At 38.9% G+C, this 72089-nt stretch overlaps 3 protein-coding genes across 5 annotated transcripts; 2 read left to right on the forward strand and 1 right to left on the reverse strand.

Annotated features, from left to right (window-relative positions):
* Positions 1–2111: 2111 nt before the first annotated feature.
* FAM136A (family with sequence similarity 136 member A) lies at positions 2112–10295 on the forward strand. Its single transcript, XM_074208209.1, has 3 exons — positions 2112–2305; positions 4295–4435; positions 8863–10295. The coding sequence occupies exons 1-3, from the start codon at positions 2219–2221 to the stop codon at positions 9049–9051; spliced, it is 417 nt and encodes a 138-aa protein (XP_074064310.1). The 5' UTR covers positions 2112–2218; the 3' UTR covers positions 9052–10295.
* A 2305-nt stretch (positions 10296–12600) lies between these two features.
* On the forward strand, positions 12601–22366 carry SNRPG (small nuclear ribonucleoprotein polypeptide G). Of its 3 annotated transcripts, none has more exons than XM_074208220.1 (4): positions 12601–12730; positions 18002–18024; positions 18734–18858; positions 20721–22366. In XM_074208220.1, the coding sequence occupies exons 1-4, from the start codon at positions 12699–12701 to the stop codon at positions 20769–20771; spliced, it is 231 nt and encodes a 76-aa protein (XP_074064321.1). In that variant the 5' UTR covers positions 12601–12698; the 3' UTR covers positions 20772–22366. The 3 variants fall into 3 exon arrangements, with proteins under 3 accessions (XP_074064321.1, XP_074064332.1, XP_074064339.1); XM_074208231.1 differs by lacking the exon at positions 12601–12730 and adding an exon at positions 12922–13795; XM_074208238.1 differs by lacking the exon at positions 12601–12730 and adding an exon at positions 13000–13017.
* PCYOX1 (prenylcysteine oxidase 1) lies at positions 21149–52625 on the reverse strand. Its single transcript, XM_074208197.1, has 6 exons — positions 52463–52625; positions 47410–47616; positions 39346–39520; positions 34817–35028; positions 34255–34407; positions 21149–24717 (listed from the first exon to the last, which is right to left on the reverse strand). Exons 1-6 carry the CDS (start codon positions 52608–52610, stop codon positions 24056–24058), a joined length of 1557 nt encoding a protein of 518 aa, XP_074064298.1. The 5' UTR covers positions 52611–52625; the 3' UTR covers positions 21149–24055.
* Between the last annotated feature and the right edge of the window lie 19464 nt (positions 52626–72089).

The raw sequence follows: 72089 nt of genomic DNA on the forward strand, positions 1-72089 counted from the left end.
ATATGGTGTATAGTTGTCTGTGAATTCATTTTCCTCCAAGATTCTTTCTCCATGATGACAAGGACAGCATATTTTTCCACAAACATTTAACCAGCTATATCTTATCTAAATTTCATATATTACCTAGCTGTTAGCACAGCATTTATTTTATGAAACAATAAATTAAAATGAAGTATTAAAAATATATGGAGAATGTCAAAGCAAAAATATTACTTGAGCTACATAAAGTTGCTTAAAGAATTGTCAAATAAAAAAAAGAAAGAAAAGAATTGCCAAGTAAAAAACCTTCTTTGATGAAAAAGATGTTGGCCCTACCGGCTGCTATTAATATATTTGAAACAATGTTTGGAAAATCACATGCAGAGCAACTTCAAATGGTTCTGCTAAGCAAATAATAAGGTGGGAAGGAGAGATACCTGTATAGGTCTGCAAACCTTTGGCCAAATACATGAAAAAACATAAATTTCTAGTTCTTGGAATGCCTACTGTACATCACCCCAAGATGACAACCCAGATTCTAGGCACCCTATAGGTCCACACTCCTAAGTCAATAAACCAATGACACTCGAGTCAACAAGCATTTATTATGTTGCTTTATATGCCAGACATTATAGTAAACAGAGTACAAAAAAAGGAGGGGAAAAATACCCAATCTCTACTCTCAAGGAGCTCAGAGTAATGGGGGATGCAACATGCAAACAACTTAAACAGAATTATATAGAGAGTAAACTAGAGACAATCTTAGATGACACGCATTGAGATTATGGGAGAAATCAAAACATATGCATTGGCTGAAATTATAAAGAAATAAATATTTAGAAATATATTTCAGCCTCTACCCTCATAACCCTAGGCATCTAACATATAGGCCATCCCTGAGGAGGGTGAATAAATTACTGAGGGCCATTTCCAAAGTACTGAGTGGGTCTGCACCCCTTAATCCATAGTTTACAAGCTAAATTTTTCCATTGCATTGCAAGTAGGTGAAGCAATAGATCTAATTAAAGATGCTCACTTGATTGTGATCTGGGTGTTGAAATGGATCTTGGGAAAGGTCTGCTATTTTGCAAATTTAATAATGGCAACGACACATGAGGAGAAATTTTTAGCATCATTTATATATTTTTGGATGACCCATATGCGATGGTGAAGGATGAAGGGTCAATATTTACAATGCAAACTGTTTGAGAAGGGATTGTTTTTTGTGTTTGTGACCCCGGCACCTAGCAGCTCTTTAATCCATATTCCTTACTTGCAAATGGATGAAGGTTGGAAACGACCTTTGTGAGCAAATGAAAAAATTAAATTAATTGTAAAACTAGATAAAAGTAACAAAGAGATGGATAGGAGATAAAGTGGGCACGAAAACAAAACAGGTTTTCTTTAGTAAGTGGTTGGTCACTGATCCAATATTCTAGGGACGGGGCATTAACGTTCTGGAATAGTACACAAGGCGTGGATGGCGGTAAGACTCTCATCAACCACTCTAGGACAAAGTCTGGCCCCGGGGGGGGGCCATGTTGGGGTGCGTTAGGCGGGCGCGGGGCCGCGCATCGGGGCAGCCCCGCCGGCCGGGGTCCCCCAGCCCCGGGAGCAGCCGCGGTGCTGACGCCTGCCCGCTTCCAAGGCGGCGCCTCCGGCCGGCCGGGCCCCTGCGGGGCAGGACCGAGCAGAGTCCGCACGCGTGGCCAGGCTTGGGGGGCGCACGGAGGGCGGATTCGGCTGACTTTCCCCTTCTCCGTCTCCGAGGAAGCTGCGCGCTCGCGGGCTGGCCGTGTGAGAGAAGGGCCGCCCGGCCCCCGCACGGAATCGCGGCTCCCAGCGCTCCAGGGTCAGCACCGCGCGGCCTTTAGAGCGCCGCGGGCCGCGTCCGTGGCCCGGAGCCCGAGCGGGGAGAGCGGGGCCGGGCCGGGGCGCCGGGCGCGGCCCCCTCCGGCTCTTCGGCTCCGGGGCCTCTCCCCCGGCGAGCGCGGAGGCTGCGGTTCTTCCTCCCCGCCGGAGGGGGCAGCACCGCCCCGCGCGGGTGAGACGGAAGGAAGGGGCCTGGCCCGGGCCTCGCGGGGTGGGCGGTGCCGGGTGATGGACGCCGGAAGTAGGCGGGCCGGGGGCGGGGCCGCCTCGGGACTCCATGTGGACGCCGGGCTAGAGCCCTGGGGCCGGGCGTGGGGCTGCTGGCTGTGGGGCTGCGGGCCGGGGCCGGGCCGGGGCCGGGCGCGCCATGGCGGAGTCGCAGCAGCTGCGGGTGCAGGAGGCGGTGGACACCATGGTGAAGGGGCTGGAGCGGGACAACATCCGCAAGATGCAGGTAGCGGCGGCGGGAGGGCGGGCGGGAGCCCCCGGGGCCGGGGCCGGACCACTGAGGCACGCCGGGGCCCCCCGGGAGCCGCCGCCGCCAGAGCCCCCTGCCCTCCGGACGCCCGAGGGGGCGGGGGGCCTGCGCCAGGCCGCGGAGGGACGCGCGCCCCGGCCTCCCCTCCCGCCAGGGCCCCGCCCGGGTGACCTTGGCCGGGTCACTGCCCCCCCCCGCGGCCCCCCGCGGCGAGCCTGAATGGGGCGGGGGGAGGGGGCCACGAGGACTCTCCCCTCCCCCTCACGAAACCAGCCCCGGGCCCGGAGCCTTAGGCAAACTCCCGGAAGGCTGTGGCACGGCCTCCCGGGGGGGGGGGGGCCCTTGGACCCTGGACGAGCGACACAGGCCCTTGGAAAGAGGGCTGGGGGCGCAGTAAGCAAGGGTCTGCTCTCCTACGACTTTTTTTTTTTGCATCCAAAAGATGTTCCATAAAAGTTCCTGGATTTGAAGGTATAGGGCCAGGAATATGCTTCATTCAGCAAGTATTTCCAGTTCTGGTGGTAACGATGAGGAATAACTGCAGAGAAAGAGAAAAGACGCTTCATATAGAGAGAGAGACTAAGTAAATTCCTTACCCAAATGTGATTTATGGAATCACGTACACAGGCCCTTTGCAGAAAGGTTGGGAACCTCCTGCAGAAAGGTACGCAGAAATCCATACCTTTATGCTGAAAAACAGGTGGTGCAGTTCTTGTAGTGCTGAAAAAACAGGCCACCCATGGATTTTGTTGGTCAGCTGGAATCTGCTTCATAGTTTAATGACCCTTTGACCTTTGGGCTAGGTCTTATATCCATTCCCTGCCCTCCCATGCAGGACATACTCAAACTAAGACCTTTTCTATAATTTCTTCTCAACTCGTTAACCATTCAAAAAATATAATAAACTTTATGAGAATATATCTTACTAAATTTCAAATCTTACTTCACAATGCATTGCACATGATGTTCAGAACAATCCCTGACCTATAGCAGTCTTTATTTATAAATATAAATATTTTCTATCTTCTCCCATATAATGATAGCTCATCTTTATAAAGTGAGACTTAAATATCTCATTTGATCTTCACTAGAGTTCTAGGCAAATTAGACTGTTATTCCCATTTTTACAGATTAGGAAATTGAGACTTCTGAGAGGTTGATTTGCCCAGGTCCCATAGTCCTAGACTTTGAATTCAAATCATCTAAATCCACTTTTGACACTTAGTTCAACTAAGGTTATTTATATAAAGCCACTTTGTAAACTTTAAAATACTATGTAAATATCTGTTATTTCCATTTGGAAGCATTTCATATGGAAAAATAATAAGAGTTGTTTTGTTCAGACACAGATACAAAGCAATAGTGGGTGACAGTGGGATTTGATATAAGAAAAAATATCTAACCATTAGACTAAGCTGGGCTGCCTTGGAGGAAGCTTGGTAGCAGAGGTCTTAAGTGAAACTGAACAGCTAGTTTGAAGGGATCTTATAAAGGATGTTCCTGTTTAAGATGGGTGGACCTAGAGAACCCATGATTTCACTTTGAGATTCCAGAGTCTTTCTGGTTTGTAGTGAATGGGTGATGGCAGTGAGGCAAAACTACAAAAGCAATAGTTTTCACCTCTTTTTTTTTGCTATTACTCTATCACAACTTGCATTTGTCTAAACCTTTAAGGGCTCCCTAATATTTTGTGCATATTGTCTGATCTAGTCCTTCCTCTATCCACTGTGGTAGGCATTGTATAGTATACTATCTTCACTTGACAGATGAGGAAGCCATGCTCTGCCCACAGTCACACTGTTAAGCGTCATCGGCAGAGGTGAAACACAAGATAACTCATTTCAGTCCTGGAAGCCTTCCATCATGAGATGCTAGATGATCCATGTTCATACTTTGTGCGTGTCTTCCACCCAGGGCTGAAGAATGTGTTCCTGCTTGACTTTTCCCCTTCTGCATCCTTGCTAGGGTACCATGTTCCGGTGCAGCGCTAGCTGCTGTGAAGATACCCAGGCCTCTATGCAGCAGGTTCATCAGTGCATTGAGCGCTGCCACGCTCCCTTGGCCCAGGCCCAAGCCCTTGTGACCAGCGAACTGGAGAAATTCCAGGTAACCATCCTCTCATCAGAGATGACAGGCTTTCAGGTCAAAACTCCCCAAGTTCCATCTCTAGATCTGTATCTTGACTCTGTTAACATTTATGCTAGCACTGGTAGTTTGCAAATGTATAGTAGTTTATCTTCCTGGAATAATGCTATAAAGTATGACATAAACTGAATTTGATGATCATAAGCACTTAGTTCATAGTATCTGAAGTTGGAATGAATCCTATGTGGTCCAGCTCTCAGATTTCACAGATAAGGAAAACAAGGACCAGCCATAGTTATTGACTTACTCAGGGTCACACAAGTATGAATTAGTAGAGCAAGTGTTTTAATTCAAGTCTTCTTGGGGGACTCTAGATTCAAAACTCTTTTCCATTCTTCTCTTTCTCATTATATATTATATAGTCCAAATTTTTTCATTTTCTCTATGAAATGGGAAGTTGGATCAAGAATATACATTTCTGGGGCAGCTAGGTGGTACAGTGGATAGAGCAGAATTAGTAAAAATCCTAGAAATGTAAATTTCTGTTAATGAAGTAAGACCTTACATATCTTATAAGCAAAGAAGGGGGAAACTAATTTTTGAAAGAATTATGGGAAGGAGGCACACTAATTTAGTCTTTTTTTTTTTTTTAATTTATTTGCAGCAATGGGGTTAAGTGACTTTGCCCAAGGTCAAACAGCTAGGCAGTTAATAAATGTCTGAGGCCAGATTTGAACTCAGATCCTCCTGACTCCTGGTGCTCTTTCCACTTTGCACCTAGCTGCCCCACACCAGTTAAGTCTTGCTGAAATTCTTAATTGGCACAATCTTTTTGAAGAATTGTTCACACCCTCTGACTTCAAGGGAAAAAAACTCTATGTAAAAAATATATAACATTATTTGGGATGAGGCCACTAGATGGCATAATCATGTGTGAAACTGAAGTTAGGTAAGTACAAAATTTTCCTCAGTAGATTACAGAGTGGATTACTGAATGTCTCTGGGGAAATCACTTCACTTGTCAGCCTCAGTCTCATCTATAAAATGAAAATAATAACATCTACCTCACCACAATGTTGTAAGGATCAAACGAGAGAACATATAAAATGCTTTGCAAACATTAAAGCACTATACCAGGTGTGCCAAAAGTCTTAGGGAAGTCATAAGCTTTAGCAGGCAACTAGGTAGCATACTAGTTAAGAGCACTGACCCTGGATTCTAGAGAGTCTAAATTCAAATCCTTCCCAAGACACTTGATAGTTGTATAACCCTGGGCAAGCCACTTAACCCTGATTGCCTCAAAAAAAACCCCAACAATTTACCATTATTAGTATTATTACTCTATTATTGTTGCTTCACAGGACTGTTAGGAGTAAAGCACTTTGCCATCTTTAAAGTACTATATCTCACACATACGTACAGAATATCTTAAAAACAAGACATGCCCAATGCATGAGGAATGACTTACTGTCTTACAGAAGGAGGAGCAAATGAAAAAAGAAAGTAAATTGGACTGGTTGGTCCCCTATAAACAATTGCACGTAAGACTGAGATTGGTTGACAAATCCAGTATAAACTTTGAAACTTCTTCCTCGATCCCCATGGGAATAAATAAAGCCGTTTTGAAACCTCCATATAAAATGATGGGGTTAGATTAGATTTCTGTATCCCTTCCAGTTCTAGAGATATGCAATATGGCAAGCACTGGATTTGGAGTGAGAAGTCCTTAGTTCTAATAAAAGCTAATATTTAGATCGGTTTTTTCCCTTTGGCAAAGCACTTACATAGTCTCACATTTGAGCCTCACGATAGCTTTGTGAGATCAGTTTTAATTTTGTGATGTGAAAAATGAGAATGAGAGATTAAGTGACTTTCCCAGGTCACAGAGCTAGTGTGGGTACATAGAATCCTGCTATAAATTCCAACCCTGATATTTCCTGTCTCAAACCATAGAACAAAGTAGAATACCTTTATCTTGAAAATAGGTTTTTAAAGGGTTTCTTTTGCTGGATATTCACAGGCATCTTTGATCATCCCTGAAACTGAGGAGTGCTTTCCCTTCACTTATCTAAATCCTACCCAGTGATTAAAGCACAGCCCTAGAGTCTAGAGGACCTGGGTTCAAATCTAGACTCAGATACCTGAAACATTAGTTATGTAACCTTGGGCAAGTCATTTAACCCTGATAGCCTCCCATTCTGGGCCATCTCCAGTCATCTTGATCCATATCTAGTCACTGGATCTAGATGACTTTGAAGGAAAAAGTGAGACTGGTAACTTAAGTCAAATCCATTCATCTTCCTGATGTCAATGGTCTTCCAGAATAAAGGACTAGCATCTAAATTTTCCCCCACATAGGAATTCCTTCAGCACCATCTGGGTAGAAGATATGGAATGCAGTATCTAATACAACTCCATCTTCTAGTAATCTCTTCTACATCTGGGTTTCTAAACAAAAAAAAATTATCATTAGTACTTGAATATTTATAGTCTTAGTTTTTCTTTCTTGTATGCTTAAACCTCATCCTCTATCTGAATTATAAACTTGAACACAGGGACCATCTTTCTCTCCCCCCCCCCCCCCCCAGCTATTTGCAAAGGTAGTTTTCAACCTTCATACTTTTGTAAGCTTCTGATTTCCACATTTTTCTACCATCTTCCCTTCCTCAAGTAAACAATAATGATACGGGCTATATACGTACAGTCGTGTTTAACATATTTCCATATTGGTCATGTTGTAAAAAAGAATTGGAACTAAGGAGGGAAAAACATAAAATTTTTAAGAGTGAACCTAATATGTTTTGCTCTCCATTCAGTATCCATAGTTTTTGCTTTGAAATGGATGGCATGTTCCATAAGAAGTCTCTTTTAAGATTTTCCTTGATCACTGAACTGCTGAGAGAAGCTGTATCCATCATAATTACTCATCTCATAATGTTACTGTTAATGTGTAGTGTTGTCCTGGTTCTACTCATCTCACTTCATTCAGTATCAATTCATGCAAATCTTTCCAGGCTTTTCTAAAAATGGACATTCATGATTTCTTACAAAACACTAGTACTTCATAACATTCATGTACCATAACTTGTTCATCCATTCTCCAATTGATAGGTATCCCTCTATTTCCAATTCTTTACCACTACAAAAAGCTGCCATAAATATTTTTTTCCTTGTGGGTCTTTTCACAATTTGTATATCCTCTAAAACAGTAGCCAGAAATGCAGTTGATGGGATCTTAGAAGTTATCCTTTCTGACCCCTCACTTTTCAGATGAAGAAACAGCCCCAGATAGATGAAGAAGCTTGAATCTGGCTTCCTACCCCAAATCAAGAACTTTGCTTTATATAATGGCTGCCATTTAAAAGAAAAAAAATTGATTGATGACTCATTTGTCACCTATGACCATATGTCAACACCATCTCAAGGGACAAAAGGAAATCCATAATACATGCAACTACCCATAAAGGAGAATGTGTTCTCCTGGAATGAAGTGAATCAGATAATTCTGTTGGTTGCCTTTTATGAAGTTGGCCAGTGGTAGTCTAATATCTGATGCTGTTTGCCTTTTCCATATTTCCTTCCTCCTAATAAGCATTCAGGAAGTATTAGGGTTTTTTTTGATAAATTGTTAGGGATGTCTAGTTTGCTACCATTTTTGTTGTCTAGTGAGTTTAAGTGCCCTGGGATAAGTTGTGGATTTCAAAATTCTGACAGGGGATAGATCACTGGTAGTACATTCATTCAGACACTTTATTAACTCTTCTCTACACCAGATGCTATAAAAGGAATTTCTGCCTGAGGGGTAGACTAGATGACTTCCAAGATCCTTTACAATTCTAGTATGAATTTTGAAGGATGAATGAAATTTGCAGAAACAGAGAAAGCTTCTTTTGTCACTACAGGACCCTCAGATGCCTGTGAATTTCCACCAAAAAAACCCTTTTAAAAATCTACAGCCCTAATAAAGGGGTTTGTTACAGTAAAACAAGGTCAGAACTTTGGAGGAAAGTAAGAGCTCTGAAAAATAAAGTATTAAGACCCATTCAGGTTTCAAAATGTATAAAGATTTTATCACAGGTTTGTAGCTCTGATGAAAGGCACTTGAGGGATCATATTATCCAACCCCCTCAATTTAAAGATAAGGAAACTGAGACTCAGGGAGGTCAAGTAACTTACTCAAAGCTACCTGGGCAGTAACATCACAGTCAGGGTTTGGGCAGAAATTCTCTGACTCCAGGACCATTGCTCTTCCCTTATCAGAGAACAAATTGTTAACTATAAGAGCCTTAAACTAACTTGACCTTTTCCTACTATCAGGAAAAGGATTCTGAATGAATAGTTTATTCCATTCCCAGGTTCCATTGGCTTTACTAAGAGCATTCAGGTTGTTAGCTGACATAGTATCATGACATTAATTCTATCCCTGACTTAATGGTTTATGATTTTAGGACCGTCTGGCTCGATGTACCATGCACTGCAATGACAAAGCCAAAGACTTGATGGATGCTGGGAGCAAGGAGCAGCAGGTGAAGAGGCAGCTAGAGTCCTGTGTGACCAAATGTGTTGATGACCACATGCACCTCATCCCCACAATGACCAAGAAGATGAAGGATTCTCTAGCATCTATTGCAAAATAGTCATTTTCATTGGTCATCTGGGATGGGAGAATGGGTCTTCATGTAAAAATGGATGGAAATTTTAACCTGAGAAAATTTATGAATGAAGGAAATTGAATTTTGGGAATTTTGCATCTGCCTGTGGATTCTGTTTGGGTCCATTATGTGTTTTAGCCCATAGGTGAAGAAATGGAAGAGTTTAGTTTTGAATTGGAGGTAGTGTGGAGGCTAATAAGTGCCCAAGTCCATCCCTTCAGTGAAGATGATCCCTATTCTGTTGGTTGGAGTCCTTAATGGCTTTCAGCTGGTTCAGAGGTGTTCCATTCTTAGAAGCTGGAATAATCCTTTGGGTTTTTAAGTATTAGTAGTTCTCCCCAACCTACCTCCCATCTGGTATAAATCCCTGAGTTCACTGTTTGGTGTCAACTTCATATTCACCTGATGGAACTATTTCACATAAATCATAAGCAACAGCCATGAGTTTATAAGTGACTGGGAAAGAGAAACTCAGTTGTGCTTTTCCCCCCAATATAAGAACCCAGTATTCAGAGGGAAGTGTGGGGAGAGGGTTGCTTGGATAGAGCACTGATCTATCTTTTGAAGAAGATAGTGCTCACACCAGCTTTCAATTGGGATACCAAGCAAGAGGATAAAAGGGAAACTTACCACCTGGCTTGTGAACTTTTGGTTCCTTTACTTTGTTGTCTCTAGGACTGCTACTGAGGTTACGTTTTCTTGCCCTTCTGGAAGATACTGCAAGGGCAACACTTTAAAGTGTGTTTTGTTTTGTTTTTTTGAGACTAATGTGAAACAATTTTAGTTAAGGCTAAAAAGCCTATGTTTGCAGAGCAATTTTAGGCTTCTTTGCTTAATGGAATGACAGATAACTAGTTTAAGGGAAAGTTTTCCCCAAAACAGAAAGTGTGCTTCCTGACCCTGAACCTGATGATTTGCCCTCTTCAACAGAAACAATTTGTTGTGAAAACCCTCGTAGGACAGGACAAGGGTCTGAGCAAGTTACAAGAGCTTTTTTTATACCCCAGAGAATACAGGAGGCAGCTAGCACAAATTATTCAGTTATCACTGTTGGTTAAAACTTTAAGCAACATGTTAGTACCAGGCATTGTATTGACAAAGATCTTGTCCTCTTTATAACAACTTTTTACTGAATGCAATTACCATGGCCTTCCTGTTCAGGGTTTCAAGGCTATGTCCTATTTTCCTAGTGGTTTGATTAAAAAATAAATCGTTTGATTTTTTTTTAATTTCATAAGTGGACTGCTTTTCTCTTTACATCTTTACCTGGTTCTCAGTGTTTCCTCATAATGTGTGAAGAATGTATACAGGTGCCAAACATAGGCAGGAACTAGCCCATTTACATCTAAACCAAATTCTGACATTTAATGGAGGTACTGTTCACAAAGAATACTAGAAGTAGGAATCAAGAAATCTGGGCATCAGTTGCTTGGCCTTGGACACTCCTTGCAGAGACATGTCCCCGTCCCCCCCCCCCCCCTTGATGGGGGAATTAGATTAGCTAGTGATCCTTAAGGTCTCATTAAAAGATGCCAACTCAGACATTCTATGAAGTATTTTATCTTTAGGATCAAATCACTTTGATTTCAGAGAAGCATAAGACTGGGTGAAATCCCTTCATTTCTCAAATTCTTCATATACAACGAGGGTGTTGAACTAAATAATATAACCTCAAGATCTTTCTAGTTGTAATAGTCTGTTAACCTTAAGGTTTGCAAAATAGTTTGCCTTCATTTTCTCATTTGAACCAACAACTTGAGAAGGTAGTGTTAAGGAGGAAACCGAAGGAGGATATTTGCCCAGAGTTAAACAATTATAGTGTCTAGGATTCAAATAAGAATTTTCCTGAATCCATGTCCAACATTTTAACTTCTAGGAACTAAGGATATTTAGGAGCAGAGAATGTTTGCAGGACATGATAGCTGTCTTCAAGTATTTGAAAGCAGTAACATAAAAAGATTAGATTGTTCTTAGCCCCAGACGGAAGATATTTTCCCCCCTTAATTAGATAATTCTACATCGTGATTGTGAAGTCCATGCAGTTGAAGACCAAAAGCTTAATAACATTTTAGCTAAATTCAGAGAGGCTTATCACTATATTGACTATTTTGTAAGTATAATCAGCACTCTAGCAACTTTACCTGAGTCTCACTTTCCTCATCTGTAAAACAGTGGTTTAGATGCAGTGGACTTGAAGTCCTGAAAAATTTTCAAATAATTAAACCTGCTCAACAGTGAAATGGGCTGCCTCACAAGATTATGGATAGATTCTGACCTCTGGAGGTTATAATATGACTTGTTATATAATACTGAATTCATTTTCGGATTTGTAAAGTTCTTGGGTACATTCAAACCACATAAGTACAAAAAGTCGAATTCTTTATGTAAAAGGAGGAAGGCTTAATTAAATGATACCTGTTATGGAAAACATCTGTGAGTTTTAGTGGATTGCAAGGTCAATGTAAATCAGCGGTGTGATGTATCCAAAAAAGTCACTATGATCTTGAGCTACATTTTAAATAAGAATGATTCCAATATCAGGAATAGCTAGCAATTATACTTTAGACCTGCAAAGTAATTTATATGTTCTCTTTCGATATATCAACAATCCTATGAGGTAAGTAATATCTTCATTTTTACATTTTATAGATTTGTCACAAAGAGGAAAGATTAGACTTGTTCTCTGGTCACAAAGCAATTTAAACTCAATATTAGGAAAAACTTCCTAAGAAATAGAGCTGTCTAAAAGTATTAATCAACATGATCGCTTGTCAGGTATACTATTGTGGGGGTTCCTTTCACATACAAATGGCTTCAACTAGGTGGTCTCTTCCAACTGAGTCTGTGATTCAGTGACTGAATTATTCCTGCCGAAGAAGTTTTTCACTCTCACCATTCAGACCTTTTGGGCATTCCCTGGTAGGATACCGTTAAGGTTCACCAAATTCCAATTCCCACACCCTCCTTGACTTATTGATATTAAGTATAGACTTGCCGGCCTTGAGTACCTATAACTCTTCTGCTGTCTCATTATGCCATGGAGGTGGGCCGGAGCTCCATGGAAGTGCAGTAAGCTGCTTGGTTGTAATAAGAGGATCAGCCTGCCTAAATTCGGCTCGCTGCCCCATTTTGTCTGCGTAGTCTGCCCTCGAGCATTTTCACCGCCAGAATAGGAGATCCCTCAGCACCTTCCAGGCCTATGCAATGGTTCCTACTTGAATAAGCACGTTCAGGGATTTAGAGGCGTGGAGTGGAAACAGTGCCCACTGGACAGAGAGTCCGTCCCACGAACTGCCCGGCTGCCTCTGCTTCAGCCGAGGGCCCGTGAATCTGGGCCAGACCCCGGCCCAAAGGCAGAAGAAAGACGACCCCATCGGCTCCAGCTCCGCGCTGAAATTCGACCAACTGTTCAATTACCGGGCTGCTTCCCAACCCCGCCCACCGCAGCGCCAGGGCGCATGCGTAGCGCGCTTCGGTTGGCTGCCCCGGCGCGAGGCGGGGCTGCTCGGCCTATGATTGGTTCTCCCGCGCCGGTGATGCCAGACGTAAACCGGCGTCAGGGGCGGCAAGGGGAGCGTGAAGGAAGCCGCGGCGTGCACCGGGAGGAGGCGAAGGGCCGCACCTGAGACAAAATGAGTAAAGCGCACCCGCCCGAGCTAAAAAAGTGAGTACGATGACCCGCCTGACGGAGGGCCCCGGGGTGCGGCTCAGCCTGCGCCGGGTAGTCAGGGAGGGAGGCCCGAGGAAGCCCGACTAGAGGCGTCTGCTTCCCAGCATGCGCCGCGCTCCCGGCTTTCGCTCCCAGCCTGGCCACGTGGGGCGGGGAAGGGGCGCGCGCACGCGCTCTCGGCCCCCTTCCATTCATCCTTTCCGGAGCCTCGCGGCCTTGTTAAGAGTTTAAGATAAAGGCCAGCTGGTTGGGATCGCGGTGTTATTGGAAAGCGGGAGTTTGTGAGTGTATTGGACGGAAGAGTAGACCGAGCGGTTTACGTGGATTCTTTGGAAGCACGCGCGTGCGCATTTGGCGTGGAGGAGGGGAAAAGGCGCCAGAACTTAAAGGGAAAGGAGGCGTCCTCGCGGCCTGCTCGGCTAGGAGGGGGGCTGGAGTGCTAGGGGCGCCGCTCAGAGTTTCTCCGCCTTTCCTCCATTTTCCAGCGCAGCCCCTTCCCACCCGGGACAGCCGCCCTTTATAATAGAGAATAAGAAAGAAAAGTGGGCCTGGGGAGAAACTAAGAGAAAACACGGCCAGTCAGTCGTCTGGGAGGCCATGGAGGCAGCTTGGCTGGCCTCTCATTCTACAAACCAAGAAACTTGGGGCCAGGATAGAATTAGAAGAGGATTGTGACTTTAACGCAGGTGTCTACCTGGGGAGTGGCGGTGCCACCGACAGAAATGGGGGAAGACAGACCAGTAGCAGCTTGGGAAGGAAAGGCTCTGGTCGAACTTGGAAGTCTGCAGCAGCCGACCCCGAATTTAGGAGAGCCCGAGCTCCAGCCTTAGCCCGAAGGCTTCCTGGCTACGGGAGGCCGGGCTGGTCTCATGTGTAAAATGAAGTAACCCCTACCTTCCAGGGTTTGTTGGGAGCATAAAACGAAGGCGTTAGTGGGATGTACTTAGATGAATGCTAGCTCATGTGGTGGAGCTGAGTATGATTCACAGTTAAAGACAAATTCAGGTGTGGGTTTCATAAACATCATTGAAACTGGAAGTGAACGGGATAGCAAAAGTGGTGAGTGTAAAACGGAAAAAGGACATGGTTCAGTATAGAACCTTGGGCAATCCCTATGTTAACAGGGCAAAAGGAGAAAAATCAGGCGAAAGAAGTCTTTAGTTATACTAGGAGAACTTGGAGTGGAATATCCTGAAAGTCAAGGGAAGGAGAAATATCAAAGAGGAAGTCAGCAGTTTGTTTGTTTTTCTTTTAGGTTTTTGCAAGGCAGTGGGGTTAAGTGGCTTGCCAAGGCCACGCAGCTAGGGAATTATTAAGTGTCTGAAGTCGGATTTGCACTCAGGTACTCCTGACTCCAGGGCCAGTATTCTATCCACTGGGCCATCTAGCCACCCCAGAAGTTAACATTCTTAAATGCAAGGTGTTTGGCGAGTGGAATACCATTATAGTTAGGTATAGATTTCATTTGGTTGAGTAAGTGAGTAATGAAGAAGTAGAGATATCTTATTTAGGGCCCCGGAGTATTCTTTGTTTTGTGGACTCAGGCTCTGGCTCTATCTCCTCCCAGAAACTTTTCTTAGTTCTCTGCTCTTCCCATCTCAGTTTGACTTGTAATGGTACTGTGTCTTATCACATTGCAGCAAAGTAAGTGAAGTAAGTAGAACCCTTAGTCTGCAGTCAAGAAGACCCTAATTTCAGTCCAGCATTTGTGACCCTGGAGAAGTCACTTCACCTTGTCCGCCTCCTTTTCCTCAACTGTAAAACAGGGATCGTAAAAGTGCTTGCCCACCAAGGTTGTTAGGAGATATTCTTCAGTCCTGCACATGGTAGCTAAAGGTTTCTTGAGGGCTAGAATCATTTGTAAAGAGTAAATGCTTTACTAGCTATTGTAGTGAGCTTAGAAAGATTTAGGAAAGCTTTTTGGTTTGTTAATTCAAGATTGGAAACACCTAAGATTATTTATAATTAAAGAGGAAGAAACCTGTGAAGAACTGTGGTAGTACTATAAGCTACTATACTGGGAGGTGGGTGTCCAGGCTTCTGGTTCTGGGTCTGCCACTGTGTCACCTTGGGCAAATCACTTCACCTCTGAGGCTATTTCTTCATCTGTAAAATAAGAATATTAGACTAAATAATCTCTAAATTAACTTTCAGCTCCTAATTTTGGAAATCTAATTCAACAAATTTAGAATAATCTACTTATGTACTAGAGAGTAATCAGGGATAGAGAGAGACAAAATTAAGTCCCTACCCTCTTGAAATTACTGGGAAACATGAAGAGAGCACTTGAGTTGGGTTCAACCAATCCAAGAATCCTGACAGGCAGAGAAGGGCAAGAGTTGACTTGTATGATTATATAGAAGCAGGATGTAGGATAACCAAATCAGAATAATGGGCTGGAACATAGTACAAATAATATGAAATACATTCGAAAGGGTAAATTACTGGCGGCTATAAATTTGCTCACCTCAGGAATTTATATCCTATAGTCAGGAGAGAAATACTTTTTGAACTAGAGTAAATCAGTGCTTTGCTGAGTGGATTGCATCAAATACACATTATTCCAAGGACTTAAAACCTTGAAGGGAAAGAGAGACTGAGATAGAGAGGAGGCTTATTGTAGTTTAGTTTTAAGATATGGAAAGAAAGGGATATCATAACTTATATTTATAAAGCATTTTCATGGAGTAGGACTCAAAGATGATAACATGCTAAATGACATTAGGAAACAGAAAGATGTTAGATTAGAATGTTGGGCAAAATCCAAGAAGTTGAAATTCTGTAGCGATAAAGTCTTACACTTGTAAAATTAAGGGAGAAGATTTGAACTTAAGGTCAGGAGGGGGAGATTCAGTTGCAGTATCCCATGGGTTTTTAAGTGCACTCCATGGGAGTCAAAAGTTGGAGCAGTGTTGGGTAGAAGTATGGACCATACTTCAAGGAAAGGGAGACCAGTAGTTTATGAAAGATATTTTTAAACTGGAGGACGTTTGGCCCCAGATGATTGAACCAAGGTAAATAGAAGATGCAAAAAGGGCAAACTTACTCTGGGTGACAGGAAGAACTTCTAACAAAAGGGAAATGAGGCAGGGTTTCCTCAGTGAAGGTATTCAACCACAGGCTAAATGAGTGTTGGTTGTGTAACTTATAAAAATTTAAATATAGATTATACCTGATGATCTCTGGTCCCTTTCAACACTAAAAATTAAGATGAAGACAGTTCACAGCAATCCTGGGTTGGGGGCAAGAAAGGGAAAGGTGATAGATATGTTAGTTAATGTCACAGATAAGAATAGAAATTCTAAAACCATTTTCTCATCCTTAAAGAAGTTGAACTTATTTCATAATTCAGGTTTTATAGACCCATTTAGGAAAAAAAATTATAAAAATAGGGCACAACAGGTTTGTCTCATCATTCTGTTTCAATTATTTTTTTAGTTTTGCAAGGCAATGGAGTTAAGTGACTTGCCCAAGGTCATACAGCTAGGCAGTTATTGAGTGTCAGGCTAGATTTGAACTCAGGTCCTCTTGACTCCAGGGCCAGTCCTCTATCCACTGTGCCACCTAGCTGCCTCAATTTTGTTATTTTTTTTTCCTTTTAATATTTTATTTATTTTGAGTTTTGCAATTTCCCCCCAATCTTACTCCCCCCCCCAACAGAAGGCAATTTGCCAGTCTTTACATTGTTTCCATGGTATACATTGATCCAAATTGAATGTGATAAGAGAGAAATCATATCCTTAAGGAAGAAAAATAAATTATAAGAGATAGCCAGATAACATAAGATATCAAGGGGTTCTAAATTAAAAGTAATAGTCCTTGATCTTTGTTCAAACTCCACAATTCTTTCTCTGGATACAAATGGTATAGCCCCAAATTGTTGCACTAATGGAATGAGCAAGTCCATCAAGGTTGATCATCATCCCCATGTTGCTGTTAGGGTGTACAATATTTTTTCTGGTTCTGCTCATCTCACTCAGCATCAGTTCATGCAAATCCCTCTAGGCTTCCCTGAATTCCCATCCCTCCTGGTTTCTAATAGAACAATAGTGTTCCATGGCATACAAGTGATGTTTTTACCCTTTTTCATCATCTCTTCAAGGTATAAGTCCAGCAGTGGTATTGTTGGATCAAAGGGTATGCATATTTTTGTTGCCCTTTGGCTATAATTCCAAATTGCTCTCCAGAAAGGTTGGGGGTGAGTTCACAGCTCCAACGACAATGTATTAGTGTCCCAGATTTCTCACATCCCTTCCAGCATTGATCATTGTCCTTTCTGGTCATATTGGCCAGTCTGAGAAGTGTGAGGCAGTGCCTCAGATGTTTTAATTTGCATTTCTCTAATAATTTGATTTAGAGAAATTTTTTTTAGAGTTTTCAAGGCAATGGGGTTAAGTGACTTGCCCAAGGCCACACAGCTAGGTAATTATTAAGTGTCTGAGGTCGGATTTGAACTCAGGTACTCCTGACTCCAGGGCCAGTGCTTTATCCACTGCGCCACCTAGCTACCCCTAGAGCAGTTTTTCATATGACTATGGATCACTTCAATTTCCTCAGCTGTAAATTGCCTTTGCATATCCTTTAACCATTTGTCAATTGGGGAATGGCTTTTTTTTTTTTAATTTGACTCAGTTCTCTGTATATTTTAGAAATGAGTCCTTTGTCAGAAATATTAATTGTAAATATTGTTTCCCAGTTTACTACATTTCTTTTGATCTTGGTTTCAGTAGTTTTGTCTTTGCAAAAGCTTTTTAATTTAAATTTTGTTATTCTTAATATTTGCTGACAGGATCCATCCTGAACTGCTTATAGATTGATTAAAAACTTGCTGATGTCATGTCTGTTCTGTAATATATTTGTGGAATTTAAAAGGTCATTTCAAGTCACTTAAGCAAACTGGGGATTCTTCAGATTTATTATTCATTCAACCTTCATCAGTAAATTTTTATGCCTGGTGAAACATCTTTTCCTCCTTAAGGGAAATTTCAGACAAAATTATTTGGGGAATTTACATTTATATAAGTGCACTTAAAGTTTACAAAAATTAATACAGTGATTTGGGATCAATTTGATCGAAGTTTACATTAATTTGACAACTGCCCCCACAAAAGACATATGTGCCAATTTAAGAAGCTCAGGCCCCCTCAAACCCTTGGAATTTAAGTTCCTAACAACTGCACAACTGGACCTTTTTGGACATTTCATTCTCCTGCGTTAAAAAAAGTTTGAAAGTGTTATTTTACTTTCCCCCTTTTGCTTTTTCAGGTTTATGGACAAGAAGCTATCATGTAAGTTGTTTAAGATGATTTTACTAACAAAACTTCAGTTTTTAATTATATGGGTCTCTTTGGCAGTATCTCATTCAGTTCAATTAGTTACAATTAAAATAACGAATACTAAAATCTTTGATTCAGTTTCAACAATTTATCTGGGAGTGAAATAGCAATTTATCTCTGTTAAAAACAACTACAAATTAATAGATTATTTTTGCAAATTAAAATTCAGACTATTTGAATTAAGTCTTCTATAGTTTCTTTAAAAGCTTCCTAAAGATTAGATATGCCTGTGGTCATTCTGATCATTCTTATTAAGATACTTTCTAGACCATCAAGTAACACTTGATCAATTCCAATTTGTTTCTGAACCTACTGAAATAATTTAATGTCTTTTTTTAATTACTAATCTAACTTTCGCTGAAGCCAACTAAATGTAATTTCCTTTTAATAATGTTACTCTTTGAAAGTTCGGTAACCTGTTTCAGCACAGTATTTTAAGTGAACAAGAGTAATCTTTCACATACTTGTGATTTGTGTTACTTAATATTGTACATTCAGGATAGACAGCTAGGTGGTGTAGAGTGTTGGCTTTGAAGGATCAAATAAGATAAAGCAATTTGCAAGCCTTAAAGCAATATATGAATGTTTAGTAATTGTCATTCATTTTTTTTCTTAGAATGGTTAATGGACAATTTTGCTAATATTTCACTTTTTTCCTTAGTGAAATTAAATGGTGGAAGGCATGTCCAAGGTATATTGCGGGGGTTTGATCCATTTATGAATCTTGTGATTGATGAATGTGTAGAGATGGCACCAGGTGGGCAACAGAACAATATTGGAATGGTGGTAAGTATCAATTTTCAAGCTGTAGTTAGTAAGCATTTATTAAGCTTTCCAGGTATAGTGCTGATGTCATGAGCATGTCTTCTTTAATATATTGGTGGAATATAAGAAAATTATTCATTTTAAGGTTTATATCACATTACTAGAGTAAATTATTTAAGCCTATCTGGATTCCTCAGAGATAATTACTAATCCATCCTTCATCTTCAGTAATTTTCTGTATCTGAAAAGGTAATTGATTCTCTCCATTTTTTTTGAAGATGTTATATAGATGGGTTTATTGGCTTCTTTCATATTCATATATGAACAGATGGGAAAGGCAGATTGCAGGCAAGGTCTGCTACTTTATGACTTGTCCCAGGCAAATCATTTAAACTATAATAAAATCTAGTTGTCCAGTCCTATTTCCTAACTAGATAATTGCCTGAAATTGCCTGCTACTCCAGTGCCTATACTCATTACCTCATATCTAGAAAAAACCTTCCTTCCAATTTCTGCCACCCATTCCTTTAAAAAGTTTAACTTGGGTATCACTTCCTCCATGAAGCATTTCCAAACATTCCCAAGCTGAAGGTTATCTCCTTCCTCAAATTTTTCAGCATTTTGCCTTGAAGTATTATATGTACCTTACCCCTTCTACTTCCTTGTCCCTAGAATTTTGCATTTCTTGAGAGAGAAATATTAGTCTGTTGTTGTCCCTGATGCTTTGTGCAGTTATTGATCCTTTGAGTCTGAACATTACAATTGTACATGATACAATCTCTCTACATTGTGAATTTTTAGCATCTCTGTTGTAAATTTGTGTCAGATACACATTTGTATGAATTCCAGATATAAATTGTTAATCCCACCATTCTTGTCACCATTAAGGGGATAATCTGAAATTGAATTTTAATTTAGGTTAAATGCACCTTAACCTGAAACTATAGTTTTTTAAGGTTTGTGGTTATTTCCTAGACTTTAACATTGAGATGTAGTTATATGGGTATTCATAGGACCTACCAATTTTCTGTTCTAAGAAGATTAGTGCAGGCCACTGATACTTTTAGGAGGTCCAAGAGTTTAGTGACTGAATTCTGATGTAACAGGGAAACAAGTAGTTCTTACAAGGTCAGAGAGCCAAGCTGAACTGTGAATTGGCATTGAGAGACCAGTACTAACCCTCAGAAGTATTGAGAACTTGAAGTTGGTTTGTAAAACACTGAGCTGTTTCTTTTCTGCCTCCTGGAAGCTAAGATAAATCATTCTTGGCTTTAAACTCTGGCTGTGTAAACTAATCTCTACTAAAATGTTAGCTGGGCAGTCCTAAATTGATACCTTATGAGGCTCTGCCAAGCATAGTCACTTTAAAAAGAAAAATAAAAACTGTAAAAAGCAAAGCCTTTAAGACCTAATGGATGAAAGGTACTAAGTGTAAAGATGGAGGTGCCGTTCTGACCTTAACTGCAATGAATTCATGGCAGTGACTCAGATAGCCAATGAGTTCTTATTAGTTAGTTTATTTGAATTGATGGGTCATAAGTCAGAATTTGCGTACAACTCTTCCGAAAGGTTGCTGGCCTCTGAACTGGATCTTTTAATAATCCATAATACATTCAAATTCTCTGTTACTACACACAAGAGAAAGGAAAACAAACTCCTATGTGAAACCAAGTGGAGGTTTGACTTATATGCTTGATTTAGAAAATGGTCCTCACAGGCTTCAGAGACTTGTCATTTTAAAAACTCTAACATGAAATATAATGGCAGTAAATAGTTTTTAGGCAGAGAATATGCGAGAGCTGGATTTTATTCTTAAGTAGTGATTTCTCTTTCCACTTGTATAGCCAGGTTTCATGTACTAAATAGCCTTGCTTTTTTCTTAGGTAATCCGAGGAAACAGTATCATTATGTTAGAAGCCTTGGAACGAGTTTAAAGAAGGAAGCACCATCCATGCCCTGGATCTCCACTTGTCCTTTACATTCCCAAGAGCCTCTTTTTTTTTCTTTTGATACATAAAACTAGTCATTGTATATTCTTTAACTTTTTGAAAATAAACTTTTTGTAAGATGTTTAAATGTTTTCTTTCTCTTGGGTCCTCCTAAAAGGAAAGTGATATAGGAATGATGCCTTTTCTTGAATTCTTCTTCTAATTTTGTTTGATGCTACAAGTTGAGGATAATCAGAGTTTCTTTAAATTTAAAAGTACTGTTAAACTGAAACCCAGGTAATTTAGAATATATTTAATACCGTGGCCATTTTGGCTTTTGTATTCTATTTACATTTCTATAGGTAAAATAAAGACACTGGACAGAGTGGCATATTTGTTTATTTTCAGTTTGTGAGCAAAAAAAAAAATACAAGAGATTGGGCGTAGGAGGGGATATAAATCCTTAACCAGGCCTTAATTAGGTGAAAACTCCACAGGAAATCATTTATGGGGGTTAAGCTTTTTGGTGGATCATGGGAGGGGGAGATGGGGGAACAGGATACAGCATTTCTTCCTCTAAAAGTTCAGGCTAGGATTCATATCTAGGTTGTAATATTTAGGCCCCTGAGTTAGAATTCTGAAAATAGTGACATGGCCTAGCCCTCTTTTTAACATTGTAGTAAGAAAAATGATAAACAGGATAAAACTTGTTCTATGGTGACAGCACTTCCACAATTAACCCCCCAAACCCCCACCACCACCATTATCTAGATTAAGAAAAAACATGAAAAAAGAATCAACCCCTAAACTTTTAAACCAGAATTATTCTGTTCCACTATCAGCTCCCTGAACAATGGTGACCCTTTTCACTAAACAACCTTTTAAAATCACATACTGGGGTTCCACTGCTTCATGAACAAGAGTTATCTACTGATAACTGACTTCCCTGGCATAACTTTATTAACAGCAATTTTGCTGTCTCAAAAAGTAGCTGAAAGCAGAATTAATGACAGACATCTTATTCAAATCTTGTTATGTTGTTTTCAGTCTTTAGCATAGCATATACACATGAGATGTTAGGCTCTATATCCATCATCTGGAAGAATCTAGACAGGGAAACTGGTTTTTAAAATCCAATTCTTGATTTTAACAATTAGCTTATGAATGGTAAAGACAGATATAGTACCCTTTAAAAACCATGTTATATGAAAACTCAATATCTGCCATTAAAGATGGTCAACCATCCCTAGGACCTTGCAAATATTAAAAAGTGACCCACTAATTTCTGCTCAGTATACATAACTGAGAGACAAAATTGTAGTGTTAACTGACTTATGTTGTAGCACTGATTTTCACAACCCTTTGGAAGGCTTTCCTCAGTGCTTTGTTAATAAAAATTCCCTAACACAATAAGTAGTAATTCAAATTTGCTTTTTGTATACAATCTTAAGTTTTTGCTAATTATCATTCATATAAACTAATTCTAATTAAGTACTTGATCTTCCACTCTGACTATAGGTAAATTGATTGGCTCAAGCTCAGTGCCAATTCTCTCAAACTTCGTTACATCAAGTATCTCAATGTTCCCTCCCCCTCCCAAATACCTAAAGTTTAAAGGAAAGCTGTCTTTTTCATGTGAATCTCAATGCCCATTTTTTTTCCACTTGTTTCTCTTTACTATTTTTGGAGTTGATTATTACAGGATTTTACATAAACCACAAGTTATTTGCAACCTATTTTTTATTGGGGTACATTCTAGCAGACTGATAATCACCCATTGACTAATTTTGATCAATTTGTTCACTATGGTTAGAGCTTTGAAGGTGTAGTAACTCCTGGGTTATCCCAGAATACACCTGTTAGGAAAGTAAAAACTGAAGGGGATCCTAAGATGTAGCTAAATAAACTGAAGTTCCAGAAGGTTACATAGCTTCCCAAGCGTTAACCCAGGTCTTACTCCAAGTTCAACATTTTGCCTGCTACACTATGCTGCAACTTGTTCAGATTCAGATATAACTGGGCTTGTTCCAGCCTTAACCCAAATCCTTCAGAGGGAAAGTTATTTCCAATGTATTAGCTGTAGAATTGATTTTTTTCAACAGTATCCACTGGGGCAGAACTTTTAAAGATGCCTATTTAGCTATCTACTTTTAAAAAATACAAATGCAAGACCAATAATTTTAAAAGTATATAGTTCTAGAGTACCTTTAAAAGAATTTTTCAGTTTCATAAATCTCATTCTTAAAATGGACCTGTGAAATACTGTACTGAATAAAAATACTACAGGAAAATAGTGGTTAAGTCAAGAGAAGAATCTGAAAATAGAATGACTTATCTGACTCCCCAAATGACTTCCTTTTGGTTTTCCTTCAAGAGTGAACTCTAGTGACTTCTGCCTTGATATCTTAGAGGATATATTATTAAAAATTACCTGAGCCTTATCCTTTAAAAGAAAAAAAAAAGCATAATAGGGAGATGGAATTGAAGATTTGGCCTTCAAAGAGGACTTTCAGCAATGGCACATTTATAAGGAAGAATAGGGTGTCAAGTACTGAAAAAGAAAAGGAGTTTAATCCCATTACTGATAGCCATCACAAGCTAGTTAAAAGTCTCAAAACTAAAAAGGAAAGGATTTAAGTCTATCCCACCCAGTTCCCTCATTTCCCACAAATAAAGCTCAAAAAGAGCCTCATGCCTAAGATCACATAAAACTAGTAACTCTTGCTTCCAATTTCCATGCTCTCTCCTTTAAACCAGTAAAGACTACTCCAAAGTTTGGAAAGGTTCCAAATTAATTGATGATAAACACAATGGTATATCAGATTCCTTACTTTTGTACCTAATTTCAACCTAGATTGAAAAAGGTCCTCAAAGATTTACATGGTAGCTTTAAAGAAACAATTATGGTGGGGGCAGCTAGGTTGTGCAGTGAATAGAGCAACAGCCTTGGAATCAGGAGTACCTGGGTTCAAATCCAACCTCAGACATTTAGTAACTACCTAGCCATGTGGCCTTGGGCAAGCCACTTAACCCCATTGCCTTGAAAAATCTTTTAAAAAAAGAAAAAGAAAAGAAACAATTATGGGCAATGGTTTCATCCTTGACTGAACCCTCTACTTCTTTCAAACCCACCATTGATTATTTTTGTTCAAGTAAAGATAATGACAAATCAACTATATTTAATCCAATACCAAAATCCCTGACTCACAGGGACTCGACCCTTCTTGTCACATTGGGGTTTCATTTGGGTGCATGGAAGGAAGAAGGGAAAGAAGGATGTTGGTGACACTTCAAAGCTCCGTTTTGAGCTTCTCATATAATCCTTCTTGGTCAATCATCTCTGTGTTCCCATACCAACGATGATAGGCAAGAAGAGCTGCATTATGAGCCGCAATGGCACTCATTTCCATGGCACTTGCTGCCCACTCTATGCCACTGAGATAGTATATGCGATCATGGAGGATGATTGGAGGGCACTTCTCTGGAGGCTTATAATGAGGGTATGCAAGCCATTCCTTCTCCTGTACTGAATCATGAGATGCAAACAGCAAATGAAGTTGCTCCTTAGTGAGAGATTCTGAAGAAAATATTTTCCAAACAGCTGAATGGGTTGTTGGTTTAGATTTAAGATCAGCCTCTCTTTTCACAGGCAACACCACTGAGATGCTGTTAATAAACAAGTTTGGGTTGTCAGTTGTTAAGATGTCAGTAAGGTATATGTCATCAGTTGCCGTTAAACCAAAGAAGGATGCATTCAGTCGCCCGTGTACAAAAGTAGTCACCAAGTGGTGATAGTATTGATGAAATTCTGGGATAGGTGGATCAAAGTTTAGAAAAGTGATATTGGACATTTTGCGGTTCAGTGGAGTAGCTACCATGACAATGTCGTACAGGTCTGTGTTTATCCCTGAATCTGTTTTATAGGTGACTTCATATGCCTTCTTGGATCCTCCTGAAGAGAAAAATCACATTTTCATTAGAAAGAAAATTTGTAACAAAGAAGAAATAATATCAACATATTATTTTATAGTATCTGGAACAACATTTTTAGTGGATTGGTTTCTTAATGGCTTGACTCCTTGTAAGGAATTCAGGAATTTTTAATCCTTAAAAGACTATTCTTTGACTTCCCCTCAATAGACATAATCAAGAGAGAAAATGCCTTGCCAACAAATGCTAAAATATCATGGGACATTTACTTTGGGGGGATAACAGCATATGGGGGAATAAAAAGGATCTCTTCTTAAGATATTAACACATTTGTTATTACATGGATATGATCAACACCATTCTCTAGTGGTTCTCCTAATTCTCTAACTGTTCCTTCAAGACTACTTACCCTTTACCCCACCCTTTATCATCGATATTTTCTCCAGGATGTGTCCTTGGAGTTTTTGACTGGGAGACCAAAGACAAGTATAAACCTGCCTCAGACATTCACTAGTTGTGAGACCCTGACCAACTCTAGCCTCAGTTTTCTCATATGTAAAATGAGAAGCCTGAACAAGATGATCTCTGGGGTACCCTCTAGCACTGAATCAATGCACTTCCTCCACGAAGTCTCACCTCGACTGTTGTACCTCTTCAAACTTCCTAATGCCCTTTTTGTGTAATACTGAGGACCACAGTAATCTGTGTATTTGTCATTGTGCTTCCCTGAGAACTTGAGCTCTGTGAAATAGGAACAATGCCTTAAATGACTTATTCCCCCACCCCAGGACTAAATAGTTCTAAATATAGTTTTACATAGTTCTCTATAAAAAGAAAGCACTTAATATTTGCTTGTTCAATAGACACCAAATAAAATGAATTCGCTGAACATCTGAAGACACTCAAAATGATCAAGGATCTCAAACCACTGAGTGGTCCAACAGGTCCATGTCATCTGGCCCTTGAGTCACTAGATGCTAGAGTTAACCCCACAGATTATCTTCTAGATGTTCTTCACAATCTCACATCCTGGCAAGAAGTTATCCATATCCAATGCTACATCTCCCTACATTCTCCTCACATGAATTCTTCAGTCCATACCTCCCTGGAACCCTGCTTCTCCACCCTGGACTACTTTCTAAACAATTTTCCAGGAGCCTTCTCAACCTGGAAGATTCTGCCACCCTTGCAAAAAAAAAAAATTGATTCTTCAGTCTCTATGATCCCTTTTTCCTGTTTAATTATCTCCTTCAAGAATCTCAATTTTAAGGGGGGGGGGGGCTAGGTGGTGCAGTGGATAGAGCACAGGCCCTGGAGTCAGGAGTACCTGAGTTCAAATCCAGCCTCAGACACTTAATAATTACGTAGCTGTGTGGCCTTGGGCAAGCCACTTAACCCCATTTACCTTGCAAAAACCTAGGGGGGAAAAAAAGCTCAATTTTAAGAATAGCTACCTAGGCCAGTGATGTTCACACCTTTATTCCTCTTTGGGCCCTGCTCCTGATTCTCCTGATTTCTTTTTCCACCATTTCATCCTCTTTTTCAATTTCCTTTTATGTGTGGTCTTTTCCCATTAAAACGTCAGCTCCTTAAGGGCAGGGATTGACAGTCATTCTTTTTTCTTCTATTTAGCTCAGTGTTGACTTCCACTTCATCTTTTTTTCTCTGCAGTCCCACTAATTCTCTCCCTCCAACTCTACTTGCACTCAGGTAACCTCTTTAATGAACTCTTTCCTTCACCACTCTGGACACAACCTTCTATCACTGATAGAAACCTTGTTCCTATTCTCATACTCTTGACACAAGGGCTAGATGAGGGATTAGTTGTTCTTCTTGACTGATATCTGCAGAACACTACCATATCATCATCATTAAATTCTGAGCATCCTTGCTTTATCATTGTTTGTAGTTTCCCGATTTTTAATCCTGATTCATCCTACTCTGATCCTACTCCCACATTTTTTTCAAGTTCTGCAACTTTTCTGAAACTAAGCCCAAAAAGCAATTGACACAGCAATATCAATGCTAGGCTATTATATTTTTTAAATAAATCATAAAAAAGGGGAAAGTCTCATATTCAAAAATATTTATAGCAGCTCTTTTTGTAGTAGCAAAGAATTAGAAATTTGAGGGAATGCCCATCAATTGGGATATGGCTGAACAAGTTATGGTATATGAATGTTATGGAGTACTATTGTTCTATAAGAAAATCATGAGTGGTTGGACTTTAGAGAAGCATGGAAAGAATTACATGAACTGATTCTGAGTGAAGAGAACAGGAACCAAAAGAACATTGTACACGTTAAGAACAACATTGTGAAATGAGCAACTATGATGGATGCAGCTCCTCCCAGCAGTTCAGAGATAAAGGATCATTCAGAGAGAGACCTGCTATGAGCAATGCTATCCACATCCAAAGGAAAAAAGCATAAGAGTATGAATGCATACCATGGTCACTTTTTTTGAAAGTTCTGTTTTTCCTTCCTATCTTTGGTTTTCTTTCTTTACCCTTAGTTGTAATTCCTCTTAAACAAAATAACTGATATGTAAATATTTTTAAACACAAATGTACATGTACAACTTTTACCAGCCTATTCACCACCATGGGGAAGGGAGAGGGAAGGGAAGGTGGTAGAAAAATATGAAACTCATAAATTTCCAAATGGATGAATGTTAAAAAACCACTTTTGCATATAACTAGAAAATAAAATTTCAATTAACAAAAAGGAAAGCTTAGGCAACTCTGATATAAGAATCTTTTACAAATCTAATTACATGTGACCTACTAGGTATCTTTGTTGATTATGGCTACAGTAAGCTTTCTTAACCAAAGAAAGGATAGTAAACTGTCAAAAAAGTTGAAACAGATAACTTTCATTCCATGATATTAAAAAACTTTTGGTTTAACAAAATCAGCAAGAGAGTGATAAGGGAATATTGATGATTGGTGTCAAAAACATTGCATTAGAGCAGCTAGGTGGCGTAGTGGATAAAGCACCGGCCCTGGAGTCAGGAGTACCTGGGTTCAAATCTGGTCTCAGACACTTAATAATTGCCTAGCTGTGTGGCCTTGGGCAAGCCACTTAACCCCGTTTGCCTTATAAAAACCTTAAAAACCAACAAACAAAAAAAAGTTGCATTAAATAAAGCTCTGATAAATCTGCTCTCCAATATAGAAAACATACCTAAAATCAAGAGCTATTTTTCAATAAATAAGTTGTTTAAAAAATTCAATTCTCAAAAGTATGAGAACAACAAACTGTATAAAAAAATTACTCCAAATCATTAATAATGAGAAAAATGCAAATCAAAATAACTCTGAAGTTTCACTTCATACCCAAGAAACTGGAAAAGAAGAAAGTTCATGTTAGAGGGACTTGGAATACAGTATGACTAACACAGAGGCAGCTAGGAGGTATAATGAATGGAGCCCTGACCTTGGAGTTAGAAGGACCCTAATTCAAATCTGATCTCAGACACTTGACAATTACTATCTGTGTGACCTTGGGCAAATCACTTAACCCTAATTGTCTCACATCCAGAGCCATCTCCAGTCATTCTAGTTCATTTCTGACCACTAGACCCACATAGTTCCAGAGGAAAAAGTGAGACTGGTGATTTAATACAGCAGCCTCTCACTCAAATTCAATTCACATGCTTGTCATAGCATCACCTCCCTAATGTCATGGTCTTCTTCAAGAATGAAGAAAAAACATCATCATCATCATCATGATCACTAACACACTCTTAGTGGAGCTGTGACCTGGACCAACCATTTTTGAAAATTATGAAAGTGTCACTAAAATGTCCATATCCTTTGATCCAGAGATTCCTCTGTTAGACCGGTACTTCAAAATGGTCAAAAATAGAAAAAGTCCTCTATATACACTATAATAGTCATAACCTATCATATGGGGAAAAGCTAAGCAAATTGTTGTCACACAATATATTGAAATATTACTATATCTTAAAAACCCATGAAGAATTCAGAAAAACACAAGAAAATTTATATGAACAAAGTGAAATAAGCAAAAAAAAAAATACACAATTACTGCAACAATGTCAATGGAAAGAATAACAGCAACAACAGAGAAACTTTGTAATTATAACAACCAAACTTGGCCTTAAAAACATGAGAAAATAAACCTACATTCCTTTTCTGTAGACATAAAGAACTGTAGGTATAGAATATTACGTATACCATCAGACTTAGATATTGTATTTTTTTTCAGTTGTTGTTTTTGCCAATTCATTATTAAAAGGACTCTTTTAACAGGAATCTTTTAAAAGGCTATCTGAGCAGGGAAGAGGAAGATATTGAGAAATGAAGGTGATATAAAAACAAAAGTCAGTATTCATTTTTAAAGAAAAATTAATTTTATTTCTTCTTTGGCAAAGATCATGGGAGCCTATGATTTATTTGATGTCAATGTGAATAGAAATCTGTAGTGCACGTCATAGGAATCCATGCTTAGTTAGCCCCCTGCTATTTTTATATATCAATAATTTCATTATAGCTAATTTATAAGACTTGCAAATAACACAAATATAGAAGGAATACTAATTGGCTGCAGAATCAGGATACAAAAAAATCAGGACAGGCTTATAATTTAGAGATAAATGGAGTCTTAAACTTTTGTCCAAAAAAAAAAAAATTCAACTTCACTGTTATAAGATGGTTGTTATATGAGATGGATCTCCAGGAGAGAGTAAGAGGAGACATTTGGGGAAAGTTTAGGGGATAAATAGTAATTAAATGTATTTTTGATGTTTTTTAAACTCAAGCATTAAGATGGGGAAGTCATTACTAGCTTTTTAAAAAGATCTGAGGGTCTTAGTGAACTCAACATGAGACAGCAGTGGAATATGACATTTCAAAAATGCAGGATAAGATTCATAATGCTAAAGATTAAATCAAATTAAATTAAACAGCCCCATTATACTCTACCCTGATCAAACAATATATAAAGTATTACATCTGATCTGGGCACCATATTTAAGGAAAAAACATTAATGAGATACTGAAGAATATCCAGATAAGAATAAGGATGTGATAGAACTTAAACTATATGGGGATCTGGTTAACTAGAACTGAAAATGAAAAGAAAGCATATTTACATGGCAAGAAGTATGGAAGGGGTGGAGGGAGACAAGATACCAAAGGGAAATACCTGAAGAACTGTCTTGCAAAAGAAAGATTAGACTTATTCTGTTTGAATTCAGAGGTTAAAACTAGGAACAATATGTAGAAGTCAAGAAGTGCAGATTTCAGCATGGTGGAAGGAAGAACTTCCTAACAATTGTTGTTCAATCATTTTTCAGTCCCATTCAATTCCTTGTTGACCCCATTTGGAATTTTCATGACAAAGATCCTAGAATGGTTTGTAATTTCCTTCTCCAGCTCATTTTATAAATGAAGAACTGAGGCAAACAGGGTTAAGTGAATTACCTAGTGTCACACAGCTAATAAGTATATGAAGACAGATTTGAACTCAAAAAGAAGAGACTTCCTTACTCCAGACCCAGTATCATCTAGCTGCCCCAAGAATTCGATAGATCTGAAATAGTCCTCAGATAATAGATTCCTCCTGCTGGAAATCAAGTGAAGATTGTACAGCCATTTATCAGGGACCTTGCTCATGTATAGGTTGAATTAGATGGTCTCTGTAGTCCCTTCCAATTAGAATCTAAAAAATTAAGGCTATTCATCATGAGTTTCATCTCTCCTACTCAAAATCCCAAAACCCTTCTAAATTTTTACCTATCTTCTACTTCTTTGAACCAGTCTCTCTGAAGGAGTTAGACTTTCTCCTTATCAAGGCCAACTTCTCTCTCTATGCCATGATCTCATTTCCTTCCATTTTTTTTTTTGCAAGTTTGTCTTACAAATCATTCTCCTTTGTCTCATTTCCAGTGTCTCCTAATCTTCCAGTTGTATCAATAATGCTTTCAAATATACTCAGGGATTTCCTATCCTTGAAAAATCCTCACTTTGACATTACCATCCCCAGCTTATTATCTTACAGTTCACCTTCCTTTAATTGTCACTAGCTTCTAAGAATATGGCTTCTGATCATTCTACCAAACTGTTTTCTCCAAGATTACTAAAAAAAAAAATCTAGTGAGCTTCTCTCAGTTCACATCCTCTTTAACCTTACTTTAGTACTTGACACTGTTGATCTATCCTCTTCTTGATATTCTCACCTTCCCTGACTTCAAGAACAGTGCTCTCACCTAGTTTTCCTTCTCTCTGCTTGATTATTTTTTATATTATTCTTTGTTGGTTCTTCATTTAGCCTCTGCCCCCTAAACTTAGCTTTCCTCTAAGATACTAGTTCTTCTCTTCTCTCTTTATATTCTTCTATTACTGAATTCATGATCTCATATTTTCAATCATCCCCTTCATAGACATCTCCAAAACCCTAATCTCTCTTGAAATTTAGTCCCACATTTTCAACTGCCTGCTAGCTGTTCCATCTCCCTCTCTCAAATTGTATACACCAAAAATTCAACTCAACCTTAAGAAGCCCCATTCTCTTTTAGTAAAGATAATGGTATTGATAAAAAAAAAATATTTTGTTTATTTTTCCAACTACATGCAATGGTAGTTTTCAATGATCATTTTTTGCAAGGTTTTGAATCATCCAAATCATCCTTGACTTTTCCCACTACCTCTTACCATCCTCTCCCATATCTACTCCAATGATAAGTCTTCTATATCTCTGTCATCAATACCTAATATCTCCAAGTATACCCTGCCTATTTCAGACTCACAGAACTTCTCACCTCACTATAGTAATAATTTGTCAATTTACATACACTACATACTCTTCAATTCACCTTCCAGATAGCTCCCAATGTTCCCTTCCTAAGACACATGTTTGACCATATAACCCTAACAATCAGAAAAATTCAAAACAAGATATCCTTTAAGATAATATCTAATATCCACTAAAATGATAAAATTAGCAACAACAAAAAAGATAAAACAATCAATATGTACAATAATTGGTGAGTGGCCTAATAAATTATGGTTTATTAATCTAATACTATATTATAATGCCATAAAAATGTTAAATCTGAAGCATAAAGGAAATTTGGAAAAGAGCTTCACAAATCATCTAGAATGGCAGACCCAGAACTGTGGCCACACAGCCAATTATATTTTGGGGGGGGGGGTTTAGATTTTTCAAGGCAGTGGGGTTAAGTGGCTTGCCCAAGGCCACACAGCTAGGTAATTATTAAGTGTCTGAGGCCATATTTGAACTCAGGTACTCCTGACTCCAAGGCCTGTGCTCTATCCACTGCGCCACCTAGCTGCCCCCAACTATATTTTTTTAAAAAGGAAGCAGACAGAATAGCATCATTTCAGATCAAGGAGACATCATCAGATCAAGGAGATGTAAGTCAAAAGCTTTTTTGTTTTTTAATTGCTTATTAATTCATTTGATTCTTTTAAAAAGTTTTTATACAATATTCTATTTTTTTGGCAAGGTAATGGGGTTAAGTGACTTGCCCAAGGTCACACAGCTAGGTAATTATTAAGTGTCTGAAGCTGGATTTGAACTCAGGTACTACTCACTCCAGGGCCAGTGCTCTATCCACTGTGCCACCTAGCCACCTTATAATATTCTAATCTTTTTTTATTTTGTATGTTTATTATGCTACTTACTTTTGTTAACAATTATTATTATAATAAAAATATTTTAAAGAAAATCTTTAGAGGTTCTCTATTGCCTTTAAAGAAAAAAAGAACTACTTTTGCCTCAAATATAAGGCCCACCACATCAGGCTATGACCTACATTTTCATCTTCATTTCAAATAACTCACCTTTGCCTCAGTCACCCAGTTATATCTAGGTCATTCCTACTATACTTTACTCTTCAATCATCATCATTCCTTTCCCCCCCTTATTTATTTATTTTCTTATTTTTACTTATTTATTTATTTGTTTGTTTGTTTGTTTATTTAGAATTTTGTGATTTCCCCCCAATCTTACTTCCTTCCCCCTACTCCCCACAGAAGGCAGTCTGTTAGTCTTTACATTGTTTCCATGGTATACATTGATCTAAGTTGAATGTGGTCATCATTCCTTTTTATCTGGAACCATAATCAAATAAATATTGCACTTGCGTTGGAGAGGATGTTAATCTTTCCCCTTTGGCTCTATTTGTCATAGATGGGATGATTCAAACCAAACAATCCTTCTAAGTCCCTAATCCACATCTCTGTGTTGCCTCCCTCTATTAAAATGTAAGTTCCCTGAGGGCAGGAATTACCTTAGTATGTGAATCCACAATGCTTCACACATAGTGATCACTGAATAAATGCTTTTTTGTTTATTCACTTTCCTATTCTCTATATTCCAGTCAAAGCAATCAAGGAGCTGAGCTCTAAAATTGACATCCCAATTCTCTTTCATACCTTTGCCCAAATTGTCCCCCACAGCTAATAGAGGGCTGGATCTTAGAGCCAAAAAGACTCATATTCCCCCAGCAGCTTGGTGATGCAGTTGATAGAGCACCAGCCTTGGAGTCAGGAGGATCAGAGTTCAAATCCAACCTCAGACATTTAATAATTCCCTAGCTGTGTGGCCTTGGACAAGTCATCTAACTCCATCCCCTTACAAAAATAAACAAAAAGAAAATGACTTATCTTCATGAGTTCAAATATGGGCTCAAAGATTTAACTCAGTTATGTGACCCTAAGCAAATCCTTTGACCTTGTTTGCCTCAATTTCTTTATTTATAAAATGGGCTGGAGAAAGAAACAGCAAACTACTTCAGCATCTTTGCCAAGAAAACCTCAAATGGGGTCACGAAGAGTCAGAAATGACAACAAGCAATTCATCTCTAATTCTTAGAATAGTTATCTTCCTTCAGGACTCAAGTCAGATGACACTTCCTTTTTGAAGGTTTAGGTCATTCCATCTCAGCCTCTAATTGTTAATATTTCTTCTATTCTCAAATTACCTTGAATTTAATTATCTTTGTGAAGATTTTATGCAACAAGCATAATGCAAGCTTTATGAGGGTAGGGACTATTTAATTTTTTATTTTGTATTCTGAATGTTGATTTTTTTTCTCTTTGTTCTCAAAAAAGACCATGACATCAAGGAGGTGATGCCATGACAAGCCCATGAATTGGATTTGAGTGAAAGGGATGCTGTGCAAAGTTGCCAGCCTTCCTTTCTCCTCCATAACCATCTGGGTCTAGTGGTCAGATATGAATCAGGAAGGGTGGAGATGGTCCTGGATGCAAGGCAACCAAGGTTAAGTCATTTGCCCAAGGTCACACAACTAGTAAGTGTCAAGTATCTGAAGTCAGACCCAAACTCAGGTCCTCCTGACTCCAGGGCTGGTACTCTATCCACTGCACCAATGAGAGATGTCTGTTAAATTGAAATGAACACAAAAATGGTAAATTTGGGATGTCGGAATGAAAAGGAATAGGAAGACTTCTCTGACTGCCCCCACCCCATCCAACCCCAAGCACTAAACAATCATCTTTGGAACAGTTTAGTAGGAAGACAAATGAAAAACTTGCAGAGAACTTTACCTGTCTGCATGGTCCTTGCTTTCTCTTCTACATGCATCACTGAGCCAAAGATAAATGAAGCTTTGGAAGACTGAAGGAGCTCTTCACAAACACGTTTATTTCCACCTTCTACAGACCATAATCCAGAATCTGTACCTGACAAGGACACTGCACCTGTCAGAGAGAAAAACAAAGTTTTAAAAAGACAGACAGACCACAAAAGAAGACTTCTTATCTATTCACTTTCCCCAAATTTGTCAGCATTGTTCCACAGCTCAGAATAGCAATGGGATGGATGAAGTTATGTTTGGATCTTTCATAATTTCCCACTCAAAGACTCAGGAGTAAGAAGAAGGCTGATTCTATGTGAGTTTCATCTTTATTTCCATTAGCTATTTGTTAGCCTTCTATAAACAGAAAGCCAAGAAAAAGACTGCCCTCTCTTCATCATAGACCTTCCATGGTCTTGTGGAACAAAAGCTATTCTCTAATATGAAAATGATATAGAGAAGTCAGGAGCTGTTACAACCACAATCCTTTTACGAAACAATAGATCCAAAGCAAACTGAATATGCTAGCTTACCTACAAAGCCATTGATGCTTGTGCTCTGACCATAATTGACCCTCATGGCTGGGGTAACAATTTCATTGAGGAATTTCTCTGAGAATCCTGCTTTCTGCAAAGACTGAAGAATGGTCCCGTTGAGCATTCCGGTGAATTCATCCCCTCCTAGGGCATGCAGCAAGCCTTCCACACTACTAAAAGAGTAGTCATGGGATTGATAGCGGTAAATCCTTCATTGAAAAGAGGGAAAAGGACCATTAAGTACTGAAGAGAATAATTCCTGAACCCCCAGTTTGTGTTTCCAGAGGCAATCAGCGTGAGAGGGGTGGGGAAGGGGTAGGGATAGAAGAAAGAAGGGAAAAATGGTATTATGAGATCAAAAGACAGAAGGATATTTCTAGCCCTAGTCCCTCTCCTGAGTTTTAGTCCCTGATCTTCTACAGCATATTGGCTCTATCTACCCTTTTCTGTCCTACCATCACCACATCACATTCAACATGGTCCTAAAACCAAATTCATATTCCTCTTCAGAGAGGGAGAGAGACCTCTAGAGAGTTAGAGAGTTAGAGAGAGAGAGAGAGAGAGAGAGAGAAGAAGAAGAAGGAGGAGGAGGAGGAGGAGGAGGAGGAGGAGGAGGAGGAGGAAGAAAAAAGGAAAGAAGGAAAGAAGGAAGAAAAACTGGTTGACTGTCCTTACTTTCCTAATTCTCTAAAGGATCAAGATCTTATGATCTTTTCCCTGTCAACTAGGCAGACTCATTTTTGATACCTCCCTAACATTCGTTGTCAAACAGCCACCAATTTCTATCAATTCTACTTTCAAAATATCTGTTTTTTCCATTATATTGCCACAGCTACAGTCCCACTTTAAGCATGATTGAGGGTAATAATAGTTATCTCTTACTTTAATCTCTTCCTCATCTAATCCATCCAATATATTATTAACAAATAAATCTTACTGAAACACCCCTTCCACCAAGACAGTCTTTTACTCAAAAGTCTGTGGCTCCTATAGTCTATAGCAGAGTTTTAAACAAAATTAAAATGTAATTGGGAAATGTTAAAAACAAATAAAAATACAATAAAAAATAGGTAATGTTGATATATGATTTTCTAAGTCAATATGTAGCCTGCAGGGATCAGTTTCTATTTGAGTTTGACAGAACTAATCTAAAGAATCAAGTCCATATCTCTTACTTTGGGATTAAAAGCTTTTTATAATTTGAAGGGTTTATGAACCCTTCACTCTATCAAGGTAAAACTGGTGACTGGCCCCCTCTTCACCCCCAAATCAAAGCCTTGTATATTTTCTTCTCTGCATTTCCAAATCTTTCTATATTTTACCTATGCTTCAAGTCTGTCCTCTTCCATATAACCTTTTTCTGATCTCCTATGATAGAATTGGAGCTAGAAGACACTTTAGAAATCATCTAATCCAAAGATATCAAATTCAGAATCCATTGTCACAAGTGGCCCCCAAAATTCCCAAACCAGGAATCAGATTAAAATGTCACTGGGAAGGGCGGCTAGGTGGATAGATAACTGCAGCGGATAGATAAGCGGCCTTAGAGTCAGGAGTACCTGGGTTCAAATCCAGCCTCAGGCACTTAATAATTATCTAGCCGTGTGGCCTTGGGCAAGCCACTTAACCCCATTGCCTTGAAAAAATCTAAAAAAAAAGTCACTGGGAAATGTTTTAAATATATATAAAAATCTAATATAACAAAGATAATTTTAATTTGAGGCTTTCTAGGCCAATTTGCAACCAGTAGGGATTTGCTTTTATTTAACATTGATTCTAGTAATCTAGTCCATTCCCAGCCCCACCTATTTTATAGATAAAGTTGAGACCCTGAGAGATCAAAGGATTTATTGGAATTGGCATAGGCAGTAAGTGATAGAGTTGGAATTATACTCTAAATCTAGCTTTCATTCTAAGGGAGAGAGAAGGGGAGGGGAGAGAAATGGAAAGGGAAGGAAGAAGGAGAGAGAGAGAGAATGTCTGTCTGTCTGTTTCAAGTGCTATAGAAGAAAGTTTCATGAACTTGGACTTTGAGAAAGGTGTAAAAGGCCCAACAGAACTGCAGTGGAAAATTACACAACTGAGGAGGAAAGAAAGAGTAGGCCAGACTCTTAGGAAACCTGTCTACTAACTCCAGACTTTCCCTCAAAAATGAGTCACCCCAGTGCAGCTGTTCTAAACTAGTTTGCCTTGCTGATTTTATCAGTAAGTCACCAGAAACTTCTGCATGGTTCTTTGTCTAATACAACCTACATTTTTAAGAATCCCATTGTCCCCCATGAACCACACACACACACACACACACACACACACACACACACACACACACACACACTTTATGAAATTGAGGAAACATATATTCGATAATGATTACCAATGAGGCAGCAAAATATCCTGAAGGAAATGAATTTTAACCAGGCCAACTTCAGGGGAAGCCAATGACTCTTTCCTGAGCAAACCTACTTTTACTACTACTATTGCCATCACCACCACCACCACTACCACTCCCCCCCACACACACAGACAAAAAAAAAATTTTCATATATATATATATATGCAAAGCTAGGTTTCTGTGCTCTACAAATAAATTGAATATGAATGAAAATATCTTGCAATTATATGATATTCAGATTTGCCAAGAATTATGATGAAATGAAACAAGGTGAGTCAAGTGATCCAGCTTCCCCATTAGCCCTCCATTCACTTAGTGCTTTCCAACCTTAGCTTTGTCCCAGTCTGGGACTTCCCCAAATATTCCAGATGTTATTGTAAATTCTGAAAAGAAAATTCTAATTTGCTTTGATAACATACAGTACTTTTCAACCAATCAATAAACATTTAGGAAGCATTTACTATGGGCTGGGCACGGTGCTAAGTATTAAGTATACAAAGAAAAAAGCAAAGAGTATCTGTCTTCAAGGATCTTACATTCCAATGAAGGAAGCAACATGCAAATAGATACATATAAGATACATATATATCTTGGGACAGCTATGTAGTGCCCCAGCCCTGGAATTCCACTCTTAACACTTACTAGCTGTGTGACTCTGGGCAAATCATTTAACTCTAATTGCTTCTCTCCAAAAAATTTTACATATATCTTTCCATGTAATCAAACAGACAAGGAGATCATCAGTCACAACTCCAAAGAGCTTGGGAATTGTGACATTTTACTGAAAGCCCCTTTAGAAGCAAATACTCATTGACTTATTTGTAGCAGCAGCATCTAGCACTCACAATTTCCAAAATTCTGAGACTCCTTTTGAGACACGTTCATCTGTTGCTGGTTGCTGGCTCTTATTTAAGGCTTAGGCTACAACTGGCCCAAAAGGTTTCCTTCTCTATTACTCAAACAAACAATTCCCTACTTGCTGAAACCCCCCAAAGATATAGTACCTGCACAGCCAGCCCTGCCTACCTGGCTTCCAGGGCCTGTAGAAACAAGTTATCTACTGACTTTTAAAGGAACTTTGTCTCTCAGTTGATGACTGATTCACAAACGTTTGCTCCTTCTAATGTCTTTAGGGGCCCTGACAGATCATTCAGAAGAAAGTGGACTATAATGAGATTGCAAGGACACAAAAGAAACACCAAAAAGTTTAAATTTCATAAACCCAGAAATTAAAGTTGGAGGAAGCAAGAAATCTATTACATTTAACAGAAGGTTTAAGAAATAAAAGCATGTTTTTCCCACTTGAGCTAAGGAGTGGGTTTACATTACATGGTTTGTAATTTGATATTTTGGCACTTACTTTATTCACTTGGCAGGATAGTCAGGATAATAAATTATTACTCTTAACTCCATCTTGTATCCACAGGTCCTTTCTCCATAAAGTTCAGAATTAGCCATTCCAATAAGCACATATACCACTGCCACCCCCCCATCCATTCCCTAACCCTAAATTCATTTCTATGTCTTAGGCTAGGTCTTGAAAGAGAATTAAGTTGCAAGTAAATTTTAAATCTTAATAAAAATCTTAACTACATAAGACCCATAAAGAATCAGCCTGATATTGTGGAAAGAACATTTAACCTAACAGTCAGGAAACCCGAGTTCAAATCCAGATTTGATCCTTGCTGGGTGGCCTTGGATAATCACTTCACTTCCCTCCAAGAAATGAGGGTAATGCTGACTACAATTCCAATGACTACATTCTGTACCTCAAAGTTTTTGTAAGCTTTAAAATGCTACCAAAGGTGAATCATTCTTCAAGCTAATGTTTTTGCTGTCTGATCTTATCATGATGACACCCAGAATAGGTCAGGCTAAAAAAAATCTAAATATTATCTACCCCTGCCAGCATGACTTGAACAAGTTTGACATATTCCTCAAGAACATTTCTCCAATTGCACTTAGTGTTTTTGTTTTTGTTTGCAAGGCAATGTGAATGGAGAAAATCTCTTCAGTGATCCCAACCATTTTCTTAACAATACTATGCAGCCAGGAGAAAATCTGGGGGACAAAAATCCCAAAACTGGAATTCCATAAAATTTAATAACAAATTTTTTATGATTAAAACAATTACCTCATAAACTTGTCTAAGACATCTTCTAGCCACATATGCATCCGAAGAAACTGAAATCCATAATGCCAGACGAGTTTAATCATGTTTATGATGAACCAACTGCTCTCTTCAAACGCAAAATTCTCTCCATTATAAATACCCATGAGGCCACCTACACCCTGATTTGTGGAGAGATCTGCAAAAACAGAAAGAGGAAAAGTCAATGATTCATATACATATTGGATATCACTTGAAGAAGCAATCTAATACAATACTCGCAAAAACTGATGGGAGGACAAAATAAGCAGGACCAATACCACAATGTTGTTGTTCAGTGACATCCCATTCTTTCTGACCCCATTTGAGGTTTTCTTGACAAAGATACTGAAGTGATTTGCCATTTTCTTTTCCAGTGCATTTCATAGTTGAGGAAGCTGAGGCCAAAAAAGTTAGGATACTTGCCCAGGGTCATACAGCTAATAAGTATCTGAGACCACATGTGAACTCAGACCCAACACGCTATCCATAGAACCATCTAGCTGTCCAATGACCATGATGATAATTAAAAAAAGAAAAACACTGAAAGACTCCAAAACTCTGGTCATTGCAGTGACTAATTACAACCTGAGAGGACTGATGTTTCTCAGATTCTGAATGGAAGCAGAATGAAGCAGAGCGAAGCAGATGTTTTCAAACATTGCCAGTGTAGTGATTTGTTTTGTTCGACTACCCTTGTTATGAAGAAGGGGGAGTGATTAGGAAGATTGGGAAGTGACAGTTTGGGAAGAATAAAAGAGCATCAATAAAATACTTTTTGGAAAGGGAAATCTATCTCCTCCTCCCAAAAAAAAAAACTTTCTTATTTAGAAGCTAACTGTAGAAATTCAGACTTCCAAAACAGCAGCTAAGTGGGGATTTCAAACATGAAATAATCGATTCAAGCAATCTACTAGCTTTTATTTTGCCAAGGACTACTATTCATAGAATCAGCATTAGGAGTGACCCTTGCTTCCCCAGCTGAAACCTAAACATGTAGAATTTGAGCATAAACAGAATCCTTTTTAAAAATTCCCTTCAATATTCCATTTCTTCTCTCCTTGATTCTTGCACCACTGACATCCTCATTTATGACTCCATACCCTCCACTGCCCCTAATATGCATCTCTGTCATTCATCTTTTGGCTCCTGTTTGAAGACACTGCACCCAGGTTGATTAGACAAAGATTGTGAGTCTGTGCATTCACAGTTTATGTAGATTGAAAAAGGAGGTAAGAAGAAAAGGGGGGGGGGGGGATGTTGTAGGAAAACAGAGGCAGAGAGATGGTGTGTGTGTGTGTGTGTGTGTGTGTGTGTGTGTGTGTGTGTGTGTGTGCATTTCTGTGTAGGATGCAAAAAGGGAGAGTAGGCTTCCTAACAGAATTGTGATTTTCCAATCAGTGTGGGAGTCAGAAAATGCATTTCTAGACCTAGCTCTGACTCTAATATGACCTTAGACAAATCACCTTGTCTTCTCTGGATCTTAGTATCTTTATCCATAATCTATAAACCGCAGGTATACTCTTTGTGATGTAACCCAACTCAATTCTAATTGTTTTTTATGAGTGTATGTAAATATATATGTGTGTGTATATATATATATATATGTATATATATAAATATATATGTATATATTTACACACACTGTAATAATATATACATGTTCAATGTATTGTATATATATATGTATATATATATATATATACATAAAGATACACAAATATAAATATGCACACACATATATATTTATTGTTGTTAAGTCATTCAGTCATGACCCCATAGGGGAGTTTCTTTTTTTTTTAATATTTTAAAATTTTATTTATTTTATTTATTTAAAGCAATGAAATTAAGAGTGACTTGCCCAAGGTCACACAGCTAGAAAATTATTAAGTGTCAGAGGCCGAATTTGAACTCAGGTCCTTCCTCCTGACTCCAGGACTGGTGCTCTATCCACTGAGCAACCTAGCTGCCTCATGGGATTTTTTTTGACAAAGATATTAGAGTAGTTTATTATTTCTTTCTCCAGTGGTTTAAGACAAACAGGTTAAGTGACTTGCCCAGGGTCACAGATAGTGAATGGCTGAGGGTGGAACTGATCTCAGGTCTTCTTGACTGCAGACCTGGTGCTACATCCACAAAGTTAACCTAGTTGCCTGTGTACACACACATACACACAAACACACACACACACACATACACACACACACAAATATTGCTTTTATCAAAGTGAACTTTTACTCTATGATTTTTGTCTATTGTAATTGAATCATTTCAGATGAGGTTGACTCTTTATGACTCCATTTGGGATTTTCTTGCCAAAGATACTGGAGTGGTTTACAATTCCCTTCTCCAGTTTATTTTATAAATGAGGAAATTGAGGCAAACCGGGTTAAGTGACTTGCCCAGGGTCACACAGCTCATGTACCTGTATGAACTCAGATCATCCTGACTACAGGCCTGGCACTCTACCCACTATACCACCTAGCTGTCCCAGGTACCAAATACTCCCTGGTACTTTTGCTTATTGATCCCAATTCTGTACTCTGGAGCCACAGAGTTTAATTCTAATCTCTTTTTCATTCAAGAGCCCTTCAAATAAATATCTTACAAAAGATAAGTGATCACATTCCCCTTAAGTCTCCTCCAGGCTCCACACTTCCAAGTTGCTCAAGCCTTCTCTCCTGAGGTACAGCTGGTGTTTTCTGGGGCTAGCCACCCTCCCCAGATATGCTGCAGTTAATCAATGTTCCTCCTAATAAGAGACATTGAGAACTGACTGCAAAAACTTCAAATGCCATGTAACAGTGGCAGAGCCAACAGAACCAGGAAATGCAAATGTTGGAAAAGACTTCAGAGGCTGAAATTCTGGTTCTGTTCCTGGGTGTGTGTGTGTGTGTGTGTGTGTGTGTGTGTGTGTGTGTGTGTGTGTGTGTGTGTGTGTAGTGTTTGTGTGTGTGTGTGTGTGTGTGTGTGTGTGTGTGTTTTAAGCTGATGATCACTAAGATCCCTTCAAGCTTGAATACACTCTATTTCTCAATTGCTATTAGCTTGTACTCAGAGAAAAGAAATGAAAAGGCCAAGAAATAAGGCAGAAATATAAGCCAAAGATTCAGTAGGCATTTCTGAGTTTGAATTATTGATACTGATGTTCTCTTAGGTTTCGATATTGACTCTGTCATGAATATTTGCTCAAAATGTAGCCAGCATTGTGGGTCCAGGACACTAACCTTCCTGAAAACTTTTTACATCAATGTTTAATTGAATTTACGTGTACAGCTACTCTCTGACTAGAACATCTGCTATCTGATAGTTGGTAACTTGGTGATGTGCCATTTTGTTCAGTTCTAGAGCCAACCAGCATGAGGTAAGTGAAAAAAACAGCAGTTTTTGGAGGCAATAATCCTGGGTTCCAGTCTCAGGTCCACTTACTATCTTTATCATTTTTTTTTTTTTTTTAGTTTCTGCAAGGCAATGGGGTTAAGTGGCTTGCCCAAGGCCACACAGCTAGGTAATTATTAAGTGTCTAAGGCCAGATTTGAACTCAGGGACTCCTGACTCCAGGGCCGGTGCTCTCTCTACTGCATCACCTAGCTGCCCTCTTATCTTTATTACTTTTGAAAAGGTCTGAAAGTGGTGGAGTACACAGAATTTTCCAAAACAAAAAAATAGCATGAAAATCAGTCTATTCTGCATAACTGAATGCTCTGGATAAGACCAGCTATAACACAAACTTCCACATCTTGCACTGTATCCCTAAATCCTCCTCACTCTCCATGCAACTCTCAATTCCTGGTCCTGCCTACCAGAACCCCATTCCTGTTTGAATACTAAAACTAACAGTGCAGAAGAAAAGTCAGAAGACCTGAATTAGAATCCTGCCTCAGACATTTATTAGCTGTGTGATCCTGAGGCATGTCAACTTCATCTCTCTCTCTGCTTCAGTTTCTTTATTGGCAAAACAGCACCAACTTCACAAGGTAATTAGGAGAATAAGTGGGATAATATCTGAAAAGCATTTTGTAAACTTTAAAATGGCATTTAAACACTAACAATTATTCTTGCTATTGTAAAAGCAATATGATGTACTATTAGTACAGGGAGCAAGTTGTGAAGACCCAAGACCTGGGTTCAAGTCCTGTCTAATAGTTGACTGACAGCAAGTCCCTTAATCTCTCAGTGCACTGGAAAAACCATGTAAAAAAGAAATTGGGGGACAGTTAGGTATCACAGTGCATAGAGCACCGGCCCTAGAGTCAGGAGGATCTGAGTTCAAATGTGGCCTCAGATACCTAATAATTATCTAGTTGTGTGACTTTGGACAAGTCACTTAATCCAACTGCCTTGCAAAAAATAGAAACTGAAGAGAAATTGCTGTCTTACACTGCTAGATGGTGTTTCATCACTTGAAAGTCCTCTATGCCAATGAAATCAAAGACGTAGATCCTAACCCAGGCATAATCATCATTATTATATTTAATTATTAATAATTATATAAGTTATTATTAGTGATAAAATTATATATCTACAAATATTTATATATGATATTTATAAATGTATAACTTTATCATACTCTCACTATTGTTGTTAGTATTATTATAATAGAATGGACACTTTGTAGAGAGTCACAAGACCTAGGGTCCAGAGTGGGCTGATATTAAAAGTTTTTCTGCCACTAACTAGATGCATGACCTTGTACAAAAATGGCACAGTGAATAGAGCATTGATTTTGGAGTCAGGAGGACAGGAGTTTGAATCCAACCTCAGACACTTGATTCTTACCAACTGTGTGACCTTGGGCAAGTCACTTATCCCTGACTGTCTCGCATCCAGGTTCATTTCTAGTTGTCCTGATTCATATCTGGTCACTGGACCCAGACGGCTCTGGAGGACAGGGTGAAGCTGGTGATCCCCCTCTCCCCACTCAAATCAAATTCACATGCTTGTCAGGGCATCACCTCCCTGATGTCATGACCTTCTTCAAAAATGAAGGCCAAACATTACTTCTCTATATGAAAAATAAGGGGGTTTCCCACTTTCAAATATCATGCTTTTAAGACACAAAATCAGTGGCTAATAAGCACACCCTTGATGGCCACCACAGTAATTCTCCTGTAGTTGCTCTCAATCATTCAGAAAACAATTTTAAGTAAATAGAACACTCTCCCAACTTCCACTACCATATTTGGAATGGTAAATATGTTCCCAAGGTGTTACCTTGGGTTATAAGGGAAAAATAAAAAATATAGAAAAGTTTTTTTCTAACTAACCTTTAAAAAAAAAGGTCTCAAGAATGCTGAGTTTAGAGGGTGGAGCCAAGATGGTGGCATGAAAGCAGCATTCCCCAACTCCGACCCCCAAACCCCAAAAAAACAGGCTGTAGCCAAAATTTAGAGGGGCAGAACCCACAGAAAGATTGAGTGATACATTTTCCCAGTCCAAGATAACTTAGAAGTTCCACGGGAAAGGTGTGTTTCACCAGGAACCAGGGGTTGGAAAAAAGCCCACAGCGCAGCCCAGCCCAGCCCAGCCCAGCACAGCTTGAAGGGGCTGGAAGGGAACTCTGCTGCACCTGGGTGAGTGTGGAGTGAGGAGCACCGGCTGCAGAACCTGCAGCGAGAATCGGGAGAAAGCAGCCTGCACCCCCAGAGACAGTAAGGGCAGTCTGCAGAGATTTCTCTGTTCTGGGGTAGCATTCTGTTGTTTGCCTACACTTAGACTCAGGGTGCAGTTTGGGCTTCCTTACTAAGATAGCTGGATCCCGCTTTACAACCCCAGGGCAGAGGGCAGTGCTGTGGTCAGCTACATACCAAAGCACGGGCCAGAGAGCATAAGACCTTGGAGGAATAGAGGTCCCAGTGGGGTGTCCAAAAAAAAAAAAAAACCCAAAGCCTTGGAAGCACTGTAAATTAGTCTTGGATTGAGGAAATGAGTAAACAACAGAAAAAGAAGGACCTAACCATAGAGAATTACTTTAGTCCCAAGGAAGATCAAAACACATACTCAGATGATGACAAAATCGAAGCTTCCATATCCAAAACCTCCAAGAAAAATAGAAAATGGGCTCAGACTGTGGATGAACTCAGACTTTGAAAAGCAATTAAGGGAGGTGGATGAAAAATTGGGAGGAGAAATGAAAACAATGCAGAAAAATCATGAAAACCAAATCAAAAGCTTGGTGAAAGAAATACAAAAAAATACTGAAGAAAATAATATGTTAAAAACCAGTTTAGGACTAATGGAAAAAACAAAAGGCAAATGAGGAGAAGAATGCCTTAAAAAGCAGAATTGGCCAGCTGGAAAAGGAGATAAAAAAGCTCTCTGAAGAAAATAACTCCTTCAAATGCAAAATGGAACTAAAGGAAGCTGATGACTTTGCAACAAAGCAGGAAGAAATAAAATTCTTCCAAAAAAGCCAAAAATTAGAAGAAAATTTGAAATATCTCAATGGGAAAATGGACCTTGAAAACAGATCCAGAAGAAATAATTTGAAAATTATTGGGCTATCTGAAAGCCACAACCAGGAGAAGAACCTAGACTTCATTTTTCAAGAAATAATACAGCAAAATTGCCCTGAGATCCTAGAAGCAAAGGGTAAAATAGAAATTGAGAGAATTCACTGGTCACCGCCTGAAAGGGATCCCAAAAGAAAAACTTCCAGGAATATTATAGCCAAATTCCAAAACTCCCAAATCAAAGAGAAAATTCTAAAAGCTGCCAGAAACAAACAATTCAACTACCGAGGCTCCATAGTCAGGATCTGGCAGCATCTACATTAAGGGCTTTTAGGGATTGGAATATGATATTCCGGAAGGCAAAAGATCTTGGTTTACAACTAAGAATCAACTACCCAGCAAAACTGAGCATCCTCTTTCAGGGGAAAAGAAGGATTTTCAATGAAACAGGGGACTTTCAAACTTTCCTAGCAAAATGACCAGAGCTAAGCAGAAAGTTTGATTTCCAAGTACAGGACTCTGGTGAACCATAGAGGGAGTGGAAGAGAGAGACTAACTATGAGGAACTTGATGATGTTGAACTGTTTGTATTCCTGCATGTGAAGAAGATATTGATACTCATATGAACTTTCTCATTTATAAGAGCTGTTAGAAGGAGCATATATAGACAGCACATAGGAAGGAGCAGAATATAATCATATGATGTGGTAAAGGGATGGAGTCAATGAGCGATGGGGAAAGTACTGTGAGGAAGGAAAAGGAGATGAAGAAGAAGCTGAGAGATTTCACATAAGTGTCAAAAAAAAGCTTTTTCAATGGAGGGGAGCGGGGGGAAGGCAAGGGAAAATGAGTGAGCCTTCATTCTCATTGGAAATGGCTCAGGGAGGAAATGACATATACACTTAATAGGGTGAGGAAATCTGTCTTGCCCTGGAGAAGGATGGGAGGAAAGGGATGGGATTAGGGAGAATTGGCGGGGGGGAGAGGGAATAGGTGATCGAAGAGGGGGAAGATCAAGGGAGAGGGTACTCAGATGCAACACACTTTTGGACAGGGCCAGGATGAAAGGAGAGAGAGAGAATAGAATAAATGAGAGTGGGGAGAAATAGAGTGGAAGTACAAGTAATAGCAACTGTGGGGAAAATATAGAAGCAACTTCTCTGGTGGACTTATGATAAAGAAAGCAACTCACCCCAGAGACGGAGCCATTGAAATTTAAACACAGACTAAAGTACATTTTTTTTTCTCTCTCTCTCTATTCTTGAGGTTTCCCATCTTCTTGGGGGGAGGGGGTTTATGTTTATTCTTATAATTACTCTTATAACATTCAATTTACATCAATATATGGCATGGAAACAATGTAGAGACTGTCAGACAGCCTTCGGGGGGGAAGGGAGGAGGGGGGAAAATTGTAGAATTCAGAGCCTTGCAAAAAATGATGGGTACATATATTGTATATAATTGAAAAACAAATAAAATGTAAGAACTTGAGAGCAAAAAAAAAAAAGAATGCTAAGTTTAGTTCTATCAGATAAAAATAGACATAGGTCACCAGATGGCATTAACCTAAGTCACTAAGAACAGAAAACTCAAGTACCCAGTTCCTTGACAAAGCGCTTCATATGCAGATTTAGAGGATGTATGACAGAACCTCCTGCTTCATAGTCTTGCCCTTCCACATTGAGAGTAGCCAGGCGACCTCCAACCTTTCCTCTCTCAAACACATGAATCTTCACATCTTTCCCAAATTTCTGCCGTAGGTAGTATGATGCTGAAGTGCCACCAATCCCAGCTCCAATGATAGCTAGAGGGAAAAAAAAGTAATGAGAGAATTATATTCCTTCCTGAAATCAAGGTTAGCAAGTAGTTTATCATTTTGTTTTCAGGTTTTATGTTATTGTTATTATTGTTTTTGTCCAGAGAGGTGATTTGATTTTTATAGGAGGTTTTATTTTTATATAACTTTATTTCTATAGAATTTCTTCAGTGTGAGAAAATTTGTTCTACCAATATAGATGGACAAGTCTTCTCCAATTTGCTGCCTGTAAGAGAGCTGCCTGGGGCCCTGAGAAGGGACTTGCCAAGGTCACTTGCCAAGGGCCTGAATCTAACTCTTCCTAATGCTGGAGCAGGTTCTCTTTCCACTATACCATACTGCCTCTCTAAGAGTTTTTCCTAAGGTATAGGTGAGAATTCTCTAGTGGAATAAATAAAACAGTAGATGTGGGATCTTAAGACTAGGTTTTAAAGTCCAAGTCTCTCTCATTTACAAGCTGTGTGACCTTGGACAAATCATTTAAGATGAATGTTGTTTTCCTCATCTGTACAAATTCAATGCAGCAAACATTTAAGCAACTAGGAGATGAGCAATGTGCTACAGAAGAATACTCATACTACTTATCTCACAGGTTGTTACAGGTGAAAAGAGACATGAAGCACTTTGTAAACCTTAAAATATGATCAACATGTCAGTTATTATTAACAGGAAATAAAGGACTTGAAAGATGGCAGCAACAGAGACTTGAAACTGAAACTGGTAAGCAGATATTGATATTGACAACAGAGCCAGGTAGCAAGAGGGAGATCAACAGATCTTGGGTTTAAAATGTGGCTCTTATAACTTTTAGTAAATCATTTAATTTTCAGTTTTAATTTTTTTCAGCTTTAAAATGAGGGAGTTGGTCAAGGCAAAATTCTAAGGCTTCTTCCAGATCTAAATCTATGATCCTATGAATTCTAGACTATGGAAGGACAATATAGACTTAGGAAGAAAGTATTCACAGGAAAGTGCAAAAAAGAACAATTTTTAATATTATTCATCTCATATTTATTTTGTATGCATTTTTATCATATTTAATCTGTGCATATTTATTAATTGCACACAAATACTTAGAGCAGTTCTTTATCTGGCAGTTAAGAACTGAAAATAAAAGGATTGGGGTGGCTAGGTGGCTCAGTGGAGTCAGGAGTACCTGGGTTCAAATCTGGCTTCAGACACTTCATAATTACCTAGCTGTGTGGCCTCAGGCAAGCCACTTAACCCCACTGCCTTGCAAAAAAAAAAAAAACCCTAAAAAAAATAAAAGGATTGCCCATCTACTAAGGAATGGTTAAACAAATTATGACATATAAATATAATTGAATGTTATGAGGCTATAAGAAATAACGAAAGAGAAGGTTTCAGAGAAACTTGAGATGACTTCAGGAACTGATGCAAAGTGAAATGAACAGAATAAGGAGAACTATTTATAATATAATAATAACAATTTTAAGATTTAAGAATTCTAATCCAAACAATGGCCAACCCTGGTTCCAGATGACTGGTGTTGATGAATCTTATCCCCTCTCTTAACATGGACTATAAATATGAAGAATATAACACTTCTGGAAATGTCCAATGTGGAAATTTGTTTGTCTAATCATATTTGTTACATTTTTCTTTTTTTAGTTACTTTTTTCTTTTTTCCAGTGGGAAAAGGGAAGGGGAGATAAGAAGGAACAAAAATTAATACTTGATATTACTCTTTACATGCACAATTAATTTTTAATAACAGAAAATCCCACCATCCATACACATAGAGAATTGTTTTGTGATCAGTCAAGTTGCAGTCATCATAGAGGTTTAAAACCTCAAATGAATGACAAGGAACAGTTTCTTAAGAGCTACAAGAGTAGGAAGAAGCAATTGTGTAATTTTCAAGACTTGTGACTAGAAAAATAGGGGAAGAATGAATAATTTTAAATAAAATGTTCCGCCCCATACAAAAGCAGAGATGTCTCAATTGATATTAATCAAATACAAGTTGATTTAGCAACAATATTGTTTCTTCTGCACTTCTCAAACTTCTCTGAGTCCAGTCCATAAGAATAATATATACAATGAAAAACCTGGTACAGTAGATAACTTTGGCAAAGGAAGCCTTCACTGACATCACAGCCTTGAATGTGTGTGACAGAATATAACATATTATGTTCTGGTGATAAGTTTCTCTAGACTTAGCCAGTCTAATTTCATACAGACAATTCATCACTGAGCTCAGTTACCATCAAGTTTTTCCAGCTTCGGAGATCCTGACAGAATTTGGAGACGTCCCTTAGAAAACTAGGTTTACACTCCACTGTGAAGAGTAATGAAGGACTTCTAACAAGAGACAGGAGAGGTAACCAATAAAGTAATCTGATCTAAGACAAAAATAGACTTATCTAAGGAAACTAAAGGATTTAGGTTCAAATAGAGTCAGAGCAAGGCTAGCCAAGTGGGCCCGGAGGCCTTCAAGGCAACAAATTCAATCCCTAAGTGCCACGTTCAACTTTTTTTTTTTTGGGGGGGGGTGCACATCAAGGGATTACTTATCAGAAGAGAGATTTGGAGGTCTTTCTGACTCAGTGGCTTTCTATCAGGGCTCTGTATTACAATAACTTTCCATCAACAGTTTTGGTAGGGTGTTATCTATACCAAAAAATTACAAATCTGATGCAAAAAAAAGGAATACTAAAATTTGCCACTCACTTCAGTACTCTTCTCATTTCATCTATGTAGAATTGCATGCTTAACCCCCCCCAATTTAAAAGGCCTTTGATTACCACCAGAAATGAGGAAGGAGTAGCCTTCAACCTCTGTCTCTTCTGTATTTAAATGATTACTTATGTGTTACTCTTGATTTATGCAATTCTCACCAGTCAAATATAGGAGCATACAAGCTATATCCAAAGAACAATCTGTGCTCCTGGCTGACAATTTACTCCAAAAGGTTGGGAAAAGGCCAGTGTCCAAAGTAAGTGACCTATTTTTTGTGCTCCTCCAATCTCCATGAACTCACTACAAATGCTAGAGTTTGGGATTGAGAGGAAATCTAGTTTAGTTAAAACAATAACAAAAAAAACTACCTGATTGGAAGTCTGAAGATCTACGTTCCAGTATCAACTCTAAAACTTCCTACCTCCCCCCTTTGGTCAAGTCTATCTCTGGCTAAGTCTCACTCACCCTCAGCATCTGTAAAATGGGAAAGTAGATGTTTGCAAGTCCTCCTTCAAGGGGAAACTTGTAAGGAAACAAAGCATTGTATAAACATGAGGTATTATCATGTTTACTTGCAGAAAAGGTCACTTTGGCAAAGAAACAGAAATTGAGGGAAGATTGGTCAATTGAGGAATGGCTGAACAAGTTGTGGTATATATGAATGTAATGGATACTATTGTTCTATAAGAAAGCATGATCAGGTAGATTTCAGAAAAACCTGGAAAACCTTACATGAACTGATGCTGAGTGAATTGAGTAGAACCAAAAGAATGTTATACACAGTAATAGCAACTTGATCAACTATGACAGATCTAGCCTTCTCAGAAGTACACTTATCAAAGACAATTCTAAAAGAACTGTGATTAAAAATGCTATCCACATTCAAAGAAAGAACTATGGAATCTGAATGCAGATTAAAGCACACAATTTTCACTTTTTTAAATCTGTTTTTTGCTTTTTTTCTTTCCCATGGTTTTTCCCTTTTGTGCTGATTCTTCTTTCACTGCATGACTAATATGGAGTAACATGATGGTGCACGTATTACCCATATCAGATTACTTGCTATTTGAGGGGGAGGGGGAGGAAAGGGTAGAAGAAAACTTTATAAAAATGAATGCTGAAAATTATTTTTACATATAATTGGCAAAAATTAATTTTTTTTAAAGAAAAGCAAAAATCACCTTTCTGGGCCCTCCCAAAGCCCTCTCTTTGCTCCCTATTCAACAGTCCACAGGTTTGAGTAGTCTTACCTGTGATCTTGGACCTAGTCTCCTTCCTTTCTCTCTTATATTCCTCTACTTCATTTCTTTACCCACAGAAGTTTGGTTCCCATTCGGTAAAGGGGCATAAACATCTTAGATTTCAAACTGGAGGTCAAGAAATCATCTGAAACTGCCCTGGTGCTTTACAAATTAGGAATTTGAGGCCCAGCAACGAGCTTGATTAGATGACTTCTAAGGTCTCTTGCAGTTCCAAGCCTATGATCACAAAAGCCTCCCTACATGGTTAGTCAGCCCCATTATCCAGCTTCACCCAGCAAAATAAAGCAGAATTTGCTGTGGAGTTGCAGAATGTCAGAGGGGAAAGAAACCGTTCAGCATTCGGTAGGAGGAAATCACAAATTGGACACAAATTTTAAAAAAATAATGTTAAAATATGCCACTCAGTCCCTTGCTCTTCTCATTTTATTTCCTTCGTAAGCAGCTGCCTACCTGGCCCATTAGATGGAGAAGGAAAACTGAGGCCCGGCAGCTGTAAGGGATTTTGCTCACCCAACTGATAGGACTGGGAGTCAGACCTACATCTCCTGGCTCCTTCCCCACAACCCGGCTACCCCGAGAATCGGAGCCAATTCCGGCTCGGCTACTAAAGAGCCAGGCTGGTGTGGGGGCGAGTGGCTTCCCCGCTGTGCTCCCAGCTCACGCTGGATCAGTCACTGGTGGCTGGCTCTCTCCGCCCCCCCCCCCCATCTTTTCTGCAGCTAGAGCACTTTGCCCTGGAGAGGGGCCTTCCAGTCCGGGGCAAAGGCTGTGCAACAGCGGGCTGCGTCGCGGTCGCGAGTGGGAGCGGGGGATGGGCAGGCACTCCCCTCCCTCCCTCCCTCCCTCCTCGGCGTGCCCGGCTCTCCTACCGATCTTTTCCGGAGCGGCCCGTCCTTCTCCCAGGACCGGGCCGCAGAGCAGCAGCAACAGCAGCAGCAGCAGCAGAGGGGGCCCCGGGAGGCCCCGCAGGGCGGCCAGGCGCCGCAGCGGTGCGCGCGGGAGCCCCTCGCCGGCCATGGCCGCACACGCTCGCCAGCTCCTCGCTAGCGCCGGGGGTGCTGCCAGGTGACCAGAGGGAGGTGGAGCCTGCGCGCCCCGCCCCTCCCTCCCTCCTCCCCGCTGCTTCCTCCCGGTCGTCTCCCCTCCTCCTCCTCCGGCCCGGCAGCCGCCTAGCGCCACCCGCTATTGAGCCCCAAAGTGGCGCCCCTCTGGGAGGGCGGCTGCAGAAACCCTTGGAGGGGCTGGCGAGCGGAGCAAAGACATTAAGGGCACTCTTTCATTCATTCCACAACACCCAGGAAGGAAAGGATTTCAGAATTGCAAGGAGACTGAAAGGTCATCTAGCCCAGCCCATTATTATTATTATTATTATTATTATTATTGTTGTTGTTGTTGTTGTTGTTGTTGTTGTTATTAATTATTACTATTATTGTTACTATTATTGTTACTATTACTATTATTACTATTATTATCATCATCAGTATTATATCAGTATTATTGTTATCAGTATTATTATTATTATCAGTGGTTGGGGAGGGGGGAGAATCAATAAAAGAATGAAGCCAACGTTTATGGAGATAGTGCGTTCAATTTTACAGAGCCATTCATGTATTTTAATGGAGACTCACTCTCACATTTTACAGATGAGGAAACTGAAGCTGGAAACGGTGAAGTGAATTATTGCCCCGGGCTCCCACTGACAGCAAGTGGCTAAGACAGGATTTGACTTCAAGTCCAAGAAGACTGAGGATATTCTCATGAAAAGACATTCATGTTAGAGGTGGAAGTAGGGGATGAGTAACAGTAGCAAAAAAAGAAACCAGTAGAGAGATAGGAGAACCTCTGAAGAGTCCTAGGGCCTATATCCACATATTCACCAATGTGTTACTATATAATAACAACATTCATAGGGCACTTTAAGGTTGGCAAAGAACTTTACTGATACACCCCTGAGACAGAGACAATTATCCTCATTTTACTAATCAGTCAGAGATTAAGTGAATAGGTCAGAGTCAAACAGCTAGGGAGTATAGGTGGTAGAATTTGATTTCAAGGCTTCCTGACTCCAAATCCAATGATCAATCCCCTCTGTCACCTAGGCTATTTTTTCTTTCTCAATACAATGCCATCCACCAAAGTAAAAATCCTGAAATATTTTAGCATCTATTGGCAGGGTATTTTAATTTCTTTCCTGCTTTGTTCTGTTGTCCAAAATGAAATGGTTATCAGGTAGCTGAGAGAGGGCTTGAGTTCAGATCTACCTGACTCCCAAGTCTAGCTACCACATTGACCATTAAAAATTAAGGCTCAGAGAGGTGAAGTAGAAGAAGCACTAGATTTGCACTCTTTGGAATTCAGTTTCCTCCATTGTAAAATGACAGTGAGAGTCAAAAAAATTATCTTGAATTTCTTTTGCATTTAGTTTGTATAAACTTATTTTTATATTCTCCCCCTATGACTCCCCTCAATGAATTATAAGGTTATTGAAGTCAAGATCTATTTGATTTATGTCTTTGTATGCCCAGAAGTTATCAGAAAGGCTGGCACATCGGAAGGCCTTGATAAATGTTTACCAGTTATAAGCCACTTCTCCAAGGTTACATGTCTAGTAAGCTACAGGGCCAAGATTCTAACCCACATCTTTTTCTAGTTCAGGTTTCTTTTAGCTACAGTAAGCTGCTTCTTTATTAAGTATCTACTGTATGTGCAGCAAGAAATCCATAGCTTCATTTCTAGAAAGCACTTGATCCATCAATCAACCAATTTATTAAATAGGCACTGTGCTAAAGGGTTGGGGATATACAGAAAAGAAAAAAATCCTTGCCTTAATGGGAGTGTATTCTAATAGGGGAGACAATATAGGTTCAGTATATACAAGTATACGTGCAGAATAAGGAGAAGGTAACTTAGAGGGGGAAAGTACCAGCAGCTGAGGGGAAGAGAGAACCAGAAAAGGTGGCCTACAGAAAATCCTGTTTGAACTGAGTCTTGAAGGAAACCAGGGATTCTAAGAGAAAGAAGGGAGGAATGAGAGCTTTCTCAGTCTGGAGAGGAGCCAGTATAGAGGCATAGAAACTGAAGATGAGGCCCAGTGTGTGAGGAAAGACGAGTAGGTTTTCTGGGGGTTGGGACACAAAAGTAATGTTTAAGAAGACCAGAAAAAAGGGACAACTAGTTGGCACACTGGATAGAGCATTGGACCTTGAGTTCAAATTCAACCTCAGACACTTAATACTTGGCTGTGTGGCCTTGGGCAAGTCATTTAACCCCCATTACCTTGCAAACAAAAAACAAAACAAACAAAAAAAAAGGCTAGAAAGATAAGAATGGGCCATATTATGAAAAGTTTTAAACACCAGTCAGAGGAGTTGATTTGACCCTAGACGTAACTGACAGCCACTGGAGTTCATTGAGTAAAATGGTGACATGGTCAAGACTTATACTTAAAGAATGTAAATTTGGTGATCATCTATGAGGGGGATTTTTTGGAATGGGAGAGACTTGAGGCAGAGTGAAAAATGAGAAACTGATTGCAGTAGTCCAAGTGAGAGGTGATGAAGCCCTGAACCTGAGTAATGGCTGTGTGAGTGGTGATTTGGGGACAAATATAAGAAATATTTTGGATGTAGAAATAGAAAGATCTGGCAATTGACAGGATGTGTGGAGGAAATGAAGAACCAAGGATGACCAAGTTTCAAACTTGAGTGATAGGAGGATGTTAGTGCCCTCAGCAGTAAAGAGAAAGTTCAAATGAGAATTGAATTTGAGGGGAAATAAAATGAATTCCATTTTGGGACATGTTGATTATGATTTGCCTACAGTACACTCATTTTAAAATGTCCAAGAGATAGTTGGTGATCAGGAAAGGAACTAGAACTAATACTACAGATCTGGGATTCATCTGCATAGATATGATCATTAAAAAGGATGATAAGGATATTAAGTGAGAGAGCATGGAGAGATAAGAGAAAAGGACCCAGGATAAAACCTTGGAGGGGGACACTCATATACACAGTTATTGTGTTTGACAGGAAAGGAAACTGAGAAGGAACAGTCATACAGTAAGAGAACAAAGAGAGAGAAAGGTCACAAAAAACATAAAGAGGAGAAGGTGTCCAGGGAAAATGCTCTGCAACAGTGTCAAATACTTCAAATACTTCCCAGTCAAGAAAAATAAGGACTGGGGAAAAAACCTGACCATCAAAGGATTGAGAAAAGATCTAGCAATTAAAAGATCATTGATGGCTTTGAAGAGAAGAATTTCAATTTATTTTTTTAAGGTTTTTGCAATGCAAATGGGGTTAAGTGGCTTGCCCAAGGCCACACAGCTAGGTAATTATTAATTGTCTGAAACTGGATTTGAACTCAGGTACTCCTGACTCCAGGGCCGGTGTGCCACTGTGCCACCTAGCCATCCCCCACTGTGCCACCTAGCTGCCCTAGAATTTCAATTTATTGATGAGATCAGAAGCCAGATAGAGAATTTAGAAGAGAAAGGAGTAAAAAGTTGAGGCACTTTGTGTAAATTTCATTTCAAGGCATTAAACTGAGAAGAGAACAAATATAGATGATAACTAACAGGACTAATCGTTTTGTTTTTAATAATTTGGGGAGAGGTGGACATGCCTGAAAAGGAGAAATTAAAAATTTGTGAGAAGACATGATTGATATGGAAATTTTTTTATATGACTTCATATGTATAATGGAAAAAAGAATATCAAGTATAATGGGTATCATATTGCTTAGCTTGTCAGTAGATGGGAAAGCTTCTGGAGGAAGGGAGAGAATTTGAATTCAAAATTTTAAAAATGAATGTCTAAGGGTGGCTAGGTAGCATAGTGGATAAAGCACCGGCCCTGGAGTCAGGAGTACCTGGGTTCAAATCCGATCTCAGACACTTAATAATTACCTAGCTGTGTGGCCTTGGGCAAGCCACTTAACCCCATTTGCCTTGCAAAAACCTAAAATAAAATGAATGTCTAAAAATGTTTTATTTAATTAGGAAAAAATTATTGAGATGGGATAATAGTGAGGAAATCTATGGAGAAACCTTGAGGTGTTAAGATCAAAGGCACATGTATGATTATACAAGTATAGCCTATATTAGATTGTTTTCTGTTGGGGAGGGGGAGGGAAGGGAGGGAGAAAAATATAAAACTCAAAACTTAGCAAAAAATAATTATTGAGAATTACCATTGCATGTAGATAGAAAAATAAATAAATGTATTTTTTTAAAAGGTACATTTTGGCCTTGGGAAGAAAGGCTACTTTTTCATGTGAGACAGAGATACAGGAGTGAGGCATGAAATAAGGTCCTAAGATGAAAGAGTAGTGGAATTTGACATTGTTTAAGTGAAATTCAGCAGGGATGAGACCCTAAAGCTGTGTCTTACTCAAGAAACATAAACAGAAGGGAGCTAGCAACATTGTTGCTTTGACTTCAGAACCTTGGCTAGGATCCAGCTTGGACTAAGGTTGGGATCCATAGCAAAGAGGAGGGTCACTATGTGGATGTCAAACCAGTGGATGTTTTGACATCCACATAGTGGATGAATAGCCAGATGGTAGATGGGTTTCTCTGACCTCAGAGCAGGGTTTGGGCCCAAAAATTAGACTTTAGATTTTGATAAGGAATGATCTAGAACCTGAGGCAACATACTTTTCAGGGAGCAGAAAGAGGAGCAGCCAGTATTTCATCTCTCTGAACCTATAGAGCCATTCAGCTAGTTGACATGAAATGGGCCCAGTAGCAGTTTACTGAAACTCCAACCAGGAGTAAATTTGTAACTGTGTTGCCAAGACTAAAATCAGAAATTCAAAAGGGAAACAATTAGATTTCATGCTGGATAATACCACTTAAGGCATTCTAAAAGTATTTCAAGTTCATGGATTGAACCCCTCTAAAGTCCTTGAAGAGCACAGTTCTCAATATATGGAGAAAGAAGTAGCAGGATCCCAGGGGATTGCAGACCAAAATGGTTCCTGACATTCCTTCCAGAAATGGGTAGAACCTGGGTCAAACATATAGTTATAATTTAATACAACTGGAAGAATGAATAAAAATGGAAATAATTCCATGATGAAAAGTTGTTGAGTAGAAAACATCCAAGATATCAAACCAGAAGAAGAGAATAACTCCTAAATAACAATATTTACAAGTGAAATGTCAAAGAACAACATAACTTGGTCAAAGTCAATGAAAACTTATTGGGAAAATGAAGCCAGTTTTTTAAATAGTTTAAATAAAATAAAATCTCTAGAAGAAAAAGCTGAAAAATAAATTAGAATGCTTGAGGAAAGACTTAGAAGGGAAATTAATAACTTAATATAACAGGGGCAAAACTTTGTTCAAATAAGACAGAAAATCAGAAATATTAAGTGAACAAGATGTTACCAATTATAATTCAATGAAATTATATGTGATAAAGGGCCTTTGAAGCAAAGATCAAAAATTAATTAGAAACAAATAAGTTAATCCTAAAAAACAGGTAGATCAAACTACTAATTTAATTAAAGATAATGATAACAATGAGACAATGTACCAAAATTTGTGAGAATTGAAGTAATATTTAAAGCTTAATTTGTATCCCTGAATACCTTTATTTTTAAAAATAGAGAAAACAGATCAATAAATCAGGCAGGAAACTAAAAAAAAACCAGAAAAATCAATATATTAAAAATTTACAATTAAACATCAAAATAGCATCCCTAAAAATGAAAGGAGAAATTAACAAAACTGAAAGCAAAAAAATTAGGAGCTTTTTTTGGGGGGGGACCAATAAAATTGATAAACCATTACCAAACTATTCTAAAAACAGAAAGAAAAACAATACTCAGTATCAAAAATGAAAAAAGGTGAACTGACAATAAAAAAGAAATCATTTAAGGAACTATCTTATCTACCTAAAGGTCAATAAAATTTACAATCTAATTGAAATAGATGAATATTTATAAAAATTTTAAATACCCAGGAAATAGAGTAATTGAATAACCCTATTTAGAAAAAGAAATTGAACATGTGAAAAATGAAATCCCAAAAAGGGGGGGAGAGAAAGATCATATGTATTTACCAGTCTTTAAAGAATAGATAAGTAGAAACTTTGTATCAAAAATATGTCAAGAGAAACTTAAAAGTTAAATATGTTTGAATAACTGGAAGGGACAAGACAAGGATGAAATGCTTACATTAGAATGGGGGAACAAGATACAAAGTGTCCCTTCAGAACCCTAATGTCATTAAAGATCATAGAGAGATTTAAATAATACAGAGGTCTTAGAAGTGCTTTCACAGTTTTTTTTTAGGGTTATTGCAAGGCAATAGGGTTAAATGGCTTGCCCAAGGCCACACAGCTAGGTAATGATTAAGTGTCTGAGACCAGATTTGAACCCAGGTACTCCTAACTCCAGGGCTGGAGCTCTATCCACTGTGCCACCTAGCTGCCCCTTTTGTAATGTTTTGATGATCTTAAAAGAAGACAGAAGGGAGGGGAAGGAATTCACTAAATGATAAAGTGAGAACTTAATATCTCATATCTGGAAGCCATATCCAGATGACTGTACAAACAAAAAAGAAGGGTTTTGGGAAGATGGCATAGCCTGAACCTCATGGTCACCTAAGGAGGTTGGAAGAGAGTAAAATACACATATACACAAAAAGTTTGATACAGAAATATATTCAATATAGAGAAATAGGAGGGAACTAGGAAGAGGAAAGGAAAAGTAGACTACTGGAGGGATTAAGTAAGAACAAAAAACCCCTCAAAATTGAAACCTGTGCTTGGTGGTTAAAACTAGAGGATTAGAAAAGGGGCAAAAGAATAAAAGAAAATTGTATCAAACATAGATAATAGTGCTAAGCACACTTCTTTATCATTATCTATTTCTTAGTGCAGGGAAGCCAAGGAGTAAAGAGAGGAAAAAATATTAGAAAATAGTATAGGGGCGGCTAGGTGGTACAGAGGATAGAGCACCGGCCCTGGAGTCAGGAGTACTTGAGTTCAAATACAGCCTCAGACACTTAATAATTACCTAGCTGTGTGACCTTGGGCAAGCCACTTAACCCCATTTGCTTTGCAAAAAAAAAAACTAAAAATAATAATGATAACAAAAAAATAGTATAAAGTGAAAAAAGATAATCATAATTGTGAACATGAATGAATTATTAGAATCAGAAAGTAAAATCTAATAATAAACTGCTCCCAAGAAATACATTTGCAATATAGTTAGGCCCTTATTATCGCAAATAGTGAATCCTCTGAAGTAGTCACATGTATATGAATTCAAATTATAATTATGTAAAATGTGATATATAGTTCCAGCCCAGTGGAAACAGGTAGTGCAAATTTAAATATTTCAGGAGAATATTAATAATCATGATCTGGATATATAAAGATTCAAAAAGTTGAAATAAAGGTCTGGAGCAAACTCTATTATACTTCAGCAGAATTCAAATGTGAAAAATGGGATCAAGTAACAAAATAGACTTGATGAATAAAAATAAATGAAAAAACTACATTATGCTTAAGGGTACCATGTACATTGAATTAGTATCAATTTTTGACATATATGTATCAAAAGGAATAACATCTGATACTTAAAGGAAAATTAACAATGATAGAAAGTAAAACTATTTGTTGGAGTTGGAGACCTCATCTAACCGAAAAAAAATTTACAAGAGAGAAAATAAGGGTTTGAATAGGATATGAGGGGAAATTAGAGATCTGAGGTATAAAGTATATTAAGGAAGACTAGTGGTGTGAGGGCTGCTGAGTCCTTTTCAGGGCTGTGTTTCACCTTTGATATCCACCTAACTCTCACTTACGACTCCAAGAAGTTTTATCATGTACACCAGTCACACTCCATTAAACCATTTTGGCAGGTAGGCTAACCCAGGTTGAGAGTAAATGGGGGAGTCTCAAACTCATCGGTGAGTTGGTAGGGATGTTTACCCAATGCATGTAAAGTCTTCCACTGATGGAATGGGAAGATGAGAACAATTCATTCCAGTGGCCATGAAGGCAGTTAAAGCAAGTGCTGTGGAGAGCTTATAGTTGGTTAGACAACAATAAAGATGTCAAGGTCATCCATTATCTAGAGCCATCACCAGTTGTCTTGACTTTGGAAGAGAGATTGAGACTGACAACTTTGTCCAACTGCCTCACTTAAATCCAATTTATGCACAAATCAAAAGACATCATCCATACCATTTTACCATTCCTATTTCAAAGACCTCTGGCATCAAGCAAGTGATGAAGCAGCAGGTGCAAATACACCTGGAGTTGTAGTCACAAACCTGCACACAGACTGCCCAGACCATAGGGTCCTTTTCCCACTGAAAACAGCAGTGGAATTCAGCAGCAACCTGGGTGTCTGAGCAACCTTTTTAAGGATCTCACTGCTCACCTCCTGGTGTGAGAAAGGGGCTAGAAAAGGTGCCCTAAAAATGGTCTGCTTACCCATGCCTGGCCTGTTTACCACAGAAAGCAGGGATCTCACCCTGCATTCAGAACACACAAAAAAAATGTACAAAAATTTCTTCAAAGATTTCACTCACCATCAGTTTATGGAATGTGTGCATACTCGTAGACAACACAAGATCCAATAGACCTGAAAAATAAGCAGCTTTTGTTGTAAGAGAACTAAACAATATCATATTTAAATAGCAGCCATGAGTAAAACAAGACTTATAAATAAAAGCCAACTTACTTAAGTCAGAACTGGATATTGGTTTTTCTGGAATGGCCAGTGACAGGGAGCTCCATGAAGCTGGGATAGCTTTTGCTATCAAAACTAATCTAGTCACCAAGCTTGTATGTCTACCAAAGAAGTGAAATGACAGGAAAATGCCACTCTACCATCATCCAGTGCTCATGTTCTCACTATGACAAACCCTGATAAAGTCAAAGAAAATTTTTTATGAAGACCTAAAGACTTTATCATCAATGAACCAAAAAAGTATAAGCTTTAATTCTGGGTGACTTTAAGGCTAAAGTAGACTCAGACTATCAAGCATAGCAGGGGGTCTTTGGTAGGAATGGAATCAGAAACAGCAACAGCAATGGTCACCTACTATTGAAGACTTCTGCATCCTATGATCTTCTCATAACAAACACTGTCTTTCATTTAACTAAATGGAATAAAACTTCCTGGACACACTCTAGAAGCAAACACTGAGCAAAAGAAAGGATGGTGTCTTAGGCGCTCTCTCATAAAACTCATAAGCTAAGGACTCTAACTAAATTTTCAAGAGACAGAACCCACAGAGGGACCCAATGAGGAAGTTCTCCTACAGGTAACCTGGAAAAGAGGAGAAAGGCTCTGCTCACCGGGGTTGGAGAGGTGGCCCTCCAGAGGGGTGGCCCTCCAGAGCAGGGGAGTCTCCTGAGCTACACCCCGGGGAGCATCAAGCACAAATTGGAGAAACAGCAGGGGACCTCTGCCAGAGCTAGCATGTGGAGCCCAGCCCTCAGGGCACACAGCAAGCAGCTTGGCCAGCACAGTCCAGATCCAGGAAACAGAAACAGGCAGAGCTGGTAAGCAGGAGCCCCCAGGACATGAGCCCATTGAACCTAGGGAGGGGAGTGGAGAAAGAGACTGCAGAGCTCAGTCCTCTGCCCCTGGAACAGGACTCTGGGGCTCTGAACACATTCAGATCCTGATTGCAGTCTAGGCCTCCCCCATAAAAAAGCAGGACCCCCCCCACCTCAGCCCCGTAGCAGAGGGGGGGTGTATATGGTCATTCACAGACCAGGAGGGAAGATGGAGCCTCACACACTGAGACCCTTGTGGGAGTGTCCCAAAAGCTCAGGAAGCACCCCCAAAACAGGCTTTAGGCTGGGAAAATGAGCAAGCAGAGAAAATAGAGAAATACAATTGAGAAATATTTTGCAAATGAGCCCAAGAAGGATCAAAATACTCAGTCTGAAGATGAGGAAGCACAAGCTCCTGCATCTAAAGACTCCAAGAAAAGCAAATTGGGATCAGGTTATGACAGAGCTCAAAAAAAGACTTTGAAAATCAAATGAGGGAGTTAGAAGGAAATACTGGGAAAAGAAATGAGAGAGATGCAGGAAAAACATGAAAATGAAGTCAGCAGCCTAGTCAAGGAAATCCAAAAAAATGCTGAAGAAAATAGCATGCTAAAAACCAGCTTAGGTCAAATGGATAAAACAGGTCAAAAAGTTATTGAGAAGAATGCTTTAAAAAGCAAAATTGGCCAGAAGGAAAAAGAGATAAGAAAACTCTCTGAGGAGAACAAATCCTTCAGACAAAGAATAGAATTCAGAGAGATTGATGAATTTACGAGAAATTAGGAATCAATACTTCAAAACCAAAAAAATGAAAAATTAGAAGAAAATGTGAAACATCTCATTGAAAAAACAACTGATATGTAAAACAGATTTAGGAAAGATAATTTAAAAATTATTGGAATACCTGAAAGTCATGATCAGGAAAAGAGCCTTGACATCATTTTTTTGTTTTTTTGTTTTTTGACATCATTTTCAAAGAATTACTACAGGAAAATTGCCCTGATATTCTAGAAGCAGAAGGCAAAATAGAAATGGAGAAAATCCACCAATCCCCCTGAGAAAGAGATACCAAAAAAATCAACCCCTAGGAATATTATAGCCAAGTTCCAGAACTCCCAAGTCAAAGAGAAAATAGTACAAGCAGCCAGAAGGACACAGTTCAAATATCGTGGAGCTGCAGTCAGGATCACACAGGACTTAGCAGCAACTACATTGGAAGCTCGTAGGGCTTGGAATATAATGTACCAGAAGGCAAAAGAGCTTAGAATACAGCCAAGAATCAACTACCCAGCAAGGCTGAATGTCCTCTTCCAGGGAAAAAGATGGATTTTCAATGAACCAGGGGAATTTCAAATGTTCCTGTTGGAATGGCCAGAGCTGAACAGAAGGTTTGATCTTCAGATACAGGACTCAGGTGAAGCATAGAGATTGGAGGAGAAGGGGAAAATATGAGGGACTTAATGATGATGAACTGCATGTATTCCTGTATAGAAAAATGACATTAAAAGTAGAGTCAATAGAAAAAAAGGGAAATGTAATGGGAGAAAGAAAAAGGAGAGGGGAAATAGGCTAAGATATTTCATATAATAAGATTTTTCTTTATTACAATGAACTATTGCAATGATATGGAAGGGGGAAAGCAAGGGGGAATGAGGGAAACTTTGCTCTCATCAGAGGTGGCTAGGAGAGGAAACAGCATATATACTCAATGGGGTATAGGCATCTGGAGTAAGAAGGGGGGGGACAGGGGGAAGGGGTTGATGTGAGTGATGGAGGAGAGGATGGACCATGGGGGCAGAGTGGTCAGATATAACACATTTTCTCTTTTACTTCTTGCAAGGGGCTGGGATTGGATGACCTGTCCAGGACCATAGGGCCAAGTGGATGCTGGGCCTAAGGGGTGGTAACAGGGCTTGGGGCCTCTTGGCCCCAGGGCTGGGGATCTGTCTGCTGTGCCACTCAGCTACCCTACAGCAGAGTCAGAGTGAAAAGAGAGAGAAAATGAGAAAGATGAAAGGAGGGAGTTGCAATCAGCAATGGCAATGGTGGAAAAATATGAAAGTAACTTTTACAATGGACTTACCATAAAGAATGTGATCCACCTGCAACAGAGTTGTTGGTGTTGGAACAAAGACTCGATCACATCTTTTATTATTATTTGGGGGGGGTACAGGGCAAATGGGGCTTGGTGGCCTGCCTGGGGCCGCATAGCAGGGTGATCGTTGGGTGTCTCAGGCCAGATTTGGACCCAGGTGCTCCTGGCTCAAGGGCCAATGCTCTGTCTGCCACCTAGCCACCCCTAATATTATTACTATTTTATTTTATTTTGGATCTTTTTTCTTTTTTCTTTTTTTTGGTTTTTGCAGGGCAGTGGGATTCGGGTGGTTTGCATGTCACACCGCTGGATGTTTATTGGGTGTACGAGCCGGATGTGGGCTCGGGTGCTCGTGGCTCCAGGGCTGGTGCTCTGTCCATTGCGCCACCTGGCCATACCTACAATTATTACTATTATTTTCTTTATTTTAATTTTTTTTTCTCTCCCCTTTACTCTATCACTCAATCAAGACTATATTTATGGGGGGGTATTTCATTTACTCTTAAACAAGAATATTTTATTAATGTAAAAAATTATTTGTACAAAATGAGAATAAATATTAAATTTAAAAATTTAAAAAAAAGAAGAGAACACTGAAATCTAATAGACCAGGTGATTGTAAGGAGAGGAGACAAACAGGATGTGAGAGTGATGAAGGCAATGTGTAATGCAGAGTACTGGACTGGTTATAGACTTATTCCTTCCAAACTAAGTATTCACATTCAAGCCAAATGTCAGCCTCAAGGCAAAATGAATACCAGAAGAATTATTGTCAAGAGATTAGAGTGCCTCTCAGAACAGGAACAGTTTATTGCTAACTTTGACCGAAAGTTGATCCAACAGATAGTCAGCAACAGTTGAGCAGAAAGAGAGTAGCTCTCAGAGTTTTGGTATACAGCAGTGCATTTGCTCATTTGGGTCAGAACACTCAAAAACACTAAGATTGGTTTGATGAAAAGGTTAGAGAAATATAGGAGCTAAATGAAAATCAAGAACACCACATAGTTTACCAGTAGGATAGTTCATCCATTTCTAAGAAGGAAGCATTTGATTCCATCAAAAGTAAAGAACAAATGAAGATTAGAGAGATTCAGGACTCTTGGTTCAGTAAGAAGGCAAATGAAGTTCAATTTTATGCAGGCAGTAGCAATCCAAAGTGCTTCTATGCTTTTATGAAGTCTATTTATGAGTCAGATTTATGGTGCATCTCAGCTACCCAGTGCTGATGGAGTCACATTGATTAAAGATAGGGATATGATACTAGAGAGATGGACTGAACACTTCCATAGTGTTCTTTATAGATCATCATCTATCCATGCATAAGTCATTAACCATTTACCTCAAATTGAAATCAATCTATCCCTAGCTGAAGTGTCAACTGAAGAAGAGACTTGGTATGCCATTAGGCTCTTTCCTTGAGGTAAAGTATCTAGTGCTAATTCTATTCCTACTGATATCTACAAGGTGTGTGTGTGTGGGGGGGTCCATTGCTCATCCAAAAATTGACTGAAGTTTTCTAGGTTAAATGATATGAAGAGGTTATTCTCTAGGAATTCAAGGATGCCTCCTTTGTCCCTTTGGTAAAGGGAATAGAATGTCCTGTGACAATCACAAGAGGTGCTTCTCTTTTAGTCATTGCTTGTCAGATTCTTGCCAAAGTCTTTCTCAATAGACTGATCTTTCACCTGGAAGATGGTCACCTCCCTGAGAGCCAGTGTTGCTTCAAAAATGATTGAGGAACAGTTGATGTGATGTTTGCTGTCCAACAATTCCAGAAAAAAAAATGCCAGGAACAGAATAGAGGTCTGTATATGACATTTGTAGATCTGACCAAGGTCTTTGATACTGTCAGTCATGAGGGTTTATGGAAAATTATGTCAAAACATGGTTGCCTAGAGAGATTTCCCAGACACCAATGGAGTGAAACAAGGGTATGTCCCTGCTCCCATGATTTTTTCTTTTTTTCTTTTGCAAGGCAATGGGGTTAAGTGGCTTGCCCAAGGCCACACATCTAGGTAATTATTAAGTGTCTGAGGCCAGATTTGAACTCAGATACTCCTGACTCCAGGGCCGGTGCTCTATCCACTGTGCCACCTAGCGCCCCTCCCATCATTTTTAGCATGATGTTTTTAGCCATCTTATCATGGCTTAGAATGAACATGGCATCAAGGTCAGTTACCAACTGATGGTAAATTCTCCACTTTAAAAAGACTACAAGCCAAGACCAAAGTGGAGAGAATGTTGGTGTATGATCTTCTATTTGCAGATAATTGTGCACTCAATGCAGTCTCTGAAGATGAGAGGCAACAAAGTATGGATTGATTCTCTTCTGCTTGTGCTAATTTTAGTCTAACAATTATCACCAAGAAAACAGGGGTGCTCCATCAAACAGTACCAAAATAATCCATTACAGCAAATGAAGCAATGTTGAATACTGTGGATAAGTTCACTTACCTTGGCAGTGTCCTTTCTAGGGAGATGCACATTGATAATGAAGTTGACATGCATTGCCAAAGCTAGCTCAGTATTTCAGAGACTCTGAAAAGAAAGCATGAGAGAGAAGAAATATTAAACTGATTACCAAACTGAAGGTCTACAGATCTGTTGTGCTGACCTCATTGCTGTATGCTTGTGAAACCTGGATAGTCTACCAGCACTATGTCAGTAATTGTTTCCATTTATATCGCCTTAGGAAGATTCTGAAGATCATCTGGTAGGAGTAGGTACCAGAAATTGAGGTCCTTTCTCTAGCCAAACTGCCAAGCATTCAAATGCTACCACAGAGATCACAACTACAATGGGCTGCCCACTTTATTAGAATGACAAACAAACATTTGTCAGAAAGACTATTTTATGGGGAACTCACACAGGGCAAGTACTCACAAGGGGATTAGATGAAGTAATATCAGGACTCCCTGAAGGTCTCTCTTAAGAACTTAAAATTGGTTGTACAGCATGGGATACACTGGCACAGGACCTCAGGGACATGGTGTGCCTTCAACAGAGAGGTACTGTGCTCTATGAGCTAGGAAGAATTGAAGCAACTCAAAGGAAACATGAAATATCTAAGTTTAAAGTACACACCTCATGTGTTCACATGGACTATTTGGACCTGACCTATGGTAGAGCATTTGGAGCTCATATTGATCTTATCAGTCACCATTAGATACACTGTAATTTGACTCAAACATGGTGATATCAATTTGGTCTTCTTCAGTAAAGAAGGACAAAACTCAAGCAACTAACAACCAACTTAATAGAAACTGAAATAATATACATATTTTTCAGTACTGCATGATATATATGCATAAATTGATCATGTATTTTGGATAAAACCTTACAATCAAATGCAAAAATATTACACATATCCTTTACTGAATACAATTATATTTAGTAAAAATCTATTGAATAAAGATGAAAATTAATTTTAAACTAACAATCCTAAGGAAATGGATGGTAAAAAAAACACAACTAATCACATAAACAATGGATAATTTCATCAAATAAAATTAAATCATTGAAATAACATACCAAAATTTATGGGATGTAGATAAAACAGTCTCTAGAGAAGAGAGCATTCCTTCTCCCCTGAAAGAAAGAGGTAATCCAAGAACATAGTGATGAAGGGTCCTGTATTATGTGTAAGCACATGAATTTGTTGTGCTGTCTGCTGAGTGTCACTTAAGTTCTTTTTTCTTTTAAACTTTGGTCATTGTATCATTCTTTTTTAATTTTTTCATTTGGATTTTGCAAGGCAATGGGGCTAAGTGACTTTCCCAAGGTCATGTAACTAGGTAAATATTAAATTTGAACTCAGATCCTCCTTACTCTACTGTGCCACCTAGCTACCCCTACTTTAGTTCTTTTGGAATTCATCAATGTTGGCAATAATATCACCTGAGTGATTAACATACGATAAAAACCTGTCTCCCTACATAGCAGTCAACATATTCAAAACTATTCAATTTTCCATTGCTATTTGAGCCATTTTTATTTGCTGTCCCAAAATAGTTGCAGTAGTATGTTGAGCAACAGCAAAAGTGTCCTGAGCAAGATTTTCCAGTTCAGCAGATAGGTTTCTGACAATTTATTTTTGCTGTCATACCTAAACTAGGAATGAGAGTACACAGGAAATGACACCCTGTACTATGGGTTGTGATCTCCACCAAAACTGCTTTAATTTTGACAATACCATCATGCTCCCATATTTGTTTTTATTCCTTTAAATTCTATGGAGTGATTTTTCACAATCCCTGGAGGGACTAAATAGACTGTCCCACAAGTCGCATGCTGTTGTGGTGGGGAGGGTGAGAAGAGAGAAGAAAATATAACACCAACTGAGGAACTAAACAGTAGGGTAACTCAGGGATTTTGACAGGTCCATTAGTTAAGTGGTGTCCTTTTTAGCTGGCTATTGCAAAAGAAAAAAATATGATTGCCCTATAAGTTCTTTGTTAGAGCACATACAAAGAAAGAAACATTATTAGGTTAGGAATAGTAAAGTAAAATTACACCTCACTGAACTGCCCACATTTGTTCCAGAATTTGCAATCCTACCTTTGTTTATACAAAGAATAAAATATAGCATAGGATGAGCTACAGTCAGTGGGGAAAACAGCTTTAAAATGAGCTCAGTTCACATTGCTTTGGGTCAATATGTGAAAAAAAATTTAAGAAACCTAATTCTCATAGAAAGAGGAACTTTCCATTTGGTGGTGTTCCAGGAGCTGGCATTAATGGCACATTTGGCAAAGGAAAAAGGAACAAATGTCTAGTTAATGAAATGTTGCCTTGTACTTGTCGCATAGTTTATCTTGCTTCTATAGGAACAGCCACTTAAGACTCAGGTAAACTTCTATGGACACATTGGTAAATCTAGCATCTTGGGATAGTACAATTTATGGTCCAGTTGGCTATGCATCCCAATAATGTGATTAATTAAGACCCATTCATTTTTGAATATAGGAGCATCCTCAAATAAATGTGAAGTATTGCAACTGTGACCATAATTGCCCAGAGAATCATTCCCTTCTCAGAGGTGAAATTTTGCAGTCAAATATTTCCTGTTCTATTTGGTCTTGAATAAGATTGAACTCCTGAGGTTTTTGCTTCACATCAGCTCTTCTAAGGCCCCCAAATAATGTATGATGACATTTAAATGATTTTGTTCAGCAATGGAATCTTCATCATGATTGTCAATTCCTCTCTTCCCTAAATAGGGAGGTGACCTCTTTATGTCCCAAGGAGAGATCACTTATGTTCTGTTTTGAGGAGGTCAAGATTTCACTCCTTTCCAGAGCAAGGGGTAAAAATAAGAAAACAGATCAACATACGTGGAATTAACATGCCAAATAACTTCAACAGCTCCTCTTGGAGGAGGTTCCTTCATTCTACAAGGTTCCTGCTTTTCCACAGTTTGCAACTCACTAGTTCCCTCAACAAAGTCTATATTACCAGTTCCTTTTTGATTTCAGGGCTTAGATGTCACGTACCTCTACATACTCTGAAGTTTTAGTCTCACTTATTATAGAGGATCTTTTGCTAATCCAATTTTATTTGATAAGAATCATATGAGGTTATGTCAAGTCTTGAAACCTCACTCTTAACTGGATCAATAATATTGTTCTCCTATGTAACAAAGCATTTACCACAAAGTAAATTTCCAAACCTCTAAAACCAATAACTATCATTAATGTTAATAGCACAAAAATCTAATTGGGGGAGAGAGACAGCTTCTCCATCCTCTAAAAGAACAATGTGAAGAGTAAGGATTTTTGTTTCCCCTGATACTTATAGCAAAATCAATCACCAGAGTGGTAGGATTGCTAATAAAATTATCAAAGGGGAACTCACTAGCAGATTTACAATAGTCAGGCTCACTAGAAGTCATTGGAAAGTCAATGTATCATAAAATTTCCAAGTTATAGTGAGTTCAAGAGTCCTGTGGAAAGGCCGCAGCTGGTTTCATTGTTGGACTTTATGTTATGATCAAATAGGTATCTAAATTCTCCCTTTAATATGGAGGCATTGCCACTAGGTGTCTTTATAGGTTTAGGAATGGATTTAATAGGCTTATCTATAGAAGGCAATTTACCGAAAGAAAGAAACTTGGTACCTGTTATTCACTCTGTCTCTGTATTGGAAAAAACTTGAACTTCCAATTAGGTAGGGGTTTTTTTGGTTTTTGCAAGAAAATGGGTATTAAGTGACTTGCCCAGGGTCATACAGCTAACACATGTTAAGTGTCTGAGGTCAAATTTGAACCCAGGTCCTCCTGACTCCAGGTTAGTGCTATCCATTGAGCCACCTAGCTGCCCCATAAGTAGTTTTTTTTTTTCTTATTCAGGGTCAAAACCACAGGCAATTTATTATGTAGTATGAAATTGGTAAAAAAAAAATTGACCAAGAATAAAGTATGTTTATGAATGATGTGGATTTGAATGAAAAGACCCAAACTATGGAAGAAAAATTTAAATTTGGTTTTTGCTTTTGGAAATGGATATCAAAATAGTCATAAGAAGCTACTAAAGCCTTACAGAGTAAATAATCCATAGTGTATCATTTTCATTTTTGTAAACAGGGTCACAAGAGCAGTTAAATATAAGCCCAGATACCCAAAGAGTTAGCATACATGTTTGATAGGGAAAAGCAAGAAACTTAGCATGCTATTAACTATTTAAATAAAATCCAGACTGAGCCCTGTTTCCTACTGACAGAACAAATTTTCCATAAAAACTACCCCCCCAACTCTGTATAGATGTGAATAATACTCATTTTCAGTAAGGCTTTCAAAATATATGAAGTTTAATAGTATTTGTATTTTAAGGATTTAGGGCAAATACATTTTTCTTCTACCAAGTAGATTTTAATAGCACAAGTGGACTGTGCTTCCCTTGGTAAAGGAAGACTTCCAGGGTAGCAAAATTCAAATTCATCCCTCAGCTTCTAGCATATGTTATGATCACAAGTAATATTCCATTTTGGTCTAGCCTTTTAGATAGGAGGATAAACACCTGAACAGAGCAGGGGCACTGTAGCCATAATTAACATCAAATTGTATACTAGGGGAGTCTATATCTTACCCACATCATAAGAGCAATCAGTAGAAATGTTAGGATTATTAGAGAGCAAATACCTTCCAGTCATTTCCTTAAGCAGTCTGGGGAAGATGGGGAAATAGTTTCTGTTGAACGTGGGAAACAAAAGAAATCTTCAGTTTCTTTGCTCTTAGTAAATAATACTGACAGCATTTGGAGTAAGGTCACCACAGCAGGCTCTAGGAAGCACTATTAAAAGTATAGCCAAAGAATAATAGGTACTTTGTCTATCTAACATTGTTGGGATCCAAAGAAGCCATGGGCAAATGAGTACTTTTGGAGTACTCATAAAGGCAGAGGTGATTCCTTTATGTCTAAAAGAGTCTAATTCAAAAATTCCTCTTTCAAGTAAAGTCACTTCATATTTAGCAAGTCTTTGATCAGAAGAGGCCTGAGTGTGGTGATACAACAGTGATGTCATGAAGGCCCTCAATGGTTAACGAATTTCCTAAGCCAAAGACAGAAAGAAGCCTTCTCCACTTGGAGGACAGTGGTTGCAATAGTCAGGAGGCAGGATGGAACACTCACAACTGTCCAGTTTAGCTTAATAATAAGCCATAGAGCATGCGTTACATTCCAACGATTGTGTAAGAACATCAGAAGCCACCCCCTTTCATTCATGTACAGAAAGAGTGAAAGACTTCCTGTGGTCTGGGAACCCTAGAGTTGGAGCAGACATCAGCACTCTCTCTTCTGTGATGAGATACTCAGACTCAAGATGCAGAGGTTCAGAAATCTATTCTTTAATTAGAGCAACAAGAAGTTTAGTATTTTC

Source organism: Macrotis lagotis, chromosome 1, assembly GCF_037893015.1.
Source record: "Macrotis lagotis isolate mMagLag1 chromosome 1, bilby.v1.9.chrom.fasta, whole genome shotgun sequence".
Lineage (NCBI taxonomy): Eukaryota > Metazoa > Chordata > Mammalia > Peramelemorphia > Peramelidae > Macrotis > Macrotis lagotis.

What these genes read in the sequence shown, in the direction of transcription:
- FAM136A (XM_074208209.1), top strand. Translation starts at nt 2,219, where the DNA reads ATGGCGGAGTCGCAGCAGCTGCGGGTGCAGGAGGCGGTGGACACCATG. An exon ending in ACAACATCCGCAAGATGCAG is followed by an intron (nt 2,306 to 4,294) that starts GTAGCGGCGGCG and finishes CATCCTTGCTAG; the next exon opens with GGTACCATGTTCCGGTGCAG. An exon ending in GCGAACTGGAGAAATTCCAG is followed by an intron (nt 4,436 to 8,862) that starts GTAACCATCCTC and finishes TTATGATTTTAG; the next exon opens with GACCGTCTGGCTCGATGTAC.
- SNRPG (XM_074208220.1), top strand. Translation starts at nt 12,699, where the DNA reads ATGAGTAAAGCGCACCCGCCCGAGCTAAAAAA. An exon ending in CACCCGCCCGAGCTAAAAAA is followed by an intron (nt 12,731 to 18,001) that starts GTGAGTACGATG and finishes TTGCTTTTTCAG; the next exon opens with GTTTATGGACAAGAAGCTAT. An exon ending in TATGGACAAGAAGCTATCAT is followed by an intron (nt 18,025 to 18,733) that starts GTAAGTTGTTTA and finishes TTTTTTCCTTAG; the next exon opens with TGAAATTAAATGGTGGAAGG.
- PCYOX1 (XM_074208197.1), bottom strand. Translation starts at nt 52,610, where the DNA reads ATGGCCGGCGAGGGGCTCCCGCGCGCACCGCTGCGGCGCCTGGCCGCC. An exon ending in GGCCGCTCCGGAAAAGATCG is followed by an intron (nt 47,617 to 52,462) that starts GTAGGAGAGCCG and finishes TTTTCCCTCTAG; the next exon opens with CTATCATTGGAGCTGGGATT. An exon ending in AGCAAGGACCATGCAGACAG is followed by an intron (nt 24,718 to 34,254) that starts GTAAAGTTCTCT and finishes TTTTCTCTTCAG; the next exon opens with GAGGATCCAAGAAGGCATAT.